This window comes from Aotus nancymaae, unplaced genomic scaffold (assembly GCF_030222135.1).
Source record: "Aotus nancymaae isolate 86718 unplaced genomic scaffold, 86718_ANA_hifiasm-v0.15.2.pri h1tg000155l, whole genome shotgun sequence".
In the NCBI taxonomy this organism is placed as follows: Eukaryota; Metazoa; Chordata; class Mammalia; order Primates; family Aotidae; genus Aotus; species Aotus nancymaae.
Window position 1 is genome coordinate 3,591,118 of NW_026988570.1, and position 58,151 is coordinate 3,649,268.

The window sequence follows — 58,151 nt, forward strand, 5'->3', positions numbered from 1 at the left end:
GTTTTGATAAAACCTGCCCCGCCACAGCAACATGAGCTTAAGGAAATGTTACTGTAATTACCTGACCCTATACCTGGTTTCCAAGGCCAGCTGGAGATGTCTTACCGTTAGCTTTTTAGCTAATCACATGTGCTCACTTCCAGCTGCCGGGTGAGCAGTGAAATCAAAATAGCTTCTGACAGTGATTATCCTTGCAAGGGGGATCCCATGCTCAGGGTGAAGCTAGACGTTCCTCTTTCTTACAGGGAAGAGCAAGATTTACTGCCATTAATAGTCAGAAAATCATCTGTGCTACCTAGTGAGAGTTCTAAGGATTGGATTCTATGTCAAGGCTCAGGCAAAGTGACCATTGCTCCCTGCATAGGTGACTCCCTGTTAGGAGTCTCAACCTGTCAGCTGCTGCGTGAGGCCTGGCATGGCAATCATCATGCAAAGGCACACTCTTAAGGAGCACTGTAAGTACTACTGTAATTCTTACCTTTATATTCTACTACTAGTGTGTTAGTCCAGGCTATGATAACAAATATACCATGGACTGGTTATATTTGTGGCTTAAACAACGAGCATTTATTCTCACAGTTCTGGAGGCGGGGAAGTCCAAGATGGAGATGCGGGCTGGTTCAGTGTCTGGTGAGGATTCACTTCCTGGTTCATAGGCGGCGCCTCCAGGCTTTGTCCTCACTTGGCGGAAGGGGCGAGGGAGCTCTCTGGTCTCTTCTTATGAGGGCACGAATCCCATTCGTGAGGGCTCCACTCTCCTGACCTAACCACCTCCCAAAACCACACTGCTTCATACCATCATGTTGGGCTTTAGGATTTCAACATACGAATTGTGGGAGGACACAAATATTCAGTCCGTGACAACCAGATTCTGCCAAAGGTTCCCCTGAGAGTCTGCCCTCCCTGGGCTTCATGGTGGTGATGGTGGGGATGCTCAGCTGAGTGTATCTCATGCTGCAGCGCCACCTCCCCAGCAAGCCACCATATTTTTCATTAGCCGGATGTGGAAGGTGCCATTATTGGTCCAATTCTCCAGCCCTCTCTGTATTTAGATCTTTTCTCCGTGACTTTACAGTTTTTCTCACAAAAGGTAGAACATAATTCCCACTTTCCCCCTTCCTTTAACTTTGGCCATGGGACTAGGGTTGGCCAATAAATTAAAGTGGAATTGAACGCGCGCCTTTACAGGCCTTGCTGGTTCCGCGAGCGCTCCCCGCTATTTGCCTGTGCCTGGCCACGCCCAGAACTTTCCCCAGACGCTCTGGCTCCTTCACCAGGGTCACAAAGTGACCCTGAGCCCAGACTCCCTCAAGAAGCCACCCCCTGCTGATGCTCAGAAGCAGATGGCCCAGCTGAACCCAGCCCAGATCAGCCACACCCCAGGCAACCTTGAGGCTTCCCAGTTAAGGAACCAGCAGCTGCTGCGTGTGCAACCCCGAGGCTCCTGGCTAAGAAACCACTTGCTCCTGTGTGCGGCGCGATTCGTCGTTTCGTGTTAAGCAGTAGAATCGTACTCATAGTCACCTGCCACACAGTTATCTTCTTTAACAATTTTTGGGGGAGTTACCAACTTGAGTTGCAGTTAAGAGATGAGAGTTTATAATTTTTGTTTTAGCAATTCTAATGCAGCTGCAAGGTATCAAAGATTTTTTTTCGTGATGAGTGCTTCCCTTTAATGAAGGCTGCTTCAGTCCTCCCTGCAGGCCCACTAGAGTCTCCCAGCAGTACCTGTCAGCAGGAGCCATCAGATTTTCCAAAAAATCTTTCTCTAGAGGATGTAGGCAGCGAGCACCCAGAGTCAGGTGATCCCTGTGGGACTGGTTGTCCTCCAGCTTCCACTGAAAGGGGAAGTAGGTCTCAAACACCTCATGGGCAACATACACCAGAATAGAATTCATTCCTGGATAAAAGAACAGGGTTCCTGTCCATAGCCCCTTCACATCCACAACCGGGTACAGGACCAGCAGGATGATGAAGGCAAAAAAAAACTGAGCATGGTGACATATGAAAGGGATCGAAGATTTTTGTTTGCTGGAATAAAACCTTCATTTTCAGAAACTTTCATCAGAGCAACAGAAGTGAGCCCAAGAATACAACACCAAGCAGTGAATCAAACCAGGATGTCTTCGATCTGAGCCTTGTAATACAATAGTATTTTTCCTGCCTGAACTACTAAAAAGGCCATCACGATGGAGTGGATGGTGCCGAGGTTGCCCTCGGAATCGTAAGCCACCTCGTTGTGGTAAAGCACAGCAGAGGATGGGTGCCGGTAAAGGCGATCGTCTCCCAGCTGCAGGCGGTCCATGTAGCCCTCAGCTCCTCCAGTACAATTTGGATACTTGCCAAAATCTCCAATGCCCCGGGACCAAGATTACCAGTAGGGCACCCAGGGACTGGCAGGAGGAGTGTCAAGCCCAGCCACAGGCCTTCCAGCGCCAGGATGTGCAGCGTCTAGGGCCAGCTGAATATTATGTCTCGAAGAGAAAGGTAGCTCCTCTCCGAGGCACAATGTTCAGGCACCGGACTAACAAAGAGGAGCTCCAACACAGCAACCACAAAGCAAGTCACCCCCAAGTGCTGCAGCACACCAGAAATGCACACCTTGTCCCAAGACAATGGACCATGGCAATAATTGGGATTCACAATGATAATTCCTATGCAGAAGGAAACTCCTCCATGCAATCTTCCCCAGCAATCTGAATTTTGAATATCCCCATTGCAGTATGGAAGTTATTGATAGAAAAATAGAAGATCCCATAATAAATACAAACCATGGGAATGAGGTCAGCCACCATCAACCCATTCCAACTCATGTGTTTGAAGTACCAATATTTTCCTTCTCCATAATTGACGAAGACCATGAGTATAACAGCAGTCCCCCCGAAGGTGTCCATGCCGTGGAGAGGGAGCAGCAGGACAAACAGATGCCACACTGCTGGCTGGATGTCACCATTGAGAGAGTCTGTCCTGCTGGGAGATCCCAGCTCAGAGTTGATGAGGCGATCAGTTTCTCGAGAACTTATGGCCTTAGAAATCTGATTATTAAAGTCATCCAAACTCCACAAGAGCCTCAGAAAAGGTATCACAATGATGATAGCGAGACCAATAAGGAATGCAGTGCTCACAGGAAGGTTACTGTTGGCTGTATCCTCGTTCACAGCCCGGTCACAGGCAATTTCACTAACTCCATTATGGATGTACTTTACCGAGAGAATAGTTTCCAGATTCTCCACATTTGTATTCCAGCCTACAAACTTCTTTCTCTTCCAAGGTGTCATTCAGCTGTAGGATGGATCTGCGCTGGGTGCTGACAGGGACGGCTACAGTGCTAGGCTTCCCTGCTTTTGGACTCTGAGGAACATTTACCAGAACCTGAAACAAGCAGTGATAACAGGATTCCGATTTCCAGTAGACAGTCAAGTTGGTCCCGAGAAGTTCATTATGGATGAGTAGCAAAGCCTGATCCATCTTCAGCAACACATGTCTTTTTTTGTCTAAGTCTGGTGGCAGCACCTAAAAGATTTTTTTTTTAAAGGTTCCTTGTAGCGCTCAAGGCACAAAGGAGACTTCGCTCTGTTTTCCAGGCGTGCCGTTGTCTATTCATTCACAAACTCATGGCTCCCATCTGTGATGGTTGTTACAGAAAATAAGCTCTACAACTAGATACGCATTTAAGTTTGGTTAAAGATAAATTTGTTTAAAAATAAATAGATCAATACAATCCACTGATTTTAAAAGTTTCCTTTTTTTTTTTCATTTATCCACCCCCCAAAAAATGTATTGAGAATCTCCTTGGTGCCAGGAACTATCTTAGGCACTGGTGCATCAGGGAACCAAATCACACCATGTTCTTGGGAGAGTCATTCTGCAAGGGCTGAGCCACTCTTCCACCAACTGTGCCCACTTTGTCTTTATCTCTTTGGTTAGACTAAAGGAAGAACCAGAGCGTGTGTTTGTAAAGCCACCCAAGCAGGCAAAATAGAATGGAAACAGACCATAAAATGGTGACAGCCTAGCTCAAATATCAGTTAGGCTCCACCAACAGAAAATGCAATTGTATATTTTCTAAAAATCAATTTAAACTTAAAAATTATCTTTAAGGCTGGGTGGGGTGGCTCATGCCTGTAATCTGGGCACTTTGGGAGGCGGAGGTGGGCAGATCACTTGAGGTCAGGAGTTTAAGACCAGCCTGGGCAACATGGTGAAACCCCATCTCTAGTAAAAATATAAAAATTAGCCAGGCATCGTGGCGCACGCCTGTAATCTCAGCTACTCCAGAGGTTGAGGCAAGAGAATCGCTTGAATCTGGGAGGCGGAGGTTGCAGTAAGCTGATTGCCACTGCACTCTAGCCTGGGCAACACAACAAGACTCTGTCTCAAATGAAACAAAACAACAACAACAACAATTATCTTTAAATTTACAGAGATATTTGTACACCCATGTTGGCCCTTAGTCCCAGTTGCGTTGCCGTAGCAATATTATTTCCAATAGCCAGAGGGCAGAAGAAACTCAAGAGTACCTTGATGAATGAATGTATATGAATATACATATGTGAGTATATATATTTACCACATTTTGTTTATTTATTCATATAGATAAACAGAACTTCTTCATCTATAGGTGTACATGTAATTATATTTATATTATCCATATAGTATATATATGTGAAAAATATTATTTTGCCTTAAAAAGTGAAGGCCATTTTGATGAGCCTGAAGTCCTTATACTAAGTGAAGTGAACCACTCACACAAAGGTAAATACTGTGTGATTCCACTTCTATGAGGTACCAGAAATAGTCAAATTCATAGAGACAGAAAGTAGAATGGAGGTTGCCAGTGACTGCAGGGAAGGAGAGAATCAGAAGTTAATAGGCTCAAAATAGTTGTGTGTGTGTGTGTGTGTGTGTTGGGGGTGGAGGGCAATGAAAACGAAAGTCTGCGTACAAAAGTTCTGTGTGATGTCAACTGGGGCACTTGGCCTCTCTGATCCTGGTAACATCATCTTAATTTAAGGGATTGGCCGCAAGAATAAAGGGGCCAGAGTTGATGGAGATTGAGTTTCAGTTTGGAAAGTGAAAACGTTCTGGAGATGGATGGTGTCCATGGTTGTACAACATGAAATGATCCTAATGCCACTAAACTAGATATTTAAAAATGGTGGAGATAGTGTATTCTGTTATGTATATTTCACCACAATTTAAAAAAAATAAAAATGAAGTTTAAACATTTAATCCACCACACCATAAGCCAAAAAGCTCTGTGTGACCTTAAGTGGGGCATTTGGCCTCTCTGATTCTGGGTGGCATAATCTTAATTCAAAGGGTCAGCCCCAAGGATGAAGCCTCTGTTTCTCTCTGGCAGAATGAGTTATGTTATATGTCATCCTTCTTTGGCTGACCCATGTACAAGGTCCGCGCCAGTCCAGGCTCCCACAGACATCAGGTGCCCCTTCTTGCAGTGTGAAATTGCTCTGCAGACTTAGAACAGCAGGACTGTTTCCTGTTGCTCTGTTGCCACAGCTTTGGGCTTCGCAATTAACCTGCTGGTCATCGTTTTTCTTGACTCTAGCACGCCTGCTCCTCTACTGGGAAAATAAGATTTTTTGGAAAAGGAAGGTCCACACTAACGCCATGCTAATTAGTACTTGGTTCACAGAGAGCAATAGCTCATTTAGGAATCACTTTCTTAAGACAAAGACAGGATAAATATCTGCTAGATTTGATGCCAAGGGTGTCATGTCTTAAAGCATGCCTGGGGATACTTCCCTGTCAAGAAAAAAAAAAGACATGAATGTTTTTCACTGAACAAGAAGACACAATTGGTTTCCCTCTGCGTAGGCAGCAGCAGCCTGTTTGTGCGGCTCTGTTAGAATGGTCTATGCTCTGCAGAAAGGCAGTAAGATGGCATGAAGGAACCGCCTCAGCTTCCAGATGGACAGCTGAAGGACAGGTAGCTGGAAAGATGTGCGCTGGGCCAGGTCTGAGAAATGCTGAGATGATGCAAGCTCTCAAATGGCACCACAGAAGCCAGGCATATCAAAGGTCAAAGGAAGATTTTCAAGAGAAAACCAAAGCCTTGGATGGCTAGAGGAGTTCCGGATTTGCAAGGGGCTCCTGAAAACAGGCTTTATATATATATGTGTGTATGTATATTTGTATATACACAAAACATTTTCTCTCATAAGAGGGGCTTTACACAATTGATTTTTGTTTTCAGAGGTATTGCTCAGTCTATCTTGCCTTGGTATCTACCAAGCAGTGTCACTCACACACACAATTCTAGAGAACTGGTGTGTGTGTGTGTGTGTGTAAGTGAAGGTACTCAATTAACTGTCATGTCAGATGTAAGCGGGTTGGCAGCAACAGCACAGGTTTCTTTCATTGCAAATAGCAACCAGTGTCAGTTTGGTACCTACCACAGTTGGGGGCTCTGGGAGGCTGACACTGAGCGGGTGGTCAGCGTGCAGGATGCTTGTTAGGGGCACAGGATTGACCCTAGTGGAGCTTCTAGAGGGGCTGGAAGCCAAATTGCAAAGAGGGAGGAGGTGGGCTGCCATGCCAAGGCTTCAGCTGGTCACGGGGAACTCCGAACAGCATGGCCTTATAATCCAACACTGCCTTCTACAAGATTATACACAATTTTCATTGGTCCACTCGAGTAGGTCAGGCAGCTGATGTTCAGCTGATTAGAGGCTCCTAGGGACCCTACACATTCCGAGGAATCTGTATGAGGAGGAGGTGCTGGCCAGACTCTTATACCAGCATATCCATCACTCTCTGAATAGGGGCTGCCATTGGGAAGGAGGTGTGGCCCTTGGGCGAGGGGACTATCTTCAGACATGGCAACCCCCAAAGAGGGCTGATAATGAGGGTGGTCTTTCAGCCACTGGGAGAATAAGACCTTCATTCCTGAAGGGGAATTTGAGCTTCACATCATTGTGTCTACTAAGGGAATGAATGACTGGAAAGAAGGAAGAGAGGGACAGAGGAAGAGAGAGAAGGAGGTGAGAGAGAAGGGACAGAGAAAAAGGGGAGTGCAGGGAGGGAGCGAGGGAGGAAGGGAGGCAGGCGGGCAGGCAGGCAGGCTGGCTGAGGTGGGAGGAACACCTGAGCCTGGGAGGCAGAAGCTGCAGTGAGCTGAGATCGTGCTAATAAGATTAGCAACTTTTAAGGGGCCAAGGTACTGGACAGTAAGCAGGACACAACCCAGAACAAGAAACAGTAGGGAAGTGGAAGAAATTATGTGATTTCATGTTTACTGTAAGAAACTTTTGGAAATCAGTAAAGACATGTTTGCCAGCCCCATTATTAGTACTCTTATTAACATCTGATTGTTGGTCTGCTCATTTCACTATTACATTTTCCCACAATGTCTGTACCTAAATGTTTGGCATGATTTCTGTAGTTGTTAGGTTTGGCATTCCGTGTATATCCATGAGGACAGATATATGGATCCCATTGATTAAATGCTTGTTATCCATACTGCTCTCTTTTTTTCTCATCTTAATCTGTTAATAATATGAAGTATATTAAGATCTCCCATGTTATATATATTTATTATTTTGATCTCAATTTTGGCATTATATATTTTTGAAGCTATATTATTAGTGAGCCCTATGATAATCCTCACTTTATGCATGAGAATTCTGAGGTTTAGAAGATTAAGAAATTAGCTGTGTGTCTTACACTAATAAGTGAGAAAGCTCAAATTTGCGCCCAAGTCCAATTTAGAATTGTCATATCTCCCTGGTGAACTGAAGCTTTTATCTTTAAGGAGACACCTCTTTATCTTTAGCAATGCTTATTGCCTTAAAGCCCACTTTGTCAGACACAGCTACTTTCTTTTAATTCACTTTTGTGTGGTATATCTCTTTCCACCATTTTTCTTTTTCTTTTTTTAAATCATACTTTAGGTTCTGGGGTACATGTGCAGATCATGCAGGATTGTTGCATAGGTACACACATGGCGATGTGGTTTGCTGCCTCCATCCCCCCGTCACCTACATCTGCCATTTCTCCCCATGTTATCCCTCCCCAACCTCCCCACTGCCACCCCCCACTGTCCCTCCCTTGTCCCCCAACAGACTCCAGTGTGTGATGTTCCCCTCCCTGTGTCCATGTATTCTCATTGTTCAACACGTGCCTATGAGTGATAACATGCAGTATTTGATTTTCTGTTCTTGTATCAGTTTGCTGAGAATTATGGTTTCCAGATTCATCCATGTCCTTACAAAAGACACAAACTCATCATTTTTTATGGCTGCATAGTATTCCATGCTGTATATATGCCACATTTTCCTTGTCTAGTCTATCATTGATGAGCATTTGGGTTGGTTCCAGGTCTTTGCTATTGTAAACAGTGCTGCTACGAGCATACATGTGCATGTGTCTTTATAATTGAATGATTTTTAATCCTTTGGGTATATATCCAGTAATGGGATTGCTGGGTCAAATGGAATTTCTATTTCTAGGTCCTTGAGGAAGCACCACACTGTCTTCCACAATGGTTGAACTAGTTTACACTCCCACTAACAGTGTAAACGTGTTTCTATATCTCTACATCCTCTCCAGCATCTCTTGTCTCCAGATTTTTTGAGGATCACCATTCTAACTGGTGTGAGGTGGTATCTCAATGTGGTTTTGATTTCCATTTCTCTAATAATCAGTGATGATGAGCATTTTTTCATGTGTTTGTTGGCCTCCTATACTTTTTCTTTTGGAAAGTGTCTGTTCATATCCTTCTCTGATTTTTGGGTGGATTTGTTTGTTTGTTTCTTGTAAATCTGTTTTAGTTATTTGTAGATTCTGGATATTAGCCATTTGTCAGATGGGTAGATTGCAAAAATTTTTTCCCATTCTGTTGGTTGCTGATTCACTCCAATGATTATTTCTTTTGCTGTACAGAAGCTCTGGAATTTAATTAGGTCCCATTTGTCTATTTTGGCTTTTGTTGCCAATGCTTTTGTTGTTTTAGTCATGAAGTCCTTGCCTATGTCTATGTCCTGAATGGTTTTGCCTAGGTTTTCTTCTAGGGTTTTGATGGTGTTAGGTCTTATGTTTAAGTCTTTAATCCATCTGGAGTTAATTTTAGTGTAAGATGTCAGGAAGAGGTCCAGTTTCTGCTTTCTGCATATGGCTAGCCAGTTTTCCCAATACCATTCATTAAACAGGGTATCCTTTCCCCAGTGCTTGTTTTTGTGAGGTTTGTCAAAGATCAGATTGTTGTAGATGTGTGGTGTTGCCTCCAGGGCCTCTGTTCTGACCCATTGGTCTATATCTCTGTTTTGGTACAAGTACCATGCTGTTTTAATTACTGTAGCCTTGTAGTATAATTTCAAATCAGGTAGTATGATGCCTCTGGCTTTGTTCTTTTTGTTTAGGATTGTCTTGGCTATGCAGGCTCTCTTTTGGTTCCATATGAAGTTTAAGGTGGTTTTTTCCAGTTCTGTGAAGAAGGTCATTGGTAGCTTGATGGGGATAGTGTTGAATCTACAAATTACTTTGGGCAGTATGGCCATTTTCACGATATTGATTCTTCCTAACCATGAACATGGAATGTTTCTCCATCTGTTTGTGTCCTCTCTTATTTTGTTGAGCAGCGATTTGTAGTTCTCCTTGCAGAGGTCCTTTACATCATTTGTTAGTTGTATTCCTAGGTATTTTATTCTCTTTGTAGCAGTTGTGAATGGGAGTTTGTTGATTTGGCTCTCTGTTAGTCTGTTATTGGTGTATAGGAATGCTTGTGATTTCTGCACATTGATTTTGTATCCTGAGAGTTTGTTGAAGTTGCTTATCAGTTTAAGGAGATTTTGGGCTGAGATGATAGGTTCTTCTAAATATACAATCATGTCATCTCCAAATAGAGACAATTTGACTTCCTCTTTTCCTAATTGAATATGTTTTTTTTTTTTTTTTTTTACCTAATTGCTCTGGCTAGAACTTCCAATACTATATTGAATAGGAGTGGTGACAGAGGACATCCTTGTCTAGTGCCAGATTTCAAAAGGAATGCTTCCAGTTTTTGCCCACTCAGTATGATATTGGCTGTAGGTTTGTCGTAAATAGCTTTTATTGTTTTAAGATATGTTCCTTTGATACCTAGTTTATTGAGAGTTTCCAGCATAAAGGGCTGTTGAATTTCATTGAAGGCCTTCTTTGCAACTATTGAAATAATCATGTGGTTTTTGTCTTTGATTCTGTTTATTGGTGGATTACGTTTATAGACTTGCGTATGTTGAACCAGCCTTGCATCCCCGGAATGAAGCCTACTTGATCGGGATGTATAAGCTTTCTGATGTGCTGTTGCAATCGGTTTGCCACTATTTTATTGAAGATTTTGCATCTATGTTCATCATGGATATTGGCCTGAAGTTTTCTTTTCTTGTTTAGTCTCTGCCAGGTTTTGGCATCAAGATGATGTTAGTCTCATAAAATGATTTGGGAAGTGTTCCCTCTTTTTGGATTGTTTGGAATAGTTTCAGAAGGAATGGTACCAGCTCCTCTTTGTACATCAGGTAGAATTCAGCTGTGAACCCATCTGGACCTGGACTTTTTTTGGTTGGTAGGCTATTAATTGCTGCCTCAACTTCAGCCCTTGTTATTGGTCTATTCAAGGTTTAAACTTCTTCCTGGTTTAGGCTTGGGTGGGTGTAAGTGTCCAGAAATTTATCCATTTCTTCCAGGTTTACTGCTTTATGTGCATAGAGTTTTTGTAGTAATCTCTGATTGTAGTTTGTATTTCTGTGGAATCAGTGGTGATATCCCCTTTATCATTTTTTATTGCATCTATTTTATTCTTCTCCCTTTTCTTTTTTATTAATCTGGCTAGTGTTCTGTCTATTTTGTTAAACCTTTCAAAAAACCAGCTCCTGGATTTATGGATTTTTTGAAGGTTTTTTTGTGCCTCTATCCCCTTCAGTTCTGCTCTGATATTAGTTATTTGTTGTCCTCTGCTAGCTTTTGAGTTTTTTTTGATCTTGCTCCTCTAGCTCTTTCAATTTTGACGACAGGGTGTCAATTTTAGATTTTCCCTTGCTTCTCATGTGGGAATTTATTGGTATACATTTCCCTCTAGATACTGCTATAAACATGTCCCAGAGATTATGGTATATTGTGTCATCATTCTCTTTGGCTTCAAAGAACACCTTTATTTCTGCCGTCATTTCATTGTTTATCCAGTTAACATTCAGGAACCAGTTGTTCAGTTTCCATGAAGCTGTGTGGTTCTAAGTTATTTTCTTAATTCTGAGTACTAATTTGATTGCCCTGTGGTCTGAGAGACTATTTGTTATGATTTCTGTTCTTTTGCATTTGCTGAGGAGTGATTTACTTCCAATTACGTGGTCAATTTTAGAGTAGGTGCAGTGCGGTGCTGAGAAGAATGTATATTCTGTGGATTTCTGGTGGAGATTTCTGTAGATGTCTATTAGGTCTGCTTGGTCCAGATCTAAGTTCAAGTTCTGGATATCCATGTTAATTTTCTGTCTCGTTGATCTGTCTAATATTGACAGTGTATTGTTAAAGTCTCCCACTGTTATGGTGTGGGAGTCTAAGTCTCTTTGTAGGTCATTAAGAACTTGCTTAACATATCTGGGTGCTCCTGTATTGGGTGTGTATATATTTAGGATCATTAGCTCTTCTTGATGCACTGATCCTTTTACCATTATGTAATGCCCTTCTTTGTCTCTTTTGATCTTTGTTGGTTTAAAATCCATTTTATCAGAGACTAGGATTGCACTTCTGCTTTTTTTTGCTCTCCATTTGCTTGATAAATCTTCCTCCATCCCGTTATTTTGAGCCTATGTGTGTCCTTGCATGTGAGATGGGTTTCCTGGATACAGCACACTGATGGATCTTGACTTTTTATCCAATTTGCCAGTCTGTGTCTTTTGATTGGGGCATTTAGCCCATTTACATTTAAGGTTAATATTGTTATGTGTGAATTTAATCCTGCCATTTTGATGCTAGCTGGATGTTTTGCCTGTTAGTTGATGCATTTTCTTCATTGTATCAATGATCTTTACCATTTGATTCATTTTTGGAGTGGCTGGAACTGGTTTTTTCTTTCCTTGTTTAGTGTTTCTTTCAGGAAGTCTTGTAAGGCAGGCCTGGTGGTGACAAAATCTCTCAACAATTGCTTGTCCGTAAAGGATTTTCTTTCTCCTTCGCATATGAAGCTTAGTTTGGCTGGATATGAAATTCTAGGTTGAAAGTTCTTTTCCTTAAGGATGTTGAATATTGACCCCCACTCTATTCTGGCTTGTAGGGTTTCTGCTGAGAGATCCGCTGTGAGTCTGATGGGCTTCCCTTTGTGGGTAACCCAACCTTTCTCTCTGGCTGCCCTTAGCATTTTTTCCTTCATTTCAACCCTGGTGAATCTGACGATTATGTGCCTTGGGGTTGCTCTTCTTGAGGAAGATCTTTGTGGTGGTCTCTGTATTTCCTGGACTTGAATGTTTGCCTGCCTTGCTAGGTTGGGGAAGGTCTCCTGGATAATATCCTGAAGAGTATTTTCCAGCTTGGATTCATTCTGTCTGTCACATTCAGGTACGCTTATCAAACATAGATTAGGTCTTTTCACATAATGCCATATTTCTTGGAGGCTTTGATCATTACTTTTCACTCTTTTTTCTCTATTCTTGCCTTCTCATTTTATTTCATTGAGTTGATGTTCAATCTTTGATATCCTTTCTTTTGCTTGGTCAATTTGGCTATGGAAGCTTGTGTGTGCTTCATGAAGGTCTCGTGCTATGTTTTTCTGTCCATCAAGTCATTTGTATTCTTCTCTAAGCTGTTTATTCTAGTTAGCATCTCATCTAACCTGTTTTCTAGGTTCTTAGTTTCTTTGCATTGGGTTAGCACATGTTCTTTTAGCTCTGAGAAGTTTGTTATTACCCACCTTCTGAAACCTGTTTCTGTCAATTCATCAGATTCATTCTCCATTCATCTTTGATCCCTAGATGGTGAGGAGTTGTGATCCTCTGGAGGAGGGGAGGCATTGTGGTTTTTCATGTTTTCATCCTTTTTGCACTGGTTTCTTCCCATCTTTGTGGATTTATCTACCTATGGTCTTTGTAGTTGGTGACTTTCAGATGGGGTCTCTGAGTGGACATCCTTTTTGTTGATGATGAAGTTATTTCTTTCTGTTTCTTAGTTTTCCTTCTAACAGTCAGGGCCCTCTGCTGCAGGACTGCTGGAGGTCCACTCTAGACCCTGCTTGCCTGGGGATCACTCACAGGCACTGTAAAACAGTAAGGGTTGCTTCAGATTTCTTCTTCTGTTATCTTCATCCCAGAAGGGTACCTGCCAGATGTTGGCCTGAGTTCTCCTTTATGAGGTGTCTCTTTGGGTATATGCGGTTTGGGGAGCTGCTTGAAGAGAGAGTCTGTCCCTTACAGGAGCTCAAGTGCTGTAAGACAGCTCAGTCCAGTAAGACATGACCTGCTGAGGCCCCTTCCTTCCACCCCTGACCCCTGGGGGGCCCATTATTCCCCTGAGAGCTCCCCTAGGTTATTCCTACCCACCCCGCATTGACCTCCAGCCTTGGAGCACCCTCACACTTTCCCTGCCCATCATGACTCCACAATTATTCCCCTCCAAAGACCCCTCCCAAAACTGCCTCCTGGCATCAGTGATGTTGTGACACCTTGGTGACTGCCTAGCTGCCCCCTTCCCTGCACCAAGCACCTCTGAGTCTCCATCATGACTTCCCCAGGTCTAGGGCTGTACTGAGACTGCACAGTGACCCTGACACACAGGGCTTCCCTCCAGCACTCCCTCAGACATCCCGCCCACCCTACAGGGGAGATGAGGCTCCACCACTCCTAAAACAGTACTTTCTGGACCTGCACAAGGCACCTCCGTCACACAGGGGCGACCCTATGAATCCCTCTCCAGATATCCTTGGGCCTTACCCCAAGCATATGGAGACACAACAGGCAGAGGACTCCCCGGAGAGGATCCTCAGAAACCATCCTCAAAGCCACCATCACAACCAGAAAGATGTGAGGGAGAAACGTGGCCACGAAATCCGTCTCCACATACACACTCCTCCCAATGGCAGCTCTAGGGACCCCACTCATGGTCGCCTCACCCCAGGGTGACCTCAAGATGCTCCCCCCAGGTTAAAGGGAAAAGAAAGGAAGAGTCCAGCAGAATTCCTGCAGGAGAATCCATTTTCCTTTATTCATTATGCATTGGAGCTAAAGTGCAGGGCACAAAGGGTTTTATACAAAATTTTATGTTCTTAGTATAGTTTTCCATGGAAACTTTAAAAATTAACAATGATAGAGATAATAGAAAATAAACACATCATAAGTATATTATCACTAGGTTTCAGCAATTCTCATTTTGCTGTTTAATTTCAACTATCAATTCCAAATATTCTAGGAGTTTTTTACATCAAATATAAGATATAATGTCATTAATTATGGAAGAACGTTAAGTAACTATTATCTAACAAGTGAAGATAAAACAGAAAATATCATTATCACATCTAATAAAAAATTTAATATTTAAAAGAATTGTGTATTCACCAAAGAGTAGACTCTACAACCACTGAAGGCTTTGCATGAAATGTTTTAACATGTTTCATCTAACATTTCATCTTCAGACACAAAATATCAATACATGAAAATATTCAATTATGTATACAGGGCCACAGACTATGTTTGGAGGAGGAAATCGCAAATTAACAGTGGGATATTCCAAACCACTTTATCGTGGATGTAAATGCAAGCAGCTGGGCACAGTGGCTCTCACTTGTAATCCCAGCACTTTGGGAGGCTGAGGCAGGCAGATCATGAGGTCAAGAGATCAAGACTATCCTGGCCACCATGATGAAACCCTGTCTCTACTAAGAATATATAAATTAGCTGGGTTGGTGGTTCATGCCTGTAATCCCAGCTATTTGGGAGGCTGAGGCAGGAGAGTCACTTGAACCTGGAAAGCAGAGGTTGCTGAGAGCTGAGATCCTGTCACTGCGCTCCAGCCTGGAAACACAGCAAGACTCTGTCTTTTGCCATGACCATTATGGGCCTGGGGGAAGATGAGATGATTTCATCTCTCCATTTATAACCATGATGTGGGAGCCTTATTTCATATGCACAGATTCCCTCCAAAGACTAGATGAACAGACCTGAGCCCCCATGGTACTTGGAGTAATGACAGCCTTGTCCCCATGCCATTCTGTCTTCCCACACTTGTTGTTTCGGGCCATCATGCATTCAGTGCCTCAGTGGACAGAGATCCAAACCCAGGTACTCTCACAAATCTGGAGCCAATTCTAAAGTTTTTTGAATTCCAGCTCAGCTCAGACTGTCGCCTGCTTGGGACTGTGGGTGACTGTGGACTCTGAACTGGGATGTGCTGTGTCCATGTGACAGTCTTCCTCCCCAAGAGTTGTTCAAGAAGGTGGTGCCCTAGGAATGCCATCTGGACTCAGTGGAACAAGAAGGGCAGGTAGCACCTGGCACCCACTGTTCATGCCACCATCACCCAGCTTCACAGTGTGGTTATTTGAAGAAGTCTCTGCTCTATGAAAATCCTAATCAACAACAACAACAACAGCAACAACAACAACAATAAAAATTTAATGAGAAACATAAAAAAAGAAAATCCTAATTTTGCTGGTCTTTTTCAGCAGGAGAAGTGATATTTTGTAGTCTTTATAGTTGACAAGTCCAGGATCTTATAATGCTAATTTCTCTCTTTAAGGTAAGATGGCATTAGTATGCCAAATACCGATGAAATCCATGCTGATGGCCCTTCTCATAGCGGCAACATCTTGATGCAAGTCTTTGAATTCACACAGCCGTGACATAGCCTAGGAAAGTCAATCAAAGAGAAAACGGGTACAGTTTTTAAAAAGGCTCCAACATTTTTTAAAAGGCATCATTGATGAGAAGCCACACACACAGATTCCTTTAGAGGGTTCCCTTGCAGCTGCTTTGGCTGAGGTTTACACTGCCAGGTTCTGAGGATGCAACTCCCTGCCCATTCACTAAGGTAGTCTCCTTTAAGAGCTATGAAAAGACTGCCAGAGCCAAGAGGAACTTACTTTATAGTTTTAAAATTGGACTCATTGCTTGATGATACTGTCATGTAAAAAATAAAATAGGGCTCCTAAAGATTTTAAGAGTATAGTGACAAGCTTGTAACAATACTGTCTGTTACCTGTGCACTTGTTCCTTCAACATAATCAACATACACTTGTGCCAAACAATCAACTTAACTCAGCGATTCAAATTCTACCCAATCCTTAGTAGTTGCTACACACTCCAAGCAGATTTTAATGAGGCAGGTGCGTGCTGGGCTGTTTTGGAACATCCAAGAAGCCTAATGATTGAAGCACCAAAAGGTGCTACTTTACTTGCACATTGTGGTAGATAAATGTATTACTCCAAAGTACCACCAAGACACCAGAGACAGTGCCAATTTTAAATGTGTCTATTTCAGTTGTAATTTTCCTGTATACTCACCAAGAGTCATAAGCCATAAATCTTATGTTGTCCCATGAAGCCATTTTCATGAAAAACCCATGTCCTTCCTACACCTAGTACTTGAAACACTGGCACCTTATACAGTCTAAGCACAAGGCTCTCAGCCACTACTGCTTTGTCTAACAAACTCCTGGGACTGCACCGAGATATATAGAATAGACAAGGACACAAAACTGCAAACTGCTTAAGTAAAAGACAGTCAAGAGCAGTAAGTGCATTGTCTATTTAGATATAATTAGGAATACATCTGCGTTTATTCATGAATGTTATGTGAACAGGTAGAGATTAAAAACAAAACCCATTAAGAACAGATTAAATTTAATTAAAAATATTCTGAATTATGGTCTAAGCAGTGAGAATATCAATAATTTTTTAAAATATAGATCCTTGGCTGGGTGCAGTGGCTCATCTCTGTAATCCCAGCACTTTGGGAGGCCAAGGCGGGCAGATCACCTGAGGTCAGGAGTTCGAGACCAGCCTCACCAACGTGGAGAAATCCTGTCTCTAATAAGAATACAAAATATCCGGGCATGGTGGTGCATGCACATAATCCCAGCTACTCGGGAGGCAAAGGTAGGGGAATCGCTGGACCCAGGATGCGGAGGTTGCAATGAGTTGAGATCGCGCCATTGCACTCCAGCCTGGGCAACAAGAGCAAAACTCCTTCTCATAAAATAATAATAACAATAATAATAAGGATTCTTGTATAAAGCATAAAAGAAAAGAAATATGATGCCAAAGAAATAAGCACTTTGCTCTGTTAATTTTAAGGCTTTCATTTTCCTAATCACTACTTAATATGATTTTGTTACAGATGTTGGCTTTTGTGGTCAATGGGAAACTCCACTAAGTGACTTCACAGCCTTACCTTCAATTTCTGTGCTTTATCTTTGCGAAGAAAACGAAATATAGCATACAGGCCATGGTCATATGCCAAGGCACGCAGGTCAAAGTAATATTCCGCATAAACACTGGTAGACACACGGATATTAAACTCAAGTAGCTTCAAAAAAACACTTCTCCATCTTACTCCTGGGGGAGGAGAAACACAATAAAGCCAACACAATAGTCAAGTGGGTTATCTTTAAAAATATCACTGTGAGCTACTAGGAGGCTCCAAATTCTGTTTTGAAACAAATAAAGGTGGTCTGGTTGGGTCCTTACACTAATGACCAAACAAGGAACAGCTGCTTGGGGTCTCTTCGGCATCCCAGCACCCCAAGTTTGGGATGAGGGATAGGTAGAAGCCTCTTCTGCACTCCTCCTGCTGACCCGGGGCTTATTCCTCACAGTTCCCTTAGGGCAGCTGCACAACTCAGACTCCATGCTCATTCACAAACCCCACAATCACGATCAGGAATGATGGGTAACATTTACTAGCTCTGAAGAAGCTCCACGCATGTTTACAAGGACGATAACAGGAAGGGACTTACTGAAGTAGAGAAGCACCAATGGGAAGATGGGGCACATCACCATGGCAACAAATGGACCCACGGAGACCCACCCTATTACCTCGGAGGAGAAAGAACTCTTAAGGATACAAGGAGAATTCCTCCCAAATAAATACATAAGCAAGATACATTCCATGGCAAAAAGAATCCCCTTCCCTCTGCTCCAGCACACAAGGCTATGTCAAGGACACATAATGCAAGTTTCTGCTCACCTTAATATTATGAAGAGACTGGGGAAGAATAACATGTACAATTTGAAAGGCAGAAAAGTCAAGGACAGACATTTTGGCTCAACTAAACTCATTTTCTAATGTGATTAATAGTAGGGCCCTGGCCTTAACACATGCAGTGCTGCTCTTGAGTTGGGAATGCAACCCTGAAGGACTCAGCATCTGTCACCCCTGGACAGAACAGAATGTGGGGAAGTTGGATGCAATGGGAGAAGAAAGGACTGGGAGCCGTCCTCTGCCTCATGGTCATCCAGCTGCCCTCACCAAGGCTAAATTAATAGGTACACAGTTAGAGTCATTCTGGCTGCTTTCAGAGTAACCCCTGTAATGAGTTAATTGATTAAAAATGATCAATATCTAAACAATACATTTGGTTTCTTGGTTTGAAAGTTTTAACGTTTTACCCACTGGCTAAGTCAACAAATGCTTGAAAGCAGGGGGCAGTTAGACTACAAGCCAAGATGTGGGGATCTCATTTGCTGAACTTAAAACCCAACTGAACTTACTTCCAAAATTAATTTCCTGTTCACATGTCCATAGGTCTATAGAAATGTAAATCAAACAATATTTGAATAGATAGCTAATCAGGACTTGACTTACTATCAGAATTAAAGGCACTTCACAGAATTAACGTATCTATTAATAGAGGTTTAACCACTGAAGAAAAGGATTCTGTGTATAGACTATGCATCTTCTAGGATTTCTGGTTTTTTAAAAGACTAGATGATTGAATAGCATACCCTTTATGACACAGCATTTCTGAATAGTGGTTACTCAGTTCTACTCTCTAGAAAGAAAATATATTCTAGGGAGACACATAGATGTTGGAAAGCTTTAAGAAAAATCTGATGGACAGCAGTTTTTTTTATCTGTTAAATTGACACTCAAAATGGGATCATGCAAACAGTCAACAGCAGTGGGGTGAGACACATGGCTATTAAACGCTTGGACGTAATGCTTTTCAGCTTCCCAAGATCATACACAGAAGCAGCCTGTTTGGAGCATAGCTCCTGGTGTTTCTCTGTTCACACACAAACAGCTCTGTTTGGAGCCGGCCTTCTTGGAGCTGACCTCTGCCTCCACTGCTCCTGGAGCTCACTTCTGTGGAAAACTGCACATATCCCCGCATGTTCTCTGATCTTGTGACTAGAAATCAGAGCCCCAGCCAGCTTAGCTAAAGGTTTTGAAAACAATTCAGCCGCCAAAATGGCAGAACTAAGTGTTCATGATTACAAATTTGAAACCACTTTTGTAAAAATTGTAACTGAGAAAATTATGACAGTGAAAGAGGGCTGATCTGACTTCATCTCACTTCTAACCTCCAAGCTGTCCTTGTTCATTCCTATGCAGAGGCCAAACTAACTTTGGAAGGAACTTAGTTTGTAGTTTAACTTTGAGACAAAGATGGTAACAACCCTTTCCGAGAACAAACCCCTTTCCCACCTGGGGACTAGATAGATGACCTTTCCAGAACTAATAAATTAGCCACAAGATTAGAAATTGTGGCTTAGGAGTCATGAGGCTGAAGGCTGCAAGAATCTAAACCTCCCCATATTGCTCCTGGGAATAACATCACTATTGTAAAACCTAAAATCAGTGCTTGAGATATTTTGCAGACCCTGTACTGGGATCAGGTGGCACCACCCCAACAAATAAACATGGCTCATCTGGTTCTGTGGTCCCCACCCAGGAGCCAACTCAATGCAGGAGGACAGCTTCAACTCCCTATGATTTCATCGCTGACCTCACCAATCAGCACTCCCCACTTTCTGATCCCCTACCCACCAAATTATTCTTTTAAAAAACCATCCCAGAGTTTTCAGAGACACTAATTTGAGTAATAGTAAAACTCTGGTCTCCCGTACAGCTGTCTCTGCATGAATTCAACTCTTTCTCTATTGCAATTGTCCTGTACTGATAAATCAGCTCTGGCTAGGCAGCAGGTAAGGAGAAATCAGGCAGTCACAAATATTGCTTCCTTTGAGGGACCAGTTTGCAAATGGATGACTACGATTAAACTCACTTTAGCATTTGCAACTTTCAAAGTACTTCCATTTGTTTCAAATTCATTTGCTGTCACGCTCTTTGCTAAAATGGCTACCACAAATATCACAATGATCACTTGGTGTATACTATTAGCAAAGTGGTGGCAAAAATGTTTTTTTTGTTGGTCTGTTTCTTAGAGAGAGTCTGGCTCCATCACCCAGGACTGGAGTGCAGTGATGTGATCACAGCTCACTACAGCCCAAACTTAGCAGGCTCAGGCAATTCTCCCACGTCAGACTCCCAAGTAGCTGGGAATACTACAGGCACCTGCTAACACACTTGGCTAATTTTTAAAAAAAATTTTTGTATGGACAGGCTTCACTGTGTTGCCCAGCAGGTCTGAACTCCTGTGCTCAAGTGATCCACTCACCTCAGCCTCCTGAAGGGCTGGAATCACAGGCATGACCCACTGAGCTCAGGCACCAAGTGGTTATTTTTGAATGTAGATATATACACACTGCAGTATATCTACAATATACACTATATCTTCAATTGTAGACATACACTGAGGTGATTCTGAATAACAGTCCTATCTGGAGTCACGGGCAAAGATCACAAAACTAACTTGTGCCACTGCCTGGCATCATCTTTTCTGCTGCTGCTCAATGTAAACAAGAGCTGCTCCCTCATCTTGCACCAGATGCAGCCAACACAGCTGTCCTCACTGTCCAGCGGGCAGCCAGGGCGGCTCTGCTGGAAATGCCCCCCTGCTCACCCTGCCTGCCTGCTTCAGGGCCCTTCACTTCACAGTAGTCATAAGGCCAAATTGGAAGGGAATCCTGGGGAAGCTGTGTTTCAGTGTCATGTTGGTCCATCTGGGAGAAACCCCATGAACCCGCAAGGCTCCCCGCACTCTCATAAACAACTACTGGCCCCCAGCCTGCTTCTGTGAATGTCTGAGTACCCAGGGAGCCTGTGAGTGTGGTGGGCATGGGGTGATGCCCCAGAAATGCTTCTCACACTGTGGGAGGTAAAGGCGGAAGCTTCTAACTCATCAGACCAATTTCCAAACACATGCAATGTTGCCAATGGGGAGGAGCCAGGGCACAGAAATATGTAGTTATTTAACATCATATCTCAAGGTTCCTATAAAAACAGATCTTCAGATTAAAGGGGGAGACAAGGACCAGCAAAAGCAAATACACAATGGATGACTTAGGTTAAAGCTGTAACTTCTGCATAGTCCAGAGGCCTTAAGACCTTAACAGTGGCCAGTTATTTCAAAGGCCAGATGTTTGCCCCTTAAAAGATGACTGAAACTGGCAGGCAGCTTCTAAAAAGCTATAAAGATATTTACTGTACTGTGTCATTCTGACAGCACACTTGTAAGAGGTTTGCCAAAAAAAATCAGAAAAACACTTTTCAGATTATCAGCCAGTTATTACAACAATAACACATCAAGACCTACCCATTAATGGTGGAAAATATAAACTGTTATACTGAAGCTGGATAGATTGAAGCCTGTGGTCTTATGCCTATTTCCTTTATCTGCACAATGAAACTTATAAAGATATTTCTTACAGTGATAACTTGGAGAGCAAATGAGGCATGGAAAATGATGAGAAACTTTGCCAAAACCTTAGAAACTCACGTTGTCTCAACTGCAACATCCTTGGGATTCTGGCTGTCATCCATACTCCAGTGATGACGATTTCTCCAAACCTTGGAGGCCAGAAGCACGGCTCCAAGGACAATTTGTTTCCAATTAGTAGGACAAAGATCGATGTTAGCGTTAGTCAAAAGGCGTTCAATGTACACCTGCAAAATAGAGCACTTGTCTTTGATTTCAGTTCTGTTTCAGTGTGGTGATAAGAACATTTAAGAATGAAAGACTTCTTCTGGTTTTGGCCAGAAAGTAAGTGCCTTTTATTCTTATGTTCTGCAGAGATTTTGCTCAGACAAAGCGAGAGGCCAAGTCACAGTCATAGTCAGATACCTCTGCAGCATACTCTGCCCACAGAAATTTCCATGCCAATTTCATTCACAGGGATGTGAGCATGAAGAAAGGCACCTTCAGCACCTTCACACTCATGAAAGGCAGCACAAACACAGGCCTCGTGCAGATTAAGGTTGTTCAGGAAATGCTACAGTGCCATCTGCCTGCAGTGTCACACCTGGCTGGCAGGTAGACAGGAATTTTACAGGTGTGCCATGCTCGAATGTGTAGCACCCAAGTCATACTGAGAACACTGCTGTCTTCTCCTTTTCACAACAACTAACCCACTCGGGACACAGGCTTAGGAACTGCGGGTCAAGAGTGCTTCCCAGTGCCTGACAGGCAGACAGCATGGTAAGGGCTGGTCTCTGTTGCTGAGAAACAGTCCCTGTATTCAGTGCCTTGATGAGGAATGCATGTGAATGAATGGAGAGTCCTGCTCACAGCCCCTATTTTCCATGTCTCCACAATCACTTCACGAAAACTTATTTCTTGTCCTACAGTATCTGCATTCAGTCAATTCTGTGGGTTTGAAGGCAGAGAGAGCTGCCGGCCTCTGTATCCTTGGGGTGCCTCTAAACCTGTCAAGTAGTTTGTGAGATAATCTCACAAAGTATTCTTTATCTATCCAATCTCTATCCTATAAAGAACTGGGTGAGGGACGAGCTGAGTGAAGGTTACAGAGATAAGCAGTGAGGTGTTGCCACCTCAGAGGGTGCTCTGTAGAAGAGTATGACTCTATGCTACTTGAAGTCTTTGTATCAAGGTGAAAGGAAAACAGTTCATTTTAAGAGAGTTCATTTATTGTCTTGAACATTATCAGATTGGCGGCTCAGATCTGGCAATGTTCTCCAAAGTCAACTGTTTTCCAAATCACATGGCCCTTGAACACGGCATGTTCTTATGAGAGACACCGCTCCCTTTCTCCAAAACTCTGCACTGTCGGGTGTCCAAGGAATAACCCTCCCTCCCAGGGTTCAACTCCACAGGACTCATTAGAGAGCACTGAAACAGCACTGGCCAGCCCTCAACTTCCTGTCATCTTTACTGGTAAGCCAGTGACCTGCTGACACTCATCGATACCACTTGCCCTCCAGGGTCAGTGAGAAAGTTCCTCTTTTAACATCGACTCTTCTATCAGCATGATGGATGGATCCTATCCCACTTTTGCAGAACATTGTTCCCCAAATCACCTCTTCTTGAAGACCTTCTCCCTCTCTGCCAGAGATTTTCCCCAATATGAATGTGTTGCCTGTTCCCATCCTGCTCCTCCCAGCTCCCCCAGGACATCCTCTCATTTGCTCACAGTGTCATTCCCTGGTGCCAGCTCATCTCCCATCTCTCCTTAACCACCCCCACCCCCATCACTCACCTGAGACTCCTCTTGCTGAGGTCCCTGGAGCCTTCACACCCACAAACCAGAGCCCTTCACCCCAAGGCTCCACTTGGCCCTAATCTTGTCCAGGGAATTGCCATTGGCCTAGCTCCTGGGGAATAATACTTACATGTGAGTTACCCTCCTCCAATCCGTGTGCTATCCCTCTATGGCTACCTTCACTGTAGGCTGACTGCTTCAGATTCTGGACCGTCACGTGTCACGGCTCACCTGTAACAGCCTAGCTGCTACTAAGTCCTCTTCTCTGCCCCAACCCTCCTCCCAACTATGATCTACTCTCCCCAAAGCAGTTGGGATAACCTCTAAATTAAGAACACTGCACTCCCCTGCTCAAGATTTACCATTAGTCCCTGCTTCAAATTGGAATAAAACCTTAACTTCGTGCCCTGGTCTGCAAGCCAAAGGGCTCTGTGAGCTACGGCACGGCCTGTGCGGCCTCATCTTTTCCATTCTTTCCTTCATTTCTCTCACAGGCGGGCTCCCTGCTGTCTGTTCCTTGAACACACATGAAATGTGCTCCTGTCTCAGTCTTGGCACTCATCCCACTGCCTGTAATGCCAGCACTCCTTATCATCCTCACTTTATAGTCAGGTCACTGCTCAGATGTGACCTCTCTAGAGAGGCTCTTCCTGATCATTCTATCAGAAACAGCGAGACCCTCCCATCACTCTCTGTATCCTGCTTTATCATTTTGCTATTTGCCATTACCTAAAACAAGAAATGCTTTCCTCATTAAAACAAATGCCTCATAAAGATAAGACTGTGCTCAACCTGTCCTCTTCTCTACCCCAGCACTTAGAAGAGTGGCACAGGGTTGGCATCCCAGGGGTGTTTATGGAATGGGCACCTTCTTGGCAGTATGTAGCACTGTGACCACAGCCTTTCCTATTGTGAACACTTTGTTCTTATCAGTTTTTCCTGCTCTTCCTCCTCCCACTCTGGCCACTTTACTGGGGGTTTGGCCCTTACATGCTGGTAGTCCTTACAGAGCTATCTTTTGTCCATCTTCTTTTTTTCCTTTTCCTGAGTAGCTGTGACTATAGGTGTGTCCCACCATGTCTGGCTTGTCCACTTTCATTCTAAACACTTTCTTTGCATTTGAGCAGCTACTCTTTTTTTCTTTTTTCTTTTTCCAGAGTTTTGCTGTTGTTGTGCAGGCTGGAGGGCAGTGGTGCAATCTTGGTTCACTGCAACCTTTGCCTCCCAGGTTCCAAAGATTCTCCTGCCTCAGCCTCCCAAGTAGCTGGAATTACAGGTGTCCACCACCATGCCCAGGTAATTTTTTGTATTTTTTAGAAGAGACAGGGTTTCACCATGTTGGCCAGGCTGACCTCGAACTCCTGACCTCAGGTGATCCACCTGACTTGGTCTCCCAAAGAGCTGGGATTACAGGCATGAGCCATCGTGCCTCACCTTGAGCAGCTACTCTTACTCTTCATTCCTTACCTCCAGCTCAGATTCATGCTCCAGTCCCATAGATCCAAATGATGACTGCACTGCTCAGATTCATGTTCCAGTTCCATAGATTCAAATAATGACTGCACATGTCACTCTGCTATCTCACAGGCACACCAAATATAGCATATATACAGTGAACTCCCCCTTCTTCCAATCCAGCTTTCCCTCCTGTATCAGCTCTCTCTCTCTCCATCTGGAAGTACCACTCCTGCTTCCCTCCAGCATGTGCTGAGCATTCCCAATGGCTGCAGCTCCATGAAATGGCCTGCATCTGATCCAGTGCTCATGGAGAGGTTTCTATACAGGTGCCCAGCAGAAGCCTTTGCCCCTAAGCTCTAGCTGGATACTAAAGGAGAGGGTACTGATCTAAGTATCCTTTCTCTCCAGGCTGTGTGGTTGACATTCCTCTACAGGTTAGTGTGGGGAGGGGTCAAACAATCCCAGCCATCTGAACAGGACTTTATATTCAGAATGAGTCTCACCACAGGAATTCTGTGAGAACCATGCAGAGGTAAGGACACAGCTATGGCTTGGCAGGCTAACTAGCAAAGCCCATGTTCAAGTCTTATTGGTTCCACATTCCTGGGCAATTTCCTGAGCAGGCACAAGAGGTCACCAGGAACAACAAAGCATTCAGAGCAGCAATTCCAGGTCAGAACTGTGAGGAAATACAGCCTGGAACTCAGCTTAGACCTACATTGGAATCTGTTCAGGGAGAAACCAGAAGTCTCTCCTGCTGCTTTTAGTAGTAATTATTCTGTGATAAGAAAAGCAATGGCATCATTTTAAAACATGACGATGATTAAACTCTAATATGTGTATTTACTTTGCTTGCATAGGTTTCTCTTAAAAGATCTGAGGATAACTTTAGGAACTGACTTTTATTTAGAAACATGGCCATACACTGTGTAGGAGACCAGTTATTAAAGATGCTTTATAGATAAGAAATAGCTTACCAATGCTACGATTGCATATGGAGCTGTTAGTTTTGTGACTTTAAAAAGATCACAGAAATATTCAAAAATGCAGTTGCGTGTGGGATCATCCTCAAAGGATTTCCTGGGAATCTTTTCTTGCTGAAAGAAGAAAAAAGGTAATATAAACATTCAAGAAAACTTCTTAAGGACTCTCAAGATGAGAATATTCAAATTTGTGCCCACATGTCCCTTACAATAATTTTGCTGGAATAAAATGTCTTTTAGTTCTAAAAGTATAAACAGTAGGATCTTAAAATATTTTTGGTTTTCTGTAAACATAGGTGCTAAGGTGGCCCCGTGGCTATCATATGCTTAAAGAAGGAAGTTTTTAAGTTTTTATAGCATTTAAACAAACTTAAATTTAAATTGTTTTCTAAATCTATTCACAGAGTTTGTGCATATTTGTTAGGACTACTTACAAATATTTATATTGTTTGCTGCTATAAAAAATACCTTTTAAAATGACACATTTTGTTATTTGGATGGTATGTTTATTCCCCTTAGCACACAAATTAAACAAAGCTGTAAGTCAGCTGTCACTCCAGTGTGTCCAATTTACAACACTCCTTACATAAAATGATTAGACACAACTTAGTGAAGACTTAATGGTGGATAATTTTGACTTCATCATGAAATAAACACAACTCTATAAGACATAAATAGAACCTCAGAGAAAGTGACACTTACTGAAAATGGATGTATTGGCTCATCCAAAATATCCAGAGATCTATTTCCATATTTATAAAAGAAGAATGTGCATTTAATAAATTAATTCAGGAATTGTTAATATCTTAGTAAAGTATCTGCTGGGAGTAGGGCATGGAGGGTGGAGGGAGATACTTCTTGTTTGCTTTGGTAAAATTTGTTCACCAAAACAGTTGTTGCTAATTTTTCTCCTGGATCTTGGCCTTCAGAGGGTTTCTTGACCTCTTTTTCGTCAGCACATCACGTTCTGAACTGGGAAGTCTTTTCTACATTGATGAGCCAGACTTGCCTTTAAATACTGACTCCCGCTAACAGGCAATGGTAATAAGCTATATCTATTTTTACTCCTCTAACCTCATGGTGAAACACAAAACATTTTAGAAAGCAGTAGTTGTTGGCAATAAGGATTTTAGAACTTTTTAGAATCAATTAAGATTTCCCAAATCTTTATTATACTTCATGTTTGCTGAAGTAGTTTGAGTTACAGACTTAATTGCCTTTTTATTTTAAAAGAGGCCAGTCTTTAATGAACTTAAAAAACTAACACGTTATGTGATCATTTAGGAAACCAGTGGTTCTCCCAATGTGGTTTGTGGACCCCTGTGATTCCCTAGGCCACCCATGATGTCAAAACTGGTTGTTGTTGTTATTGTTGTTGTTATAGGGTTTTGCTCTTTCACCCAGGATGGAGCACAGTGGTACAAACCTGACTCACTGCAGGCTTCACTCCGTGGGCTCAAGCAATCCTCCTGCCTCAGCCTCCCAAGTAGCTGGGATGAAATGTCCACACCACCATGCCCAGCTGATTTTTTTTTTTTTTTTTTTTTTGATAGATGGGGTCTTGCCACATTGCCCAGACTGGTCTCAAACACCTGATTCAAAGTAATTCTCCCACCTCGGCCTCCCAAAGTGGTGAGATTACAGGTGTCAACCACCATGTATGGCCCAAACTGTTCTTACAAGAATACTAATTCATCCTGAGAAGCTGATTGAAAATAAAACACACAAATAATTTATTACTTTTTAAAAGTATTAAAACATTGATTGTTTTCTCCCTGTTCAACACTTGTAATGACTGTTTAAAAGCAAAAGTGGGTAAAACTGATGGTTTCTCAGTATGAATAAGGGCAGTGGTACCAAATTATACCAGTGTTCATTCCACTCTTCACTGCCCTTTGCAGTTTTTATTAAAGTAGCATGTTTCACTGAAGAATGTCCTCGATGAAACAGTAAAAATTAATGGTGTTATTAAATCTTGATCTCTCTTTTTACTATTCTAAGTAGAAAGTTCACATAAAGCACTTCTGCATACTGAAGTATGGTCATGTTAAAGAAAAGCACTTGTGATTAAACTGTGAGCTGAACAAGCCAATTTTTCACAGAACACCATTTTTATCTGAAAATATAACTGACTATTATCCATAAAATTAAGTCAAGTGAGTCTGTCATTTCAAGGAAAATAACAAGTATTTGTCTATAATAAAGCTAAAACTTTCAAGCTAAAAATCAGGACTTTGAAAACTCACACCTACTACTGTGAGCTTGACAGCATCTCCATATTTGAAGACATTTTTATAATGGTGGTGATACTAATGAAAGTCAGTTTTTGACACTCTAAATAAACCAAGTAGCCAATGCATAATATTGTAAAAGCCAGTAAGGGGAAAGATCCATTTATAGTACAAGAAAGATCAGTGACTATTAGTGAACGAATTCATTGATATGTACAATCCCGCTATAACTATTTTAATCAGTTAGCACTTCTGGAGTTTTGGTGGGGTTAAAGAATACCCACAGCTACCTGGAAGCTTTAAAAATACACCTTTTTCCTACTATATATTTGTGTGAGGCTAGGGCATCTTTTTACTGCTTCTTTACAAATAAATTGCAAACAAAGACATAAACAAATAGACTTTGGAATCCTTAATAACTTAAAAGAGTCTTACAGACTAAAAAGCCCACAAATGATTCACTGTAACACTGTAAAATAAGCACTCTGCAGCTTATAATGTCTAGAGTTATGACCTAACAGCATGTTTTGTATGACACAAAGTGATGAGCTGGAATAACAAGACAGGTTTCAAAGAGCTCACCTGTGCCTTATGGTGTAATATACGGCCAGAATCACACTGTGGAGGGAAAAAAAAAATTGTAGGAACTGATTTTATCATTTGTTAGGCATGAAGATATATTTCTAAAGGGTGGGGAGGGAACCCTCTCAGTGGCCCTGAAATCCTCTATTCAAAACAGTACCACATGAGCACTTTCCTTTTGTTTTAGTCCTCTGACTTTACAGCAAAAATAGGAGAACCAAAATGCTAGGCAATATGCTGTTAGAAGACTTGTGTCTGCAGATGGTTATTATGTATAAATAATGACATATTTTCCCTGTCATTTGCTCTTCTGCCCATAGAACCTTTCATTCTGTGCAAGTTACTTATATCTATGTGTACTTATGCTTACATTTAGGCCAGACAGTAGTGTTTTGCTTTTTAAGTTGCTAGGCCCTGCACTTCGGCTGATTTAGTTCACCATCACCTACTCACCCATTTGTTATTATTTCTCTAAAAGCACATAATGAATGTGCTTTATACCAAATAAAGTAATTTAAAGTCACCTATGCATGATTAGTAGAAAATTTATTAGTAAACATTATAATGCATCCAAAAATCGATGACACTTGCAGCTCTCCTAAAATAAGCAGTACTAAACACACAGCGTAACACTCCATGCACCACCCATTTTACAATTAAGAGAACCAAGGCTTAAAACTGATTTGCCCAAGGTCCCCGAACAGTGTTCCTGTGAACTGCAGGTGTTCACAAAACACTATGGTATGGTATAAATTGAAGCATATGCACACATAGATAGAAATCACTCGCACAGATGAAAGGCTTTATGGGTAGAAAGAAGAGCAAATGACAGGGAAAACATGTAATTTTTATATTAAAACCATCACTTTTTCACACAAGGGAAGCAGTAGCCTCCATATTTACTGCACACTGGATCACCCGGAGAGCTTTAAACAGGGCCTCAATGTCAGCTGGAGACATTCTGATTTGATTGGCATTGGGTATGCTTTAGGCGTCAGGGTTGTTGGTAAAGTTCCCCAGGTGATTCCAATGTGCAGCAAAGTTTGGGAATGACTGGATTAGGGTTAAGATCAGAATCATCTGGGATGCTTTTATCCGTATAATGATGTCTCACATACTTCCCCATTTTTCTAAAAGGCTTGTGAGTGCCCAGAGATGGAGGGAAGGTGGAGCTGGGAAGATGCATGTGTTTGCAGACATATATTTTGAAGAAACAGTATAAGTGATTCTAATATGGCTCACTTCTTCCATTGAGAACAACGCTCTACTAACCGTGAAATACATTTTTCAAAATCTTTCCTAAAAGCCAATTTGCTATATTAACTTGCTCAGTAAACCTTTATTTCATCAAAAGCAAACGTACCAAATAATCCCTTCTAAAACTGGAGAGTAAATTAAAACTTACTGTGCTTCAAAAATAGACTTCTAGTCCAGGCATGGTAGCTCATGCCTTTAATCACAGCATTCTGGGAGGCTGACTTGGGTGTATTGCTTGAGCTCAGGAGTTTGAATCCAGCCTGGCCAACACAGCAAAACCCCTTCTCCAAAAAAGAAAATATATGTATTTCAATTTTTAAAAAAACTTGTAAAATTTAAACTATGCTGGAAAAAAAAGCAGGACTTTTACTTGTTTGAACAAGGGTGAGCTTAAAAACTACTTTTGAATTGCATACTGAAACATTAGAATCTTTTGAATTCAGAAGAAGCCAGGGACTCTAGCCAAAAAAGGGTGGCTTTTTACTTAGGACTGAATACAAACATTAAGTGATAACACCATAGAGGTCAAAGCTCAGGGCTTTAGACACAGGTAGAGTCCAGTTCTTGCTGAAACACAATTGGATCTCAATTATTGTTATACATGAGAGAGGAAAGTCACATTATTATGAGTATAAACTGTCATTTTTGATTAAAGTGGAAGTTACTGACAGCTTAAAAACTAGTACATTAGAGACAAAACTAAGCTTGTAACTTAGTCATGTTTATAGACTGGAAAGTCAAGTTAGGGATAAGGAGATTAACATTCTGAGGTACCACTTGTCAAACTGTTTTCTGAAAATCAACACTCAGAATCAAAGGAGATGTTAATAATGTTTCCTGGACATCTCCATTGGAGCTGGCTTTTTAAACCAACTTGAACCCATCTTTCAATGGTGTTTTGAAAGGGCATCTCTGATTGTGGTCTATGAAGTGCTGGTGCATGATGGGAAAATTTCAATGCAGATACACTATGGTGCCACTGGAGGACAAGCTGTTACTTCTTCCAAGAGTAGTTTCCAAAGTAGTGCCCATCATCTTAGGCCTATGGCCCATAAAGAACTAATAATTTTTCCTAGAAACAACCAATAAAAAGCACCTCTCCTGTCTATTAGGTTCAATACTGTCATAACATAAATGCATCAAATAAATAGCCATGCTTTTTCTGGGATTGCTTATTTGCTAACTGGCTTTCCCTTTTACCATGCAGTGTCTAAGATTAAAAGAGAAACAGAAAATTCATACTTAGGTCCTGAAAAATCCATACATCATTGACATCAACTTCTTCAACTGCTTGCTGAAAAGGGCAACCAAATGGCTGAAATGACAGCAGATGGCTGGGATGCTTTTAGCATACGGAGGTCTGTCACTCAGCCCTTGGCAGCCTCATTGTACTCACCCTTCTAATATGTAGCTGAGGTCAGGATTGCTGACTGTGCTGTTATCTAGCAATATGGTGGAACACGAGCTGTATTTTCTATCAAGATGCCATGGAGGTAACTGAAGAAGAAGGAAGATAGAGAAAAATATCACAGTAGGCTGAACTTACAAAAGTGTGGGTTTTTTCCCTTTGTCAAAATGTCAAACAACAAAGCATTAAGGTATTTTTTATACCCCGTGACCTGCCTGAGTGTGGTATCATGTGCAGCTCTATGGAAAACTCATTGGAGGCTCTTAACTTTTACAGATGATGTTTGAGAAATGGGTTATAAAATGCTGCCCTTGATATGACACTGATCATCAAACCTGGCAAGCCTCTATTATAAATTCCCTTTACAAATAATGGGAAACATTTAAAATGGAATTTCATGTTTTTTTCTTATGCAGTAAAAAGCACTGAGATTTTCTATTTCTGTTATTCATTAACTGCAACAAAATGTCATACATTAAATAATATTGACACAAGAGCATTTGATTGCAGTAAATGAAGACCTAATACTACATTTACTAAGTTATTAAACCTCAGTGTGTGCATTCAAGAGAGAGTGCGATGGAACCAGTGTGTTAGAGTCAGAGACTGTGTGTGCCGGAGCTGCTCAGTCACCAAACAAGTGAGGGGCCATAGGTCTCCCTGGGCCTGTTTTCTTGTGGGAGGATGGAAATAGTACTGCTTTAAGACTCTCTCACATCCAAAAATCAGATGATGAAAACAACTTTGGGAATTTAACTTTCACTTCATGTTTACATAAGACTGCTATTACACTACTCAAATGAGAACTTGTGAGAATACTCTGCATTCATTTCAAAGGTTAATTGATTTCATTCTTTAAGTTATTTGATGCACATTATGGCACATTCCTGCCTCACTCATGCTGCTCTCTGTCTGGAATATTTATTCCTTTCCCCCTTGTCCCAGCAAGCTTGACTTCATCCACCTTCTGGGATCCCTTTGTCTGCAGCCACACCACAAAACATTTCTGGTTTTGTGTACTCATCAGTCTAATTCACCATGTGTTACATGATACAATTGCCTGCAGAGCATCCCCCTCATGAGAAAGTGAGCCTCTCCAGGGCAGGGAGGACCCCTTCTCTCCTACCTGCAGCTGCTGAGCACAGAATGTGGGAGAAATTAAGGAGTTCAATAAGAGCTTAACAAATATTTAAATCAGTTACAATTTCAAAAGTAAATCTTCCTACGGATACAAATCAGTGAAAATTCATCCACAGTGCTATCAGAGATATGACAGTGAACCTTTTGAGCCCTGTAGAAAATAAACTATCTCTAAAACACTTTCAAAGTATCTATTAATTTGTTGAGAGTGCAACAGTCAATACAGAAACTGCCTGAACTATGTTAAGTAAATGTTCCTCCTGGCCAGGCGAGGTGGTTTACTCCTGTAATCCCAGCACTTTGGGAGGCTGAGGTGAGTGGATCCCATGGTCAGGAGTTCAAGACCAGCCTGGACAAGATGGTGAATCCCCATCTCTACTAAAAATACAAAAATTAGCCAGGCATTGTGTTGGGTGGCTGTAATCCCAGCTATTCAGGAGGCTAAGGCAGAGAATTGCTTGAATCCTGGAGGCGGAGTTTGCAGTGAGCTGAGACTGTGCCACTGCACTCCAGCCTGGGTGACAGAGCAGGACTCTATCTCAAATTTTAAAAAAAGAAAGAGAGAGAGAGAAAGAAAGTGCTCTTCCTTAAAAATAATCCCAGTAGCCAAATGCCAGTCACCAAATAGTTGAAAAGATCGACAGCATTATTTAAAACCACAAAATACCTATTATTTTAACTGGAAAAAAAACTAACTCAGATGAGCCTTCCTTCCTCCTCTTAATATGCTTGTTTGCATCATGTTATCGCACTCTTCCATAGGGTCTCTCACAAACACATTAAAGACAGAACAGGTTTGGATCTACTACTAATGAGCTAGTATGAAAAAAAAGGCAGGGTAGGGAGAAGATCTAGTGGTTGTTTATAAAACTACACTGCATTTAAACATTGCCAGTAGCCAATAATCAGAAATACTCACAGAGTCCAATAGCATTTTGCTGCTTCGGATGCTTTTTACTGCAAATTCACTTATTTCTTAACCAAAATCCAAGATGTTTTTGAACAATATTACAATTTGAAGGACCAAATTACCCTTTAAGATAGAAATGTTTTAACTCTAGCTAAACTCTGTTTCTTAAGCTATTCCGTTATAGTTTACATTAACAGTGTATGTGTGTCCATGTACATACTTTTATTGTCTCAAAAACAAATATGGCATAAAAATAAAAAAGGACTCATTCAGATACTTTCATTCAAAGGGAAAGAAGGTATCCCTTAAGGTCACTACTATTAGGGGTAAAGCAGCGTAACACTTTAACATAACAAAAGTCAATTCTGAGGAAAATTCCATATATGAGAATAAAAATAACAGGAAAAATGCACCAAAACACAGACTAGTTGGTACAGCTTTAGGTGATATCTGTCCCCATTTTTTTAATTTAAAATTTCCTATCACTCACTGTGACCTCCACCTCCAAGTTCAAGCAAGTCTCCTGGCTCAGCCTCCCGTGTAGCTGGGACTACAGGCGTGTGCCACGATGCCTGGCTAGGTTTTGTATTTTTAGTAGAGATGAGGTTTCACCATGTTGGCCAGGGTGGTCTCGAACTCCTGGCCTCAAGAGATCCACCTGCCTGAGCCTCCCAAAGTGCTGGGATTACAGGCATGAGCCACCACACCCAGCCCTCAAGATCATTTTTTTCTCCCCACTTTTTTATAAGACATGTTTTAAATGTTTTAAAAATAATTAATGACTTTTAGCTAACTTAAAAATTTCCAATACTTTCTGTGCTAACAAAATCAGCTCCATCTATGTTGCACAGCAATGGGACCACATGGCAGGTATGGAGTTTGAACAGAATTATTACATGAGGCATGAGTGGAAAAGTGTAATATGCTTATTAGAGGTATAACTAGAAAATTGTCTGAATTAATGTCACAATTATGTTCAATTTAAACTTAGATTTACACTTACATATAGGTTCTAAATTTGGGTTAACTATGATGGATTGACCACAAATTTATTTTCTCTTTCTTCTGAAGAATTAGTCATAAAATAAACATTATACACAGGACCAGGAGACAGGATTGACAGCAGATGATTCTGAGTCAATGTTGCAAGGTGACAAGCAGATAGAGTGGTAACTGACATGAAAGCACAGCCCTGGTGCCCACAGGGAGTGACTTGAACAGAAACAAGCAATCCTGTGTATTTTGAAGAACCCAACACAGTCTCCAAAATCAGAGCACATGGTACCTGGGGTGAAACATACAACAGAGCCGGCAAGGTCAATAGTAAATCTGTGGTTAGAACCCCAGGTCCACCTGCCCTCCCATCTTATAAGGAATGTGGATGTGTATTCTCTGGATATATTATACCTGAAGGTTTCTGAGCTCAGACCTACCAGGGCTGAAACCTGGGAAATGAGAGTAAATGGCACACACAAAGTGAAACTCCACCTTGCTTTGCAACCCTGCTTCTGGAAAGCCAGCAGCCATGCTTGCACTGCCCAAGCAGAAAATTGGGAGGCCCTTCTTGGAAGAAAACTGAACCATGGCAAAGAAAACACCCTCATTCCCTCATATAATACACAGATGTCCCTCAAAGGAAAAGCTGCCTCGACATCCAAATCCCTACAGTGAGACCCCTCAGTGAAAAAAAGGTCCTGCTTTCAATGAGAGAAAGCCAAAGACCACCACACATTTGAGCAAAGCCTCCAATGGGAGATCAAAACAACAGGAAAAAGGTATTCCTGGGATCAGTAAAAATTCAGGAACAAAACTTTTTTAAAAATCTTAAAACACCCTTAGGGAGATTTTAAAAAATTCAATAGAACAGTTAGCATGGACGGTCAAAGAATCTCTAAGAAACAGAACAAGAGACAAACTGGAGAATCGGAGGTGAGGAAATTACAGATCAATGCAGAAATACTGGTCTAAGAGGTCCAACATCTGAATCATTAGACTAAAATAATAATAATAAAACAGAGCACACAGAAAAATTCTCTAAATTGTATTGTAGACTTAATGGCTACAGTAAAATAAAAGGTCCCTACCAAGCTCTGTGATACAATTTCAGAATCTCAGGGATAGAAAAGGTCCTAAAAACTTGACAGATGGAAACATTGATTACATATGATGTATCACACAGTGGCAATACTTTCAAAAACAATATAATAAAAATGAAATAGAAAAATGTCTTCAAGCCATGACATTTAGTTTTCACTCTAGAATTTTATACTCTATATCAAAGGAGGGGTTTTAAGAAAGCCCAGATCTCTAAACATGTGTATACATGAGGCTTTCCTCAGAAACTGTGCTCCAGCACCACAGGGGAGTAACACAAGGCAGAGGGCAATGCACACTCTAGGACTCAGGGAACCAACACTAGTGGTCCCAGAAGATTTCAGAGAGAGCTCCCAGGCCAACAGGTGCAGGGCAGCCTAGGAAAACACAGTCTATCCTGAGGAGGATAACGAAAGGCCAAGGAATCTTGCTTCAAGAAAAAAAGATGCAGTGTATTTTTTAGTAGATCAAACATATTTTTGATAGGCATATAACAAACGCTACAACTGTTGGGGAAGAATAGTTGTTAGAGAGCCAAAGGAATATAGTCAGAAAATCAATTCCGCACACACACACAAAAATGAAGGATGTGAAAACAAAGAGACCCGCTGGAGGCTAATGGTCACATTTGGCTTTATGAGCCATCATGGGCTAGGAAAAGGGAGGTTATCTGGGAGAAGTGCAGAAGGGTTCAGGTTTCAGAAATATTTAAGAGAAAGAATGAAGGATGTACAAGGAGGAGGCACACTCAGAACATTATATGACTCAGCAGTGAATAATATGTGCATAGTCATAATCATGTAAATATCAATTCATGATTTAATTAAAAATGTGTTACAGGTGGAAGAAACAGGGAGGGAAATAAGGTCACAGTGGAGTGAGGATGCTACGCTTTCAGCTGCTATGACAGGGAGTCAGCAGAAAGTGCTGAAGAAAATGGACTTAGCTATTTTCAATTTTATTTGATTTTAAAAGATTAAATATTTGAGGCAGATCTTTATATCACAACCAAATTATTTAAATTTAACTTAAATGTCAGACAGTCTTAAAAATGGGCACAGTAAGTTAGACTTCCCTGCATAAATCTGACACTTAGGAAAATAGAAAAGAGTTAGAAAATTCACAAAAAAGGATCATGCTAACAGCACTGGGTCCCTGTTACATTTCTAAGGAATCATGACAGATAGACTTTTAATCTAAACAATTAATTGCTTAACTATTCAAAAGCTTACTTACAGAATATAGGCGAAAGCATCTCCTCTTTCCTTGCACTAAAAATAAAAATATAACTAATCAATTCTGGTATAATAAAATACCATAGAATAAAAGTAGTTGCTAATCATCTGATCATCACTATATAAAACAAGATAAATCTGATTATCACTATATAAAAAAATTAATTTTAAAAAAATGTTTAATTTAAACAAAATTTAACATTTAAATAATCTAGCATGATGAATCTCATAATGTAAAATTTAAAAACACAGTTTTACTTTTTAACCTAACACATATTCTATTACGTTCAAAGGAAAGAATCCCCATGTACATAAGGAAAGGGAAAACAAATTAGGGAATGTGTGTGCCCTCCAAATCTCATGTTGAAATGTAATCCCCAGTGTTGGAGGTGGGGAAGTCTTTGGATCACCAGGGCAGATCCCTCATGAATGTCTTAGTGCCATCCCCTTGGTGATGAGTGAGTTCCTGCTCTGAGTTCATGCATTATCTTCTTGGGGTTTTGTTGTTGTTACTGTTGTTCTCAGACAGGATCTCACTCTGATGCTCAGGCTGGAGTACAGCGGTGTGATTATGGTTCACCGCAGCCTTAACCTCCTGGGCTCAAGTGATCCTCCCGCCTTCCCCTCTAGAGTAGCTGGGGCTACAGGCATGCACCACCACATCTGGCTAATTTTTAAATTTTTCATAGAGACAGGGTCTCACTATGTTGGCCCAAGGTGGTTTCAAACTCCAGGCTCAAGTGATCTGCCCATCTCAGCACCCCAAAGTGCTGGGATTTCAAGTGTAAGCCACTGCACCTGGCCTGATCTTATTTAAAAGCCTGCAGCACCTCCCACTCTCTCTTGGTCCTTCTTTCACTATGTGAAAGAAGACTTCTTCACCTTCCACCACAATCATTAGCTTCTTGAGGCCCTTGCCAGAAGCACATGCTAGCACCACACCTGCTGTACAACCTGTAGAACTGTGAGCCAATAAAGCCTCTTTTCTTTATAAATTATCCCGTCTCAAGTATTCCTTCATAAAAATGCCACAATGTGGGACAGATGAGAAATTTAGCTAATAAAAATGTTTACCTATTGTATTTCTCAACCCCTATGCAGCACTGTTTTGTTTTCTGATTCTACGTTTACACATAGCTTAGTTTCATTACCAGGATCCAATAGCTGACAGCTCTAAGAACCAGTTTCTGGCCAGGAGTCAATCTCAAGATGCACTAGAATATCTGGAAGCATCCCAAATGACTTCTTGGTCATCTATTCATACATTACTGAAAAAATAAATGGGTGTTTACTCAACTGAAAGATAGCCTCTTAAACTTAAATGTCAAAATGAGTGTGCCAACCTAACTGAACAGGGTATCCTCAGCACACACAATCATTTTGTTCTAACAAAGGTCCAAAGAATAAAAGCTCCAAAGAGGGACTTGGGCCACAATTTCTTCCCTACAATGCCTCCTTCTTTGAAGTTGAACTGGTCTCATTGACACACATTTCTCACCACTGAACTGACAAGGGCAGGGGATCAGTTTTCTTCTACTTCCATACACTCTATGTGTGAGAAGCCCATGGCTCCTGGAAGAAATTGAGAAATATAACAAACCTAACCAGAAATTACTAGCTCAAGTCAGACAAAGTCCACACAAACTATGAAAATGCAGGTGAACAACCCCTTTTTTATTGTGCTGCATTACTTCAGATGTTATTCTAGAACCCCCAGTTCTTGTATTCTTGTTGTTAAAATTAACTGAAAAACATGGTGTATGGCTTTTTTGAAAATAAAGTAAGATAACAGAACATTATGGAACATAAGCAACAGTACAGAAAAATCCTACAGTTCTAATTCTCATCCTAAAGCAGGCGGGATATGGAAACTTTAGTTTCACACACTAATGCTAATACGGAAAACAGCACAGGGCATGTTACATTTCTATTACATTCCAGTGAAAAAGTTCTAGCATCGACTTGGATGTGACAGTGGTTAGAGCACTGTGAAAAAGGAGGCCAAAATCACAGATCCAATCTAGAACAATGGATTCTTTTGATTTGCTCAAGTGAAATCCAAGCTGTGGCCTAAATCCTATCACTCATTATTAAAACGTACTCTTTAGAGCAAGGGAAAAATGGCAAAGATGTATGAAGAAAAAGGCATAAATCTGTGACTACCACACTAAATCATGTGGCCAATTAATTGTGTTGGTAAAAATGTCACCAAATGTGTAAACACAAAGTCTGTGTGTTTCCATAAACAGTGACAACTAAAGGAAATTATATCACATATGAAAATAAAACAAGTAAATCTATGAAAAGTTGAACATTTTTAACTAATATCTGAGTTTCTCTAAATACTTTCTGTAATACACAAGACAGAAAATGTTTAGGTTTTCTCTGAAGGCAGAAACAATATTGTCTCACCACTCATTTGATACTTTCTGAGGAAGAGCGTGCTTGCCCTTGGATGGTCAGAAGCAATATCTGCAGAGGAAGAAAAGGAAACAATGCCATAAGTGAGGTGAGTAAAAAAGATTCTTTTTAAAGCTACATAACCATTTTAATCACTTTTAACAGTCTTGAGAAAAGCTTTTAGTAATAAATGTCAAGAAAATAAAGGCACCAATGTCCCAATTCTACTGGAAAATGCAAAAATCACAGAATCTCTCCATGCATGTGGAATAAAACCAGGCTGGGGCTGGGACTTCTTTTTCAAACTTTCACCTAAATAAGCGGATGCAACTTTTAGATGAATCACATATATGCCCTCCTCCCTCTACTTATCAAATATAACCACCTTCCTCTAGGCTGCTATTACCAGCACATTTCAGGGAAAGTCTCAAGCAGTAAGAGATGCTGTGGTCAATTACTGTGGTCAGACACCGGCTCAATATGTCAAATATCTTAAAACAAAGAGCTGTTTTGGGCAAAAACAATTTTTTAAACAGACAAAGTCTCACTCTATTGCCCAGGCTGGAGTGGTGCAATGGTGAGATGGAGCCAGCATAACTCACTGAAGGCTCAAACTCCTAGGCTCAAGAGATTCTCTTGCAGCTGGGACTGTGGGTGCAAGCCACCATACCCAGCTAATTTTTAATCATTGTTTTGTAGAGACAGGGTCAAATGAGACACACCTGTAATTGTGTTATAAATCCCCCAAAATGATATGAAGAGTCTATTTTGGGCCCTCATCCAACACTACCCATCTGCTACCTGGTGTGTGAAAGCACTCAGAGGCTTACTTTACACCGCCAAACAAGGAAAAGCTTTCACAAGCACTTGCATGCTTTGTGTATAAAGGCACAATTCATTCACATACTATCTTTGTTCATTCTTTCACCATTTTTGAATATTCTGAGAGAACAATACCTTTCAGCTACAAAGTCACATTCATCATGAAGCTTAATTATTCTAACGTTTAAATAAATTAAGAGGCCAACCAAAGTAAACAGAAGAGCTGTAAGACACTTCCTCTACAGCAATGAAATCTGTAGCATACATTTTCTATTTGGAAAACTTAGCTTTCGGCCAGCCTGGGGTTGAGAAAGGGGCCAGAACTGGACATTGGGGTAGGGAGGAGGAAAGAAACCACCAGATGCAGCAGGGAAAAAGAATGAAGGGTGGGGGCAGGCATGAGGCAGGGCCAGTCCTCCTGCCTGGTGCATGGGCCTGGGAAAGCTGACTAGGGGCAGGAGGGAGGAGCCTGAAGCTGTGGATGCCTCTGGGGTGGGAGGAGGGGTGAGAACTGGTATCAGTGTCAGCCAGAGGCATGCCTGAGGGCAAACAGTATCATTCATTGCCTTACATTTGCGAATCTCCTCCTCACTGATGTACCGCAGGTCAGGGCCATCGCTGGCTCCCAAATCCCACAGGGCAGGCTTCACAGCAGTAGGGTCTGGCGCTTCCACCACCTTCCCCTCGATCGGTTCTGCCCGGTGCACCTTGCACTGGCTCTGCTTGGGTTTGGCTTTGGGGAGCACCATGATCCCTCTGCCCAGCCTCTGCTCCTCTCTGCCTTGGTCTGCACTTATGCTTGACACTGCCTCATAGATGTCACAGCTGCCAGACACCTGCCCACACAACCACCTTGGGCCCCGAATGGGTCTGGAACTGGTGTTGGACATGTTCGATCTGTCTTGGCCTGCAGCTTTGCTTGTGACCACCTCATTGATGTCAGAGCTGAAGGACAGATCCTCAGACCACCTACGCCAATCTCGCCTGCGCCTGACTTTGGGGCACAAGCAACAACTCAGCGTGTTCCTTGGCTCCTCTCCAATAACTTGGACCTTCCCTTGCCTCCCAGTCTGCTCAGTTCAGCACTTCACCTCTTTCAAACACAGGCATGCTGGCAGGGCCAGCCCCTGGCTATGGGGCTGCACCCCACTAACAGCTCACTCCCCGCCTCAGCTGCCTCCCCTGAGATGACTGGTCTGAAGGGAACCTGCTTGATTTAAAATGGGTCTAGATACAACAAGCCTGAGAGCTGAGATTGCAGAGAAGGCAGCAGAGCGGGAGTTACTCCTTCCACTGTTTTCTACCAACTGAAGGAGGTTGCCCTACCAACCACCAGAGTTCCAACCTGGTGCCCAGGAACCAATCAGAGTCTCCTCCAACCTGATGCCCAGGAACCAATCAGAGGCGCCCCCACCCCCATTCTGATGTGGGAGCCCAGGCATATGGCTCACCAGGCCCCACCCTGTTGGCAGCCCCGCCCCACCTTTCATTCATTGTTCAATGCCGGGAGCTTTCAGATTTCTCCACTGTGATGACGTTCCTAGAGATCATCACCTTACAATGAATTATACTAAAATTGCTGTAACCACATCTTCTTCATGACTTTTCTGGTATCGAAAGGGAGTTCTTTGGATATCAGAAAAGTCATGAAGAAGATGCGGCCTCTGAGTTCTTACAAACTAGAAAGAGAGTAAATTTCTGCAATTGCTTTCAGAGAAAGCATTGCCATGAACTAAGTATACTCTGTGATGTCAACTTACATTTTCAATACATATATAGATTCAATACATATTTATTCAGTTTACATTTTTTTTAAAATTACACACATATTCAATCAAACTAACAAGAGTAGTGAGGGAAATTTCCTAAAATTTATACGCTAAGTACATGACATTTTTCTAATTACTGACTAATGAGTCATTTTTCCTAACACTGCGAAAAAACAATGTGCAGAGATCACAAGCATTCCTATACATCAATAACAGACTTAAAGAAAGCCAAATCAAGAACGAACTGCCATTCACAATGACTACAAAGAGAATAAAATGCCTAGGAATACAACTATCAAAGGATGTAAAGGACCTCTTCAAGGAGAACTACAAACCACTGCTCAATGAAACAAGAGAGGATACAAACAGATGGAGAAACATTCCATGCTCATGGTTAGGAAGAATCAATATAGTGAAAATAGCCATACTGTCCAAAGTAATTTATGGATTCAACACTATCCCCATCAAGCTACCAATGACCTTCTTCATAGAAGAAGAATTACTGTGTACAGCATATTATGTCATATTTTTCTGTGATACTATATTAGTATTCTGCAAGAAAATAAAGATATCAGTTTCTCTAAACTGCTGATCTGTCAACTATTTCTGATCAAAACTTAAAATTTTGTCAAAACATGGCTTTTTTTGTGTTTTTTTGTTTGTTTGTTTGTTTTTGAGATGGATTCTCACTCTGTTGCCCAGGCTGGAGTACAGTGGTGCGATCTCAGCTCACTGCAACCTCCACCTACCCGGTTCAAGTGAGTCTCCTGCCTCAGCCTCCTGAGTAGCTGAGATTACAGTCATGTGCAACCACACCAAGATAATTTTTTGTATTTTTAGTAGAAGTGGGGTATCACCACGTTAGCCAGGATGGTCTCGATCTCCTGACCTTTGATCCACCTGCTTCAGCCTCCCTAAGTGCTGGGATTACAGGCGTGAGCCACTGCACCCAGCCATGGCTGCATTTTGATTCCATGTCAGAGAAAGGAAATGAGTATCTGATAGTGGCTTCCAGTTTTTGCTGTCAGATTTTTGTTTGGGAATACATCCAGAACTGCTTATCAAGGGTTTGAGTACAAAACAAGCATTTGCACAAAAACCAGTAAGAAAGACTACACTTTTCCTCATGTGGACCCTTAGGTTCTGACAATTCTTGGAAAATGTTGGCACAGGAACTCACCAGTCTAGGGCTGACTCTGTAGGTAGCTGCCGCAGTTATAAAAATATTAGGTAGGATTTTGATAGGTGTATTCTTCCTCTCATACTTGAATACCAGAAGTACCATGTACCTAAATAGTAGAACTTACAACTCTAAAAGTGTTCTGTTGAAGAGGGTACCATCAAAGAGCTTTGAAAATATTAATTTATCTTACTTTTTAGTAATCTTACTTGTAAGAATTTATATTCTTCCTCCTTGAAATTCTCACATTTTTGAAATTTTCACAGCATCCCTTCCTCTGATAAACTCTCCTACTTTTCTCTAGCCACTGCTCAGGCTTCTTTACTAATTTCTTTTCCTCTGGGAAATGTTGATATTCCCAAGTCTTGTCACTGCCTTCTGTTTATTCCATGTCTTTCCTGCCATGGACAAGCTCATTTAGATACATGATTTTGCCTACATTATTCCAAGTCTGCATCTCCAACCTCAGTTCTACCTCCAGCTAGAAATGCCTAAAATTCAATTACCTACTGAAAATACCCTACAAGAATATTCCATTCAACTCAACATGCACAGAAAGAGGTTAGTCATTCCTGCTGATCTGTTGTTCTTCTCCATTCACCTGCAAATCTCCTACTCCTTCATCATGTCCAGGTTAAATGCTAGTTCACAACCTGGAAACCCATGAAGCATCTGAGATTTCTCTCTGTGCCCTAAGTTTGTACATCCAATAATCACTAACTCATATTATCTCTGTCTCTTTTCTGCCTCTGCTTTATATTTTTCCACTGCCACTGGTTCTTAACTACTGGCTTTTATAGGCTACCAACTATTAATACTATTTCTTAAATTAAAAACAAGCAAAACAAATGAAAAATGCAAAAATCAAGAGAAAGACCAACATTTTAAAATTACTAAGTAGCTTTCTGACTTCATTTATTTCACCATGGATGGATGAAAACCTCATAATGGATCGATGCTAGTCTAAGGGTTGGTGACAAGGAAGTTATAGCTTTGGCTACTGCAAAAGCTTCCTTTGTCTTCCAGTCTCTTTATGTGGTACCTTCCGTCTAGCCTCCATATGAGGAGTCATCCACTACAGGCCACAGACCAAGCCCAGCCTGCCTAATGGTTTTGTAAATAAAGTTTTGTGACTGCTTTTACACTACAATGGCAGGGTTGAGTAGATATGGCAGAGACCACGAGGCCTAAAATATTTCCCGCCTGGTCCTTTACATAAAAAGCTTATGAATACCATAATCAGAATGTCCTAATACCCAAATCTAATTTTGTGACTTTTGTTCTCACAATTCTGTAATGAGTTCCTACAGAAAACATTTGCTGTCTCCATACCTAACGACCATTTCTTATTTTTTTCTTGCTGGAGAACCACAAGTCTATTTGAGTATTTATCATCCTAATATCCCTCCCCATCCTCAACAAGAGAAATGACTATTCTAACATAATTACAGTCATTAGGTATGTTTTCCCAGTGCCTGGTTTAGGAATGAGTATGTGGTGTAACCAAGCCAATAAAATGTGAAGCAAAGCCCACTGCGAGCTTCTGACTTTTCTCTCTATTTCAAAGAAACATGGAAAGAAAAGCAGCCCTTCCAGCCTTCAGAAATTGTATTGTGAGAATGTTTGGAGCTACTGCTAATTAGCCAGCCATGAAAGGAGACATGAACAAAACACTGCCAACAGCACAGCTGAAAATAGGAACACCAAATGGGACCCAGTGTTATCACTGAAACGGCCACCAAAGTGACTCTGCTTCACACTGTTTTAGTCACTGTTAGTCAGGTCCTTTGGTATTTGCAGCCCAAAGCACTCCACCTGGTAAATTTCCCATAGCCTGCAGGATAAGATCTACTCAGTTTTACAGTATTAAAAAGCCCATCATGAGCTTGCCTTACCTAAGTTTTTCCCTCATTCCCAACCACTCTCATCTCAGTTTCTGCAACAGCAAAATAGGGCTGCTCATGAATCCTGCAAAGTTTACTCAAGCCTCTTACCTTTTGCACCTGCTGCTCCTTCTCCCAAGCATGCCATCTTGCTTGATGTTCCTTCTGCCAAAAACACAAACTTGTTAGATGTTCCTTCTGCCCACATCATCCTTCTGCCTCTTTATCAAGAAAAGGTCTACCCCTTCTGCATGCTTACCTGAAATCCTACCCCACTTTTTAATAGCTTTCATTCCTCACCACATACTTAAAGTGTCTGGCACATATTTAACATAATAAATGATCATTAGACGCTTCCAGACGGCATCTAGCACACAGTAGAAGGCATTGAATGATGTAGCAAATAACATAAATGAAAATGATCATAACAAGCTCCTGACTGTTTTTTGTTTGTTTGTTTGTTGAGATGGTCTTACTCCATTGCCCAGGCTGGAGTGCAGCCTCCAAGTCACTGGGACTACAGTTGCATGGTATCGTGCCCAACTAAATTTTTCATTTATTTTTATTTTTATTTTTAGTAGAGTTGAGGTCTCACTGTGTTACCCAGACTGGTCTCAAACTCCTAGGCTCAAGCAATCCTTTTGTTTCAGCCTCCCAAAGTGGTGGGATTATAGGTATGAGAGACCATGCCCAGCCCTGACTGTATTTTTTTTTGAGATGAAGTCTCTCTCTGTTGCCCAGGCTGGAATGCGGTGGTGCAATCTCAGCTCACTGCAATCTCTGTCTCCAGTATTCATACAATTCTCCTGCCTTAGCTTCCCAAGTAGCTGGCATTACAGGCATGAAGTTGAAACCCTGAACATGAGGAAGTTGAAACCCTGAACAGACCAATAACAAGGGCTGAAGTAGAGGCAGCAATCAATAGCCTGCCAGCCAAAAATGTCCAGGTCCAGATGGGTTCACAGCCAAATTCTGCCAGATTTACAAAGAGGAGCTGTAAAACTGTAAATCCCTTCTAAAATTGTATCAAACGATACAAAAGGAGGGAACCCTCTCTAACTCATTTTATGAGACCAACATCATCCTGATACCAAAACCAGGCAGACACTCAACTAAAAAAGAAAACTTCAGGAAAATATCCATGATGAAAATCAACACAAAAATCATCAATAAAATACTGGCAAACTGATTGCAACAGCACATCAAAAGCTTATCCATCACGATCAAGTCGGTTTCATACCCGGGATGCAAGGCTGGTTCAACATACGCAAATCCATAAACGTAATCCATCACATAAACGGAACAAAAGACAAAAACCACATGATTATCTCAATAGATGCACAAAAGGCCTTTGACAAAATTCAACAGCGCTAAAAACTCTCATAAACTACGTATCAATGGAACATATCATAAAATGATAAAAAGCCATTTATGATAAACCTACAGCCAATATCATACTGAATGGGCAAAAGCTGGAAGAATTCCCTTTGAAATCAGGCACTAGACAAGGATGCTGTCTCTCACCACTCCTATTCAATACAGAATTGGAAGTTCTAGCCAGAGCAATCAGGCAAGAAAAGGAAATAAAGCATACTCAAATAGGAAAGGAGGAAGTCAAATTGTCTCTATTTACAGATGACATGATTGTATATCTAGACGACCCCATCGTCTCAGCCCAAAATCTTCTCAAACTGATAAGCAACTTCAGTAAAGTCTCAGGATACAAAATCAATGTGCAGAAATCACAAGCATTTCTATACACCAATAACAGACTTAAAGAGAGCCAAATCAAGAACGAACTGCCATTCACAATTGCTACAAAGAGAATAAAATACCTAGGAATACAACTAACAAGGAACGTAAAGGACCTCTTCAAGGAGAACTACAAATCACTGCTCAACAAAATAAGAGAGGACACAAACAGATGGAGAAACATTCCATGCTCATGGTTAGGAAGAATTAATATCGTGAAAATGGCCATACTGTCCAAAGTAATCTATAGATTAACGCTATTCCCAGCAAGCTACCTATGACCCTCTTCACAGAACTGGAACACTTTAAACTTCGTATGGAACCAAAAGAGAGCCCACATAGCCAAGTCAACTCTAAGCAAAAAGAACAAAGCTGGAGGCATCATGCTACCTGACTTCACTCTATAGTACAAAGCTACAGTAATCGAAACAGCATGGTACTGGGACCAAAACAGAGACATAGACCAATGGGACAGAACAGAGGCCTTGGAGCCAACACCACACATCTACAACCATCTGATCTTTGACAAACCTGACAAAAACAAGCAATGGGGAAAGGACTCCATGTTTAATAAATGGTGTTGGGAAAACTGGCTAGTCATGTGCAGAAAGCAGAAACTGCACCCCTCCCTGACTCCTTACATTAAAATTAACTCCAGATGGATTAAAGACTTAAACATAAGACCTAACACCATAAAAGCCCTAGAAGAAAACCTAGGCAAAACCATTCAGGACACAGGAATAGGCAAGGACTTCATGACTAAAACACCAAAAGCATTGGCAACAAAAGCCAAAATAGACAAATGGGATCCGATTAAACTCCAGAGCTTCTGCACAGCATAAGAAGCAATCATTAGAGTGAATCAGCAACCAACAGAATGGGAAAAAATTTTTGCAATCTACCCATCTGACAAAGGACTTATATCCAGAATCTCCAAAGAACTAAAACAGATTTACAAGAAAAAAACAAACCCATTCAAAAGTAGGCAAAAGATATGAACAGACATTTTTCAAAAGAAGACATATATGAGGCCAAGAAACATATGAAAAAATGCTCATCATCACTGGTCATTAGAGAAATGCAAATCAAAACCACATTGAGATACCATCTCACACCAGTTAGAATGGCAATCATTAAAAAATCTGGAGACAACAGATGCTGGAGAGGATGTGGAGAAATAGGAACACTCCTTACACAGTTGGTGGGAGTGTAAATTAGTTCAACCATTGTGGAAGACAGTGTGGTAATTTCTCAAGGATCTAGAAATAGAAATTCCATTTGACCCAGCCATCCCATTACTGGGTATATACCCAAAGAACTATAAATCGTTCTACTATAAAGACATATGCACATGTATGTTCACTGCAGCCCTGTGTACAATAGCAAAGACCTGCAACCAACCCAAATGCCCATCAATGATAGACTGGACAAAGACAGTGTGGTACATATACACCATGGAATACTACACAGCCATTAAAAAAGATGAGTTTGTGTCCTTTGTAGGGACTTGGATGAATCTGGAAGCCATCATTCTCAGCAAACTGACACAAGAACAGAAAACCAAACACCACATGTTCTCACTCATAGGTGGGTGTTGAACAATGAGAACACGTAGACTCAGGGAGAAGAGCATCACACACTGGGGGCAGTTGGGGGGATTAGGGGAGGGACGGGGGGGAGGTGGGGAGGGTGGGGAGGGATAACATGGGGAGAAATACTGGATGTAGTATACACCTAAAGTAAAATAAATAAATATATATAATGTATGTTTTGAAATGTGTCCATTCAAGATGAAGTGCTATATAGACTTAATTTCCCTATGCCAGGTGCTGTGGAGCCTGCCGAGGCAGAAAAGCAAGGGCCCTGGAGACAGGCCCCACTGGGAAGGGGGCGCTTTTCTCCCACACCCCGCCTCAACCCAGCCCCTGCACCCCCGTCCAGCTCCTCTCATCTCTTCTTCTTGTCTCTCTCATGCAAGTCAACGTTCCCGTGCATAAGGATGAGCTGCACCCTGAAGACGTCACCCTGGCTAGCTGCTCTGTGGAGCTTGCCGAGATGTTTCCCTTGGATGTCGCACCCACGCTGGGCGAAGGGGCTGTCATCGCGCTCGGTGACATCACCCCTGCTGCTCCTCCACCAGCGGGTGAAGAAGCCACTAGGCCCCTGGCCCTTCTGGTCCCGGGAGCCAGAGATTCTTTTCATGGCGGAGGTTATTAGAGACACCTCAGCACCATTCCACCTATCACAGCCTCAGGGGTCCAATAAGACCAAACCGCTCTGGTCAGCCACCACCTCCAACCAGGAAACTCCGCTGTTTCCAAAGTCAGTGCCAGTAACAAGTGAAGCCAAGCAGCCAAGGCGCGCCAAGCAAAGCCTGTAAGCCCAACCGTGCATGCGCACCTCTGACGGCTCCGTCACTGCGCATGCGCACCGCTGACCGCCCATCACTGCGCATGCGCCCCTCTGACAGCTCCGTCACTGCGCGTGCGCACAAACGACAGCTGGCCAAAGGTTCTTAGCGTGCGTGGGCAAGGCCCACGTGTCAGAAACACTGATGACAGGTTGTCACCAGTTCTGCGTTCCCGTCCCACGTCAGTGGGAGTTGGCAGAGTTCAGGACATTCCCTGAGAGAGGTAGGCATCCTGAAGTTCCAGCAACTCTAGTGCCAGTCATGTGTGAAGACTGCGTTCCCACGTGGGAACACAGGGCTGAGGCTAGAGCAGCTAGAGAACTTTGGAATGCTGAAAGCCTCGCCCGGAGAAACACCCATGAGGACACTCTCCGGCTGGCGGGGCTCCGTACACATCGCGGCTGCAGCTCGGGCATGAGCAAGTGCTGCCGAGCTCAGACCCGGGGACCTCAGTGGGCAGCTCGCCACCTGCTGCGTGGACAGCGGGCCCTCCTAGCATGGCTTCCGGCGCCCGCGCCCCTGGCTTGTGCTCAGAGCGGGGCCGGCTGGCCCCAGCGTCCCGCAGTCTGCATAGGGCCCAGCTGCTGGTTCCACCCCTACTCAGCCGCCGTCGCTGCAGCCAGGCCTGACCGCCTCAGCGGAGACTGACCCCGGGTCCGTGCTGCTGGAGGAAAGACGGTCAGAGGAGTAGGGGTTGCATTCATCTCAGTCATATTAGAGGCTTTCCTCAGCTGTCTGGGGATCCTGCGCCATCTGCTCTATTTAAAAGGGCAAGACACTAACATACTGATTGGAGGTTCAATCCCCTGATGCTTAGCAACTGTGAGCTTTACAGGAGGGCAATCATGGGGCATTCCCTTAAAGAACATCCAGTATTTGTACAGTATCTTTGGGGAAACCGACCACGAAGGGAGACTTAAAAAGTTTTCTATAACCCTCTGCCTATAGAGTACAGCCCTGGCAGTCGGCATCCTGGAAGCTGAGCGTGAGAAGAAAACTAGGGGCCGGGCACTGTGGCTCACACCTGTACTCCCAGCACTGCGGGAGACCAAGGCAGGTGGATCACCTGAGCTCAGGAGTTCGAGACCAGCCTGGCTAACACGGTGAAAACCCCGTCTCTACAAAAATTAGCCGGATGTGGTGGAGGGCACCTGTAGTCCCTGCTACTCAGGAGGCTGAGACACGAGAATAGTTTGAACCCGGGAGGCGAAGGGTCGCACCACTGCACTCCAGCCTGGGCAACAGAGCGAGACCCTGTCTCAAAAAAAAAAAAAAAAAAAAAGAGCGAGAGAGAAAGAAAATGAAAAAAGAAAGAAAAGGGAGAGAGAGAAAAAAACCAGGAGCCACTCCTGTGGCCTACTATCCATGGTGTCTGCCAAGCCAGAGACTTTCTTTTTTTTGACGGATTTTCCCTATTTGTTGCCCAGGCTTGAGTGCAATGGTGCTATCTCAACTCACTGCAAACTCCGCCTCCCAGATTCAATGGATTCTTCTGCCTCAGCCTCCCGAATAGCTGGGATTATAGACGTCTACCACACACCAGGCTAATTTTTTGTATTTTTAGTAGAGACGGGGTTTCATCATCTTGGCGAGACTGGTCTCGAACACCTGACCCCAGGTGATCCACCCACCTTGGCCTCCCAAAGTGTTGGAATTACACAGGTCTGAGCCACCACACCCAACTGATTTTCTGCTTTTTCAAATCTTACCTTTACCACTACTTCCAGAAGTGCCTGAAAGTGCCAATTCCTGTGCCATTTAGGGGTTCTTCAGCGTAAAGTAGGCATTTCCCAGCAGACAGAGAAAACTGCCTTAGCTTCCCAAGTAGCTGAGATTACAGGTGTGCACCACCATGCCTGGCTAATTGGGAGTTTGCCCTATCAGCCAGGTTGGTCTTGAACACCTGGCCTCAAGTGATCCATCTGCCTCAGCCTCCCAAAGTGCTGGGATTAAAGGCATGAGCCACTGTGTCGGGCCTCTAACGTTTACAACGTGCTCATCTTCTTCCTGGAATTCTATTGAATTTAAATGCAAGCCAATTAAACACTGTTTAACACCATGGAGGCAACAAAGCTTTGAGGGCACATTTGTCCAAAAATCACCACTTTGACCCAGAAAGGAGGGACAACGTTCAGTTTTGATAAGGGTTCACACTGCTATGTGATACACATTTCTCCCTCTGCTTTGAAGTGTCACATGACAATAGTTTCTTGTTCTCTCCTGATCCTTATAGTGCCCTGGAAAAAATATCTGAATAAGCATGTTGGTTTTTAAAAACTGTTCATGTCGAGTTTTTTTCATAATGTAATTGGATAAGATTTCCATGCCCCAAGTTAGAGCATTCCTTCTTAGACCTGACCCTCAGAAGAATGCAGACAGATTTATAGTGTCTGGGGTGGTCTGGAACTAGGGTAGGTCCTGGTTCCATGAAGTCCATCATTTCCATAACCAAGTTTGTACCGCCTTTGATTTATTGGTACAGTTATGAATGGTTTAAGGCCAAGCGTTTATCAGGGAGTTTGAGAGTTGCCCGAATTAGTCCCTATCTACTTTTGAACCTTTACCCTCAATGCCCAACAAAGAATTCCCAGCTAATGTGGCCCGTATGCACTGTACTCTAAATTGATCTTGGCATTCAGTCATTCATTTATTCAACAAATATTTATCCAGTACTTATTGTTGCTATGACAAGACCCTGTGACACCAGCTTTCAAAGTACTTAACATTTCTCTTTGTTCTTTTTAAACTCAGTGTCCCAAATCTCTCTGAGCCTGAGTGTTACTGTTTCTTTTGAACCCAACACAAATTCCATCTCTTTGTGAGATATTCCTCACTCATTTCGCTTTAAATTTATGCCTACAAATTTCTATCAATTCTCAACCTCAATCCTGCATTTCTTTGGTAATTTACACCACATCTTCTCTCTTCTGCCTATCAGTTAATAACTCCATCTCTCACATCACAAAGAAAACAGAAGCAAGGAGAGAATAACCTACTTTTCTACCTACAAATCTGCCAAAGTATCTATGATCCTATTCCCTTTCGCCTGCTTAAGAGATCTACTCCTGAAATTATTCCCCTTCTCTCACAAAAAATGCAGTCTACCTTTCTGCTGAATTACTACCCTAAGCATTGAAATATGCTGCAATAATACGTAGGGAAAAAAGTCTCTTCCCTAGACCCCATATCTCCTTCAACTATGGACCATTTCTCTGCTCACCTTCAGAGCAGTCACGCCAGGCATTAGTCTCTATTCATGGTCTCATTTCCTTCTGATTCTCCTGTGGCACCCCATGGTCAGGCTGTGATGCTCCACTCCACTGAAGCCTCTCTCGTCAAACCCACAGTGGCTCTCAGTTCTCATTTCATTTAACCTCTCAGCAAGCACTTGACATGGTTATCAACAGCTTTGTTCGTATCATTCTTTTCACCTCGGCTTCATGGTCACCATGCTCTCCTGGTCTTCCTTTCCTCTCTTTGACTGCCTTTTCTAAGTGCCGTGCTGGCTCCTCCTGTTCCTCATGACTTCTCCATGGTGCAGTGCCCTGTTTCCCTTTTCTGCACTTTCCTGGTCTCACCCAGTCTTATGAACACGTACACGTAGAACACTGTTTATGTTCTGATGACCAGTGTGTATTGATAGCCCTGACGCTGTCTCCCTGGGTGGTTTCTGAACAATCTTGATGAGATAATGTGATGGAAGGTTCTAAACCTGCAGTGGTTTTGCAGCACATTCAGAGTTCAGAGTCGTGCCTTTTCTACTCTCTGCTGTAGCTGCACAAGTTTCTTTGTGGTTCCTCCAACAAACCAGGACCCTTCTAGTTCTCCCTACTGAGCATTTTCTTTCCATAGATATTTACTCTCTCTCTTTATTTAGATTGTATCTCCTGTGTCACCTTATTAGAAGGCTTCTCTAACTACCCTGTCTAAAATACTAATCAAATAGAGTTTAGAGAACTCTCTAAACCTGTCATTATATGCTTCATCATATTTGTTTATTGTCTGTCTTCTGCCCTAGAAAGTACATTCCATGAGGTCAGTGATTTTTGTCTTGCTCATCCCCAGATCACATGTACCTGTAATAGTGTCGGGCACATGAGTGAATGCATGGATGTTCCAGGCATTAGTAATCTTGCCTTTCCCTAAAGAGCTGTTACAGTTTTAAATTTGCATTTGGCAGGAAGTGCTGCCTTGCTTTATCGCGTATGTGTTTGTCTCTATGTTTTCTTTGCCAGGTCAGCGTCAGATAGTGCAAGACGAGGACTGCGTTACATGCCCCATCATGCTTTTACACAGCAGTGCTCTGCACCAGTAAGTGTTCAGAATGCGGATGCTAACGTGGTCGTGGCTTAGGTTCTCCTTCTGATGTAAGCATTTCTGAAGGAAGTTTTAGTAAACTCAAACCCAATTCTGGTCTAAAGGAACACAAATGTAGCCCTCATTGGTAAACAAAAGATTGTTCTCACGACACCAACTGTGTGAGAGGGCTTTCCCAGGAGATGAAGTAGAGAGAACCATAAAGCCAGGTTCCAGTGTGCTGGGCCCCTGCTGCCTCCTGGGCATGGCAGATCAGTCATTCTCAAAGTGGGGTCCACGAACCCCTTTCAGAAGGTGTAGACCAAAACTGTTTTCATGATAATTCTAGGTCATTATTTGCCTTGCTCACTGTGTTAACGTTTGCACTGACAGCGCAAAAGCAACGAGCGGAAAGACTGTGGATGCCTCAGCTCAGATCTCAGCAGTGGCGCTCAACTGCGCTAGAAGCTATGGGAAACAGCACTTGTGCACTTCACCCGTGAACTGAAATGGCAGATTTGCTTCATACAACACCATTTTCACTCAGAAAGAACAACTGGAAGGCAAACTATGGCCACGCAAAGTTGGGTACCTGGCAGACATTTACTCAAAAATTAACAAAGTGAGCCTGTCAAGAAAAACAAATGGCAGTATTTGTGGCCAAAACTAATATTCAAGGTCTGAAGTGAAAATTAGAAACTTGGAATGCTTCAGTAGCTTACTAGTGCTTAACAGACTTTTTGATGTGGTCAGGATGATATTAGCAAATGGGATTTTTCTGACATTGCAAAATGAAATGAATCAATGTTTGGAAGATCTGTACAATTCAGTGAACCAATATTTTCCAAATGACCAACGCATGGTGCTACAAAATCATGCATGGGTAAAAGATCTGTTGAAAATACATGACAGAATTTTTCAGAAATGAAAAGTTCATTGATGTAGGTTCAGATTCCATACTGCAACAAACATTTAAAAAATTACTACTTACTGAATTTTGGTGTAGTATCAAAGAAGAATGTTCACAAGTATTAATACATTGAAAGAGTATACACTAATCCTCTCTTTTTTAATGGCATGTTGTTGTAAGCCTGGACTCTATTTATCAACCACAATTCTATATTACAGCAGATTAAATGCAGGAGCACTTAGGAGAGTCCAGCCATGAAAGAGATTTGCAAAAAAGGCTATACTTTCAGAGATCATTTCTGTAGTCACTAGAGAAGATTTTCTGAACGTGCAGAGCATCAGAAGCTCCGAGGAGGAAAAGACAGCCAGGTCTCTCCTGAGGGGGAGGATGGTTCTCAGAGTTGCTGTGCAGCAGCCATTTGCCCTTGAGGCTCATTCTCCTTTTCTCTGGGAGAGTGAGAGAAAGAGATTACACTCTGAGTGATGTTCATTAAAAAGAGAGAGAGATTTGCAAAATATAAAACAATACCATTCTTCTCATTACTTTTTAAATTTTGAAATGTAGTCATTTTCATGAAAATATATCTTTTATGTCAGCATGTGGTAGGTTTATTATTTGTTAAAATGAGTTACTAGCACATGCTCTTTAGAGTCTCAGTTTTAATTTCTAATATGGTAGAGGCTGACAGACATTCTCCACCTAAACCAAAGCTCTTTGGAGTCCTCAATAATCCCTTCCTTCCTTCCTTCCTCCCCTCCCTCCCCTCCTTTCCTTCTTTCCTTCCTCCTTTCCTTCCTTCCTTCCTTCCCTCCCTCCCTTCCTTCCTTCCTTCCCTCCCTCCCTCCCTTCCTTCCTTCCCTCCCTCCCCTCCTTTCCTTCCTTCCTTCCTCCCTTCCTTCTTTTCTTCCTGCCCCCCTTCCCTCCCTGCTTCCTGTTTTGTTTTGTTTTTTGTTGGAGTCTCACCCTATCGCCCAGGCTGGTGTACAGTGGCACGATCTTGGCTCACGGCAACCTCCGCCTCCCAGGTTCAAGCAATTCTCCTATCTCAGCCTCCTAATTAGCTGGGATTACAGATGTCTGCTACCACACCTGACTAACGTTTTTGTATTTTTAGTAGAGACAAGGTTTCATCATATTGGTCAGGTTGGTCTCAAACTTCTGACCTCAGGTGATCTATCTGCCTCGGCCTCCCAAAGTGGTGGGATTACAGGCGTTGGCCACTGTGCTTGGCCAATTCTTTCTTTCTTTCTTTCTTTCTTTTTTTTTGAGATGGAGTCTTGCTCTGTTGCCCAGGCTGGAATGCAGTGGTGTGATGTCAGCTCACCACAATCTCTGCCTCCTGGGTTCATGGGATTCTCCTGCCTCAGCCTCTCAAGTAGCTGGAATTACAGGCACCTGCCACCAGGTCCAGATAATTTTTCATATTTTAGTAGAGATGGAGTTTCGCCATGTTGGCCAGGATGGTCTTCAATTCCTGACCTCAAGTGATCCACCTGCTTTGGCCTTCCAAAGTGCTGGGATTGCAGGTGTGAGCCACTGCGCCCAGCTGAGTCCTCAATAATTCTTCAGAGTGGAAAGAGTTCCTGAGACTGAGGCTTTTGCGCACTGCTGTGGTAGAGGCAGTGAGGGTGGGAACAGGATGTGGGTGTGTCTCCTTCTCCTGGGAGATGACAATTTAGAGGAGACCTGCTAATTTGGACCACAGTCACTATGGACAGGAATGAACAGCCTTGGACAGTTCTACACTTGCTGACTGGTCCAAGAAAGACTAGATGCTATGAGTCAAATGGGCCAGAGTGTCGTTTCCCTCTTCACATGCTTTAGGTTACCAAAACAACATAAATGCACATTTTTGAGTATTTCACTGTAAAATGGAGAGAAGCTTCCTTCTGATAGCTCATGTCTTCTTCTCCTGCCTCCCATGATTATCAAATGTACTTACTTCTTTTTGCTTCACATACGGTGTATTTGACTCAAAACTTCACATGCTGGAGCACCTGGATCATTTTGGTGCCTTTAGTCTTCTCTCCCTGTTGGAGTGTGGGCTTCTGCAGAGCAGGCAGTATGCTCAGCCCACTAGATCCGGGCAGAGCCACCCCAGCATCCAGTCTGGTGCAGAGGGGGGCCTTCAGAGCATGTTTGCTGACTGAATGAGTAAATATAGAAAGGTAATTCTATTTAGGATAAAACTGAGACTGTTGTGTGAGTCTGTTACTTAATCCCTTATGCTGCATGCTATTTCCTCCCACTCAGGAGCAGCTGTTTGAGGAGCACAGATCTCCATCTTCTACAAGCTGAGAAGCAAATGGGAATTGTTGATGAAGCCGTGGTCTGGGGTTCGGAGGCCAGGCATCCAGTTCAACCTCGCTTCTAACTAGCTGTGTGCGATCAGGTGTGTGAGTGCCTCCTGATCATTACCTACAGATAGACACTCAGATGGACATATGTCCTCTGGATGCAGAAACAGTCACATGGACAAACACCTTGAGCCCTGGCTTATCAGAAATGCTCAAGCACCAGGGTGATGAATTTCATGTGAGAAAGGCTTTTATTTTATACTCCAGAGGCAGGACAATTTTAAAATACCATTCACCTTGGACCTGTATTCTCTAGGTGATATTGAGTAGTTATTGAGAATCAAAACAAGATACAGAGAGGGACTGAGAAACTGTACTGTGTCTTACCTTGCCCTCGATCAATGAGATTCATGCATTCATTCCTTAAATACGTACTGTTCACTATGTGCCCATGTGCCAGGATTGGTGTGGGACTTGGGTGATCACGGGACAATCAGGTTATGCAGTCAGGTTATGTGGGGTCCTCGTCCTTTTAGGGGCTCAGTTTCCTTGTTTCTAAAATTAAAACTTGGAAAATATGTTCTTTAAGAGTCTTTCCAGATTGGAACGCCTGTGATTTTCAACAGCCATGGAAGCAGTCCCTTGCTTCTTATGTATCTGTTAAAATCTTGGGTAACAGAATTTAACCATTTTTTGAGATTTAACCAGATTTAAGCCCTGCGAAACTTTATGCTTTCCCAGAAGATGAATCATGAGATACTCCAGTGATGGGGGACAAAGAACAAATGTCTTGAAAAGAAATGTTTAATATAAGGAAAGTTGATTCCCAGAGTTGACTCAACTCTGTTAGCTACAGTAGCTGAGCTTTCAAGGTCTCAGGAGGAAGGAACACTCTAGAGGCCTGAGCTATATCACTTTATGTTTTGAAAGGAAGATGCAGACCCCTAAGGCTGGCACATGTCAAGATAAATTTTGTCTGCTTTGAAAAGAGAAACAGTTCCTCTTTTCAGTGAATGTTTTATACTCTGGAGGCCCCAATTTCTTTAGTTCAATGCCAACATTTTTCTTGTATTAATCTTATTTTCTCTCTCACATTTAGATTATAAGTCCCTTGTTCTTAGCCCAGTACATAGTACAGAGAAAGCGCTTCAATGAAGAATGGATATCTGGCTCTCTTCTCTAATATGGGGTCCTATGTCATGCTGGCAGGAAATGCTTGTTTTTATAGTGTGCAATTTAGGCATATTTATTCTCCTACCAGTAGTTTCTAGGGATTAACCAAAGATCAAAACCAACCTACTCAAGTCAGAGAGCCTGACAGTCATATCTTGAAGCTCTGGCACTGCCCAGGCAAGGGGGGACCTACTGCCTTTCATGGAAATATTTCCTCTTCATCCACTAATCAAAGATTTATGAACGACCTATTGTGGGCAAGGAACTCTATGGGGTTCCAGGGATATAAAGTTAGGTAAGCTATGGTCCTTCTCCCATGAAGTGGGGAAGATAAACAAGTTACCTGCTTTAAAAAAAAAAGTATGCGGAATTGTGTTTTTATTTTAGATAAACTAGGAATAAATTTTTTAGTATATTTAGAATA

The 58,151-nt window shown here is 42.2% G+C and overlaps 1 non-coding gene and 2 pseudogenes across 1 annotated transcript; 1 reads left to right on the plus strand and 2 right to left on the minus strand.

The window, feature by feature from the left end:
• Nucleotides 1–1,744: 1,744 nt before the first annotated feature.
• Nucleotides 1,745–6,557, minus strand: LOC105732233 (heparan-alpha-glucosaminide N-acetyltransferase-like; annotated as a pseudogene).
• Nucleotides 6,558–15,216: 8,659 nt separating this feature from the next.
• On the minus strand, nucleotides 15,217–40,947 carry LOC135272929 (cyclin-Y-like protein 1B; annotated as a pseudogene).
• A 13,583-nt stretch (nucleotides 40,948–54,530) lies between these two features.
• On the plus strand, nucleotides 54,531–54,741 carry LOC135272953 (small nucleolar RNA U3). Its single transcript, XR_010340857.1, has one exon. It is a non-coding gene; the product is annotated as a small nucleolar RNA U3 (small nucleolar RNA).
• The last annotated feature ends 3,410 nt before the right edge of the window (nucleotides 54,742–58,151 follow it).